The sequence below is a fragment of the Eublepharis macularius genome, chromosome 8, assembly GCF_028583425.1.
Source record: "Eublepharis macularius isolate TG4126 chromosome 8, MPM_Emac_v1.0, whole genome shotgun sequence".
Lineage (NCBI taxonomy): Eukaryota > Metazoa > Chordata > Lepidosauria > Squamata > Eublepharidae > Eublepharis > Eublepharis macularius.
Genome location: NC_072797.1, coordinates 121,212,549 through 121,284,637, shown reverse-complemented (window position 1 = coordinate 121,284,637; position 72,089 = coordinate 121,212,549). Strand labels below are relative to the sequence as shown.

Sequence of the window (72,089 nt, the reverse complement as noted above, 5' to 3'; positions counted from 1 at the left end):
CATGTATGGAGGTGATAGCCACACCCCCGCACTCACCTACTCCAGAGGAATCTCTGGCCCGGGGCAACCTCATCCAGCTGCCTGGGAACCTGTTGTTTTTGTAATGTTGGTCAGACAGCATAAACAGAAGCATTACCGAGACACCATTTTTGTATCTTGATTCCAGTAAGGCAACGTCATAATACAGGATTGAAAACACAAAACTCAGTTTATTCTTCTCCTTCCAGCCCCTGCCTGTCTTTCTCCATCACCCCCATGCTGCCCCCCCCCATAGAAATAGGGCACCAAACTGGTCCGGGGAATTAAGGCTTTTGCTCCTCCTGGTGGCAGTGTTGGCATTGCCCCCAAACAGATCACTCAATAGGGACATAGCAAGCAGCAGCATAATTGGGTGGGGGGCTTTATACACAAAGGCTACTGCTGCCATTGTGCTATTATATCATACCTCCTACAGTTCCATACCAGGCAACCAACAGGGTCCTCTGTGCTGCAGAACCACTTGGCTTGCCAGCCTCCAGGTGGAAGCTGGAGATCTCCCAGAATTACAACTCATCTCCAGGCAACAGAGACCAGTTCCCCTGGAGAAAATGGCTGCTCTGAAGGGTGAACACTATGGCTTTATACCCCACTGAGGCCCCTCCCCTCCCCAAACCCCACCCTCTTCAGGCTCCGCCCCCCAAATCTCCAGGAATTTCCCAGCCTGGACCTGACATGCATAGATCTAAGCACGAGCACAGGATAAACAAAGATGACAGCATCAGCTCGGTGCTTCTGGTTGGTTCTGGGGCCCATTCAGATCTACAGGGTGTCTAAGAGACAAAGTAAGAGGGTTGATTTGCTTAAACTGCCCACTGGATTTGTGGAGGCATCCGTTTCTGTATGGGTGCTCTCTGAAGACACAAAAGTGATGCTTCCTGGGCTGGGCTGGAGCACTTCCTGTGCCCACGAGCCCCAGGAAAGCCCAGATGAATTGTTCACTTTAGGGAAGAAGGAAGTGGGTACCAAAAAATGCGTTGGCAAGAACCATTCCTCCCTCAGCCACTCACTCCAGAGAGAGATCTTGGCAAGTCATGAGTATGTCCAGGCCCCCTGCCTCCCAAATCTTGTCTGCCTGCTATGTCTTTTTTGTGTGTATTTAAACTGCCATGTTTCAGAAGGATATCATCGATAATCCTTTGACCCTTCACTGCTGACTTCTTAATAGCAGTGATTTTGGTCTCCATGTTTTCCTCCTCTACATTAACTTTAAAGGTCAGTGCAATTCCTCTGGGGGATAAAACACTGGCTAAAGGAAAGTTGTCAAAGAAAAATTGGTTGGGACTGCAGAATGGAGGAAGGTTCTATAAATCTTTTAACAGATTTTCACAGGATGTTAAAAATAGACGTGTATTAGTTTAGATTGTTTTATTCTTTTTTTGCTTGGGGTTGGCATTAGGATTTTCCTTTTTAGAAGAAGTTTAGTGCTGCTCTGAGAGGAAATTCTTACCTTTAAAGGACAGAAATTAGCAAAAATTGGAGAGCCAGTTTTAAACTGATTTTTTTTTCTGGTCATATGTTTATTTTCCTGTTAGTAATATTTTATTTTCATTTATTAGTCTATAGACATAGCTAAGAAGTGGTTTGAGGTGTGAACTGCTTATTATTAAGACTTCAATTCCTCTGCAACAAGGGAAGGCCATCCAGAATTCTGCTAGGTAGGATGTCCAAATCCAGTGTAATTTGTAGAAGAGGGAATTTCAGTGGGTATGACATTGCATTTTTTAATCCTTCCTGCCCATACACACACACTGGTCCACACTGTGGGATGTGTAAATGGAGAATGTTGATGTATCACACAACCAAAGTAACTTCTACTAACTATACCGAGAGAATGAGGGAACAAGGTGTGTGGCCGCCATTTTTAATTTTGCATTAACACTTACTATGAAATGAAGGCAATTGCTTGCCCCAGGACTGGGTTTCCTATAAAACTGCTAGCAGGGCCATTATATACAAATAACAGAACTGTAGTTGTAATAATTTTGTTGTAGAGGGAAGTTGAGCAACATGTAAGGGTAAGAAAAGTTATGCACTATTAGATTATTTCTATGGTATATTATGAGGAGAATAGAGATGAACATGTCATTATGACCCCTGGGACTTTCCTTTTGGGCAGGCAGAGGAGCAGTGCCCAATCCTCTAGGCAGGCAGGCTCCCACTTCCTCTCTTCCTTGGACACGGTGGTGCGGTGAGGGAGCTTTTCTGGGGCTGCTTTTCCCTGCCCATTGTCCCCTGGAGGAGAGAAAGGGAACAAGATGGGTGACAGTTGTTTTTGGTGGTAGATGTACATTAGCCATAACTCTTGCTTGGCCTTCCGTATTCCATGAGACTGGGGCTGAGGGGCAGCACCTATTCCTATAACAGCTAGTATAATAGCAAAAGTGTCAAAGGAGGATTTGGGGCCCCAAGTTCGAATCACCACACTGATATGAAACTAACTAGCACCAGGAGGTCTTATGCCAGGCACCTTCTCTCAACCTAATCTACCTTGCTGACCTGCAGTGTGGTTCCCCCCCCCCCACCCTCAGCTTTAGAATCTTGTTTTCATTTGTTGTTGTTCTTTGGTTTCTTAATTTTTCCCCTTGCATTCTCACATTGGATCAAAGGTGGCTTGAGAAAGCACAGAAGAAATGATGAAGACAACAGATTGAAAACAAGGGTGTGAGGAAGCTCGGAAATAAACCTCTGCAGGCTGGCACCCAAGTCATAGCAAAACCTCCATATGAAAATACACTCATGAGGGCCAGGCTACAAGTGACGTATGACACACATTGGACACTTGTCAGCTTCCCTCAAGTTTTGATGGGAAATGTAGGCATCCTAGTCTTGCAGCTTGACTCTCCAACTGCTGTCCAATGGACGTTTCAACTGTCACTTGTCCAACATTCCGCCAAGCTGCCTACATTTCCCATCACAACTTGAGGGAAGCTGACAAGTGTCCAACCTGTGTCATTCGCCAACACCCTGAGGCGTTTGTCTGTGACTAGCAGTAGCTCTCTAGGGTTTCAGATAAAGAAACTCTTTAGGGTTCTCATCCAAAGTCTGCTAACGGTACATCCCAGGACAGAACTTGGGATGTTCTTCATTCAAAGCAGGTACTTTATCACTGAACCCTGGATCCTCTTCCTTTGTTTAACTCAGGAACACAACAGTGCTGGCCCACTTTCGTTAGAGGGGTGTGTATGAGCATGTGTATGTTGAATGCCCCACTTAGAGTTTCTTGATGCTTTTGTACACTGAGGACTCCGTCTCTACCTTATAATTTCCTCCATGTTTATTTCTAATTGATTTTTTTAAAATTTTGCAGTTTATTCATTTTTTTAGTGTGATTTTATCCTGCTCTTTCTGTAAGGAGCTCAGGGCAGCATACATGCCCCCCCCCGGTCTTCCTTTGTCATTCACAACAACCCTGTCAGGCAGGCTAAGCTGAGGGAAAATGGCTTGCCTAAGGCCACGTGGTGAGTCTTAGTCCAACTACTACACCGCAAGTGCTCTTTTCATCCTCTAGGATTGCTTTATCAAGAAGAAGAATAGGTGAGGGAAAGAATCCTTAACTATTCCCTCCCCTGCCATTTTCTTACTGGAAGAGACCACCCCCAAGGTTGCTTTTACTGCTACTCAGGAAATCTTACTATTACCCATATTTTTTTCTCTGTTGAGGTAAAAGCAGCTCAGAGGTAGCTTTTTTTGGTAAGAAAATGGCAGGAGGTGAAAGACTTGAAGTCCTCCTTCTCTCAGATGCCGTTGTCCTACTTGGTCATCCTTTCAGCTAAATTTGCAAAAAGAATAAAAAACTGAAAATAAACACGGAAGGAAATTAATCTTTGGCTGAGACCGAAGAAGGCAACCCTTGTAACATTTAATACTTCTTGTATCTATAGGTCCTTAAATGAGAATTATAAGTAGGAATTGTAACTGATTTTTTTACAATAGGACTGCTGCAGGATAGGTTGCCTTTAGAAAGAGTTTTGTGTTGAGAAGATGCTGATCCAGCAGGAACATTGGTTAAAAATCCCCTCCAGTAAAGAGCCAGAGGAAACGATATGATTAAGCTCATCACTCCTGATTTTCCACCACGTGTTTAATTAGGTTCCTAAAAGATAATCAAGTATTTCCATAACCACTGAGCGGCATTAAATATGCATATGGCAACAGTAGGGCTGGGCCAACATTTTGCTGTCTGAGGAGGAAAATCTTAATAGCCCTCTCTCCCTCCTCTCTTGCACACACACAACAGCTCCTGTTCATTTGAGTTCTAGACTGGTAGCTGCGTTTGTCTGTGGCAGCAAAATATACCAGGACTCCGGAGATGCCGAAAAGACTAACAAAGTTTATTCCTTCATCAGTCAGAGCTCATTTCATCAGATACACAAAGAGTTCATCCCTTAGGTTGAGGCATTTATATTAATAACAAAAAAGAGGGGTGGGGTAGATGCTACAAAGAGAGTTCAGTTTAACACTAGAACCAGTCAGGAGGAGTAATCTGTATTGTTTTCAGTGGGGCTTGCACAAGAGAATTAATTATCTACAGTATTATGTTCCTGTCTTTCGGTCTGTCATCATTGTGGTGATAGGTTTGTGTGGCTTCCCTGTTGTTTTTTTTAAAAAGCAACTCTTTAGCCCCTTTCATTGTGAATTTTTTTCTTCTTCTTATATTCACAGTGAAATGGGTTTAAGGTTGCACTCCCCAGGAATTACAACTGATCTCCAGACAACAGAGCTCAGTTCTTCTGGAGAAAATGGCTGCTTTGAAGGGTGGACTCTATTGTATTCAGGGCTTATTTCGAGGAGGAACGCGCAGGAACACAGTTCCAGTAGTTCCCGAAAGAGGTCACATGACAGGTGGCCCTGCCCACCAGACTCTCAGCAATTTTGGGCCCATTTCGGCCTGGATTGGGGCCGAAATGGCCCAGATCGGGCCTCTGACAGGTGGTGGATCACTCTCCTGCTCAGCAGCGGCCCGATCCTGACCATTTTGGGCCCCTTTTTGCCATTTTGGGCCCAATTGCGGCCTTGAATGGCCAGGATTGGGTCCAAAGTAGCCAGGATAGGTGATGTCAGGGGTGTTTGGCATATGCAAATCAGTTATGCTAATGACACACTTCTGGTGATGTCAAGGGGCATGGCATATGCTAATGAGTTATGCTAATGAGTTCCTCCCGCTCTTTTTTTACGAAATGACCCCTGATTGTATTATACCATGCTGAGCTCCCTCCACAAATCCTGCCCTCTAAAAAGCCCACCCCCCAAATCATCTGAAATTTTCCGTCTTGGAGTTGGCAACGATAAATGAGCTGAATGCTTGCTTTTAAAAAAAAAATTAAAACTGGGAATTCAGACAACCTGAAACACAAATAATTATGTTGATATTTAATTGCTGATTTAAAAAAATGAAGCCCCCTGGTAGTGGGGGAGGAAATGGCTGCTGCAGGGACAGGCGCAAAAAATGGCAGCCATATGGGCGGGACTAGGAAAATCTGAACTTTGTCACCCACACATCCGCCCTCCAGGCTTTGCTGTGTTCTTTCCCAAACCTCCACAGTGAGGGTTGCCAACTCCAGGTTGGGAAATTTTTGGCAATTTGGGGGTGGACCCTGAGAAGGGTGATGTTTAGGGAGCGAAGGGACCTCAGCAGAGTTTAATGGCATAGATGCAGCCATTTTCTCCAGGAGAACTGATCTCTGTAGTTTCGATATCCGTTGCAATTCTGGAAGAAAGGCTGGAGAATAGTCAGCGAAACACTGGGAGGTGCACAAATGCACCACAATGTTATAGGGAAGCAGCAAAAAAAAAAACCCCAACTTTTCAGCGGCATAAAATAACCTGTTTTGAAATGGCTTTTGTTGAGTCTGTTGGGTACTTTTGGAATGTTGAGGAATAGTAGTGTCTGCCAGCAAAAATGACTGTCGTGGAGGAGAGCACAGCCAACCATGAAATGACTTTCAGGGATCCTGACAACCAGCAGGTGTTGGTGGATGGTGGGCAGGGGGTTCTCTACTTTGTGCAGGTGCAAAGCAGCACCTGACAATAATGTCACTTCCAGAGTAACCAAGAAGCGACAGCGTCATACCGGGGCCTATTCTTTAGGAATATTTAGCATTTCCCAACGTTTGTGGCCAATTCCTGAAGAACTGACCCTGGTGCGATGCTGTTACTTCTGAGTCGCACCAGAAGTGACATCATTGGCCTGGGACATGGGCGTGTTCATGCTAGCGTTGCCAGATCTCCTGGGATCACCCGCGGCGGGGGGATGCAGTTACTCACCTTCCTTCCTTGTGCATACACACTCCCAGCCTCTGTGCAATGACATCACTTTTGGAAGTAAATTTATTGCACGAACTGTAGCTTTGCATAGGGCTGATTCTTTAAGAATTGGCCCGTTCAGAGGCACAATTTGTCCCAAGCACAGCACGAGAGCACTTCTGCAGCCAGCATGATGATGTCACTTCTGGGGCCTGATCAAGGGGAGCAGAGGGGTAGTCTGCCCCCGGCGCTGCCAAAGAGGGGGTGCTGGGCGCAGCTGCCAGCTGCCAGGAGCGCACCAGTGGCAGTGCAGGTGGCTGAGCGGCTACCCGCACCATTTGCCTGCCCAGCACGACAGGGAGCGTGCGGCAAGCTGGATGCCCCCTCAGCTGGTCAGGTGAGTGGCACGGGTGGCCTCTCAGCCGCCGCCGCTCCACTGACGGCATGCCCACCCTGTGTGATGATGTCACAAAGTGACATCACGCAGCACCAGGAGCATGCGTGCGCACAGACTTGGGTTGTCCCGGGCGCCAGGATCCCTAGATCCGGCCCTGTGTTGAGCCCACTGGAAGCACATGGGCCACACTTGTGCCTGGAGTGCTTGCTGGTGACAGGCGATCACCAGGCAACTTGCAGTCTCCTGCCTGTCACCAACAACCAATAAGGAAGCAGTCAAATTGCCAGGATGTTGCCCACTACTGGCAGGAACCTGGGATCCCTGGTTCACTCCCATTTCCTCAGCTTGCCTCCTCCAGCTGATCAGTGGACAGAGGCTACAGTTGCCAGGGCACTGCTCGCCATTAATGGGAACTTCGTAAGGCTAGATTCTGGAGCCAATCACAAAATATTGAGAGGCTTCAAGGCAAACCAGAAACCAGAAGGGAACCAAAACTAGATTCATCATCCCTGACACAATGATGGCCCTTTCAGTCTCATGCCAGATTTGTCAAATGTTGGCACTGTTCCAGATTGCACCCCCGTTCTTTTACCTTGCCACCCTTGTCAAGTGGAGGCAGGGAATGGGGACCCAGGCCGGGAGGTCTCCTGCTATAGTGTGAGTCCTGGTCCCCCTAAGGCAGTATCTTGCAATAATATGAGCCCTCACACATGCGAAGATCTATTCAGATAGTTTTGCTGATAGTATCCAGTATCCAAGAGGGTTGATTAGTGGTAGGGATAAGACCTTTTCTGCAGTCTCTTGCAGATGATGATGATGATGAGACAGGAGATGACAATGCTGGACTAGAACTGTCGAAACCTACCTTCAAATCTCGACTTGGCCATGAAACTCATTGGGTAATCGTGGTTCTATCACTGGCTCTCAGCCTAGCCTATCTTGCAGAATTGTTGTGAGGATAAAATGCAGGAGTGGAGAACTATGTCCTTGGAGGAAGAATGGGCTTTATAAAAAGAGCCTGTGGAATGAATTCCCACAGGAGCTTAACAATGTACTTTCCCTTTTAATCTTCCATAGGCTGTATTGTTTGCGAGTGCCTCTCTAAATACCTTTAAATGTATTCCAATACTCAATGCCTTCCCATTTATCCATCGGTTTGTCCAAACTGTGGAAATAATGCCATCACTCCATTAGAGTCTGACAGTCTTTATTCATATGCCAGTGTACGGGAGCTATTATCATGAAAACTGCTCAAATATATTCTTGCTTTGATGTGTATTGATTGTCATTTTATCGAAGACTAAAGTATCATTCACGTAAATAAAAGGGCTGTTTGTGCTCGCCTGTCTCAGGGGAAGAGTCCCGCTGAAATTAAGGCCATTTGGCAGGGTCGTCTGTTACTTTGTGAGGAACTATTATTATCTTTAGGAAAAGGGGATGTATTTTTAATTCCTTAATGATTCTAGGAGCTTCTCACAGAGTGACGGATGGGCTCACCCATCAGATAGGCTGGCCAAATGGGTTTACATAACCAGTCACAAGGAACCCACTCAAAGTAAATTTCTAGTGAAGGCCAAATATATATCATAATAGACATAATCCTAACCAGGGGTCATTTAGTAGAAAAAGAGCTGGAGGAACTCATTAGCATAACTCATTAGCATAACTCATTAGTATATGCCACGCCCCTTGCCATCACCGGAAATGTGTCATTAGCATAACTGATTTGCATATGCCACACCCCCTGACATCACCTATCCGGGCTGTTTTGGACCCAATCCTAGCCATTCAAGGCCAAAATTGGGTCCAAAATGGCAAAAAGGGGCTGAAAATGGCTGAAAAGGGGCCCAAAATGGTCAGTATTGAGCCGCTGCTGAGTGGAAGAGTGATCCACCACCCATCAGAGACTTGATCCAGGCTGTTTCGGCCCCAATCCAGGTTGAAACGGGCCCAAAATGGTCGAGAGTCAGGTGGGTGGGGCCACTGACATGTGACCTCTTTGGGGAACTGCTGGAACTGTGTTCCTGCGCGTTCCTCTTCGAAATGAGCACTGGTCCTAACATGAAGAAGTCATCACTGTAGTTTATTTTAGCTCATTTTTCTACAGCAGTCTTGAATAAACTGTTTCAGCAGGGAAAAGTACTTCACTTTGGTTGTTAATCCTCCCTCCCCATTTTATTCTCACAACAACCTGGTAAGGCAAGATTAGTTATTTATAGCTTAGTGGATTTTGATCTCACCTTTCCTCCAAGGAGCTCAGGGCAGTATGCATCATCCTCCCCTCCCCAGAACAACTCTGTGAGGTATTACAACAAAATTCAAGTCCAGTAGCGCTTTGAAAACCAACAAGATTATCAGGTCAAGATGGGTAGCTGTGTTAGTCTGTCTGTTGCAGTAGAAAAGAGCAGGAGTCCAGTAGCACCTATAAGACTAACAACATTTGTGGTAGGGTATGAATTTTCCTGAGTCACCGCTCACTTCTTCAGATACAGCTATAATGTGAATCTATCTGTCATTATACCTTGGAGAGTGTATTTTCCGGGTATAAGCTTTTTGAGAGTCAAAGCATCCTTTGTCAGCTGATGACAAAGCTTATACCCCCAAAATCTTGTTGGTCTTTAAGCTGCTACTGGATTTGAATGTTGCTGTTCCACTGCAGAACAACATGGCTACCCACCTAAAAATATCTCCATGAGGCAGGTTAGGCTGACTGGCATGGCCACTCCCAGCGAGCATCACTAGAGAGTGGGAATTCGATTCTGGGCCTTTCAGACTCTAGTTCAACGCTCTAACCACTATGCAACGGTGGCTGTCAAGGTTAGGCTGAACCAATACGCTTCCCAACTGAATAGGAATCTGAATCTAATCCAACAATCTAACCAGTACTCCACCGGGTCTTTGCAAAGAGTGACTGTTTTGCTTCCCATGGCCCTTTAAAAGCCTCATTGTTTAGCAAAAGTGGGAGCAGTAGCTATGACCACAAATATACAAGAGTGGTGAGAGAAGAACAGATGGAATTCAGGTCATATAGACCTCCTCTGTACAGAAATACATATTCCCTGAAGCTGTGTGTCAGGGCCAACAGCTATAGCTTTCCTGAGTGTAGCGCCTTGAGCCACTCACAGCATCTCTGCGGGAAGCCTCAACTCTCCTTGGGCCCAATTAGCTTTCCTGGCGCTTCACCTTGCTGCACTCTTTCTCTCTGATTGGTCACTTTTCTTTCCTGCCCCTATATATATATTCCCTTTTAAACAGATGTTTGCATTTACTGCATAGACCTCAACTGTGTCTCTTGTTTGTTAGTCCCAGCCTGCCTTGCTTTGTGATCTAAAAAGAAAAAGGCCAGTGCTACATAATCCTGTTTCTCTTTCTCTTGTTCACTTCCTAGATTGGTTTTTAGGGAACTGACCTCAGCTTGTTTCTTAAACTGGCCGGGGCCAGGATATTTAATCTGTGGCACTGAAACTTCCCTTAAAGCATAAGTTTGTTTTTAGAATAAAAACTTAACTGATTAAAAAATAATCAGCAGCCAGTGCCCAACAAAAATGGCTGTGCTCCAAGCGCCACTCAACTGAAACTAAGGTGGCCAGCTCCAACTTGGGAAATTCTTGAAGGTTTGCGGGGGGCGGGGGGGTGAAGCCTGGAAGGAGCAGAGTTTGGGGAGGGGAGGGACCTCAGTAGGGTATAGTTCCTTAGAGTCTACCCTCCAGAGCAGCCACTTCCTCCAGGGGAACTGATCTCTGTAGTCTAGAAGTCAGTTATAATTCTAGGAGATCTCCAGAACTACCTGGAATTTGGCAACCCTAACTGAAAATCAGTATCCTGAAAATTTCCTTTAACTACTGTGATTCCACATTTCAGGGTGCACAAAGGAGGGGAGGTCAAGATGCTCATTAAAAGAACTAAACCCTTTAAAAATTATTCGTTTATATTTATATTTATAGTTGTATTGATATCCTCATCTGGATAGCCCAGGTGAGCCTGATCTTGTCAGATCTCAGAAGCTAAGCAGGGTCAGCCTTGGTCAGTAATTGGATGGGAGACCTCCAACAAAGACCAGGACTGTAGAGGCGTGCAATAGTAAACCACCTCTGTTAGTCTCTTGCCATGAAAACCCCTCCAGGGGTTGCCATAAGTCAACTCTGATATGAGGGCACTCTACCACCAGTTATATTTATATTATATATTTTCTAAACATTATTATAAAAATATTCTCCAGTTTCTGTTACCTGTGGGGAAATCACTTTATTTTCCATTTGTGCCCTTGAAGTCTTCTTGGAAATATGGCAGCTCTGCCTAGCAAATAGGGCTGAATATGTCCCAACAGTTCTGCCCATGCTTTCAATCAGATATCTAGCTTGATAGCAATTAACAAAAAAAATCCCTACTTGGCGGGGACTGGGGTGCTTCTCTCCCCCTTCCTTCCTAAGAGGGTCTGACTCTGCAGGGTAACATACCAAAGCCCCTTCAATATGTGTCACTATGAGCTTATGTCACACATGTCTGGTGGAGAGTTCCCTCAAGTCATTGCTGAATTATAGCTACCCCCGGCAGGGTTTTCATGGCAAAAGACTAACCGAAGTGGTTTGCCATTGCCTGCCTTTGCTGGAGGTCTCCCATCCAGTTACTAACCAAGGCCGACCATGCTTAACTTCCAAGATCAGACGAGATCGGGCTTACCTGGACTATTCAGGTCAAAGTGACTTCAATATTAAATACCAACTTTCCTGTGTGAATGAGTCATCCCCAGTCCAAAACACTCTGTTTCTGCAGTAGAAGCAGTTCAATTGCAAGTTATCAAGTCAAGCATGGGACTGGAGGCTTCCAACCTTGCGGGCACTTTGGAATTACAAGGTTAGTAATGAGCGCCATAAGCAAAATAGCTGCCATGTGGAGCAATAACAAAACACCAAGAGGATGCTTGGCTTGGACTCTCCTGTAATGGGAGCAACTAATTCCCAAAGGTTGTTCCCCAAAGATGATGCCTCCTCCCAGCGAAGTGAAGGAAAACCAGGATTGACACATTGCTTTGAGGAGAAGAAACAAGCGACATCAGAAAACACATTTGCAGACATCATGGTGTCCTACAGGAACTATGCTGAGTGTTGCTGCTCTGAATTATGCAGCATCTGTGGCAGTAGAAAAGAGCAAGAGTCCAGTAGCATTTCTAAGACTAACAGTGTTTGTGGTAGAGTATGAGCTTTTGTGAGCCACAGCTCACTTCTTTGGATACGACTAGATTGTGAGTCTATCTATCCTTAAGTCTTGGAGAGTGGAGTGATTTCAGATGCTGAATGACAATAGCAGGCAAGATTGGATAGGGTGGGGTATGTGGAGGGGTAGTGGGTGTGGAAAAATCTGCTTTGGCAATGAGACAGGAAGCCTAGGTCTCTATTCAATCCAGGCGGATGCGTTGTCTTGAGTTTTGTTATCAGTTGCAATTCAGCAGCCTCTCTTTCTAGTCTCCCTTTGAAATTCCTCTTCAGGATAACTGCTATTTTTAGGTAAGCAACTGAGTGTCCTGGAAGGCTAAAATGTTCCCCTACTGGTTTTTGAATGTTTATGCAGCATCTGGTGATGGTTAGTGTATGTGAATGAACCATAAAGACATAATACTAGGGGTAGAACTTTGATATAACCTTTGCAAACAATTTTTTTAAAAATAACATCCCACTGCCAGAGAATAGTTGTCAATTGCAAACCAAAGAAGCAATGTAAGTGCATACATATATGAACCAGCCATACGCGTTTTGCAATAGGTTAATTACTATAGCAACATTAACAGCCCAGTGAAGTTCCTTGCTTGTAGTTTTCTGTGACATCACTGCCAAAGGTTTCTTGGAAAGATCAGTGTCTTGGTCTTAGAATACATCACCTCACATTCTTTAATTCAGTAGCGCTGTGTGTCAGTTCCAGGTATGAGGACTTCTACCCTTGTGTATGTAAGCATAATGGTTCATTATTGCTAACAAACTGTTTGCTATCGTTTCATTAATGAGCATGACCTAGCAAAGACAAATAGAATTTTTAAAAAGCACCAACATCTGCCATAGTTTTACATTATCACACAAGGCAGGTTTAATATCTTGTCCAGAAAAGACCGTTATCATTTACTGAAGAGAAAAGAACCCCAAATAGGGCTTATGAAGGGGGTGGGGTGGAGATGAGTATGTTCTTGTGTATCCCAAAGCATCCAGATAGCTGTTAACATATTTCAAAGTAAACCTGGAAGCTACAAAATGATGTATCAAATGAAAAAAATATGAATATAACCATGGTGGTGTTGGAGAGTACCCTGTAGTCATAGCTGACTTATAGCACTCCCTTACGGAATTTTCATGGCAAGAGACTTAACACAGGGGTCATTTCGTAGAAAAAGAGCGGCAGGAACTCATTAGCATCACTCATTTGCATAATTTGCATATGCCACGCCCCTTGACATCACCAGAAGTGTGTCATTAGCATAACTGATTTTCATATGCTCCACCCCCTGACATCACCTATCCTGGCTGTTTTGGACCCAATCCTGGACATTCAGGGCCGAAATTGGGCCCAGAATGGCAAAAAGGGGCTGAAAATGGCTGAAAAAGGGCCCAAAATAGTCAGTATTGGGCCACTGCTGAATGGGAGAGTGATCCACCACCCATCAGAGGCCTGATCCTGGCTGTTTTGGGACCAATCCTAGCTGTTTGTGGTATGATCCTGGCCATTTTGGCCCCGAATTGGGCTTTTGGCCCTGATCCAGGCTGAAATGGGCCCAAAATGGCCAAAAATTAGGTGGGCAGGGCCACCTGTCATGTGATCTTTTTGGAGACCTACCGGAACTGCGTTCCTGCACATTCCCCCCCAAAATGAGCCCTGAAGAGGTGGTTTGCCATTTCCTGCCTCTACAGCCCCAGCCTTTGCAGGAGGTCTCCCATCTAGTTACTAACCAAGGCTGACCCTGCTTAGCTTCTGAGATCAGCTGAGATCAGGCTCACCTGGGCTATCCAGGTCATAAAGTGATGGGAGAAAATGTCACATAATTTCATAGAGAAAGTGCAGAGGATGCTGATAGAGATATCCAGAATAGACAAGATGGTCCTGATGTGGTGTAAAATTGGGGCGAGTGATCTTCATTTAATTTGGGACACCTTGAAACAATTTTTTCTGCTTCCCCATACTTCTTTAAAAAGATGCCTCAAGTACTCTGACTAGATTTTAGCAGAATCATTTCAGTGCAGTCCTAAACAGCCCTGCTTAGAATTCAGTACAAGGGAAATCAATATGCACTACTTTAGAGTAAACAGGGTTAGGTTCAGTCTGCCCAGTAGAGTTGACAAGTCTGAAGAAAAATGTCCTGTCCCTTTCATAGAGGCTTAATGTACAGAAATTGGCAGCTAATGTTCTTCATTGAATGGAGATAAATAGCTAAGGTTGCCATGTCTGGGTTGGGAAATTCCTGGAGATTTGAGGGTGGAGATTTGGAAAGGGAGGTATTTCAACCGGGTGTAATGTCACAATGTCCATCCTCCAGGTCAGCCATTTTCTCCAGAGGAACTGATCTCTTTTATCTGGAGAATAGATGTAATTCCAGGAGATCTCCAGGCCCTAGCTGGAAGATGGCAACCCTGAACATCTTATTAAGTCTCTCTTAAAGGGAAAGGGACAAATTTTTGCAGGCCAGCTGGCAATTCTAGCAGCAAGTCTGGTTACGTAAATGTAAAAAGAATGGATCTTTACTGTAAGTTACGAGGAATCGGTCTTTACTGGATTGTTAATAGAGTAATTATTCCAAAACAGTAACTAGAGTGGCCAGCTTTTTTAACCAGCCAGGTTTTTAAACCAGCTCTGCTTTTTTATGTATTTTAATTATTTCTATTTATTTTCATTATTTCTTTAGATTCTTGCAGATGACATTCTGTGAAGGGGGGGCAGGATCATGATAGCAAGCCCCACCCCTGACCAATGTACAGGTGTGAGTAGTGACTTGAGGACTGGAAGGGGCTGGGTGGGCCATCTAAACTAACCACCTGTGTTGTGCAGGAAATCCAAAGCAAGAGGCACCTCCTGACAGATGGCTGTCCTATATTCAGATAGGTTCTGTGGTCATACAAGTGTACGTGTCGAGGTCTCCTGCATTTGGAAACCCTGGAAAAAATTGAGACTGTGGGCCAAGCTACACATGACGAATGACACTTGAACGGCAAGTGTATTTCTCCCTGTTCACTTGCCCTCCACTCAATCCACTTGCCGTTCAAGTGTCATTCGTCATGTGTAGCTTGGCCCTGAGAGTGGTGCCTCTATCAAGTGCGAACATTTGGGGTGACATTAAAGGGTGCTAAATCATTCGTAGACGACCTGATTCTGGGTCGGGGTTTCGTACGTAGAAGAGCAGCTCCCTCGCTGCGATCTATTGAAAGTCAGCCCTCAACACAGGGCCCGGTGCGGAGAGCTGTCCGCCTCGGGAGCGGAGCGTGGCCTGAAGGGGGTTGCCTCTCATCTCCGGCGAAGCGCGTGTTTGTGGGGTACCCGGGTGGGTTAAAGTACTTGGCTATTGATATATGCTATAATTCATTTTTGTACTTTCTACAGGGTGTTGGGTGCTATTTGGATTTTCCGCCTCAGCCCAGAACACTTTTTTTTTTTTTTTGCTTCATGGCTTCCACGCTCCGTGTGGGCATGAATTATCGAACAAAAGCACTTCTCCGTAGCCAATCTGTCATTAACGCTCTGCCAACATGTTTTGCCAGCCTAGTTCTCCGCATTTTCCTTCTCAGTTGTGATAAGTACTGTGTCAAGGGAATTCATATTCATGGAAAGGAGGGGAAGAGAGTGACAAATTATTCATTTATGTTTCCATTTTTCCCAGCCTTGCTTGCCATGCAAGGATTGTTTTTTTGTGGAAAGGAGAGAAATGTTAATTTTTTTTTCTTGACACTTTTGTTCTGTTCCTAAATGCTGAGCATTCACATTCTTTATTCCCTCCCTTCCAAAAATTATTTTTCTACAAAATGTTACAAGATTATCTGCTCACCATATTGAATTAAATCACTCTCAACATCCTCTGAACAAAACCCCACTTGCATATTAATAGTGAAATATACACCCATTGTTCTGACATTTTAAATATATAGTTCGTACTTTAAAAGTTTGTGTTCTCATCAGCTTATCTTGTCCTCTGTTAGTAAACCTAAATGTCTGACTATAAAATGCAGGAAAAAATGGTATCTACACCCTGATGTTAGATATTCAGTCTGGAAATCTATATCTTCTTCCTTCTTTGGCTCAGTGCTGAATTACTGAATGGAATTTTGTCTAGTCTTCTTTAACATTGGTATTGACTGTCAGTATTTGATATTTTTACCTGTTCATATCTTGACTCATCCAGTTCATGGCTGTTTCATTGACTGAAGGCTGTAATTTGGTTACTGTTAATGGTTTCAGTTTATTTGTTTAGTACATTTTTAATCTCATCCTTCCTCCAAGGACTTCGAAATGGTACTGTTATGAGCCTGGGCCTAGTGGCTCTGGGGAAGCATGCATTAAAGTGACTTCAGGGCCTACATTTCCCGGGTTCTCTTTGGCCCCTGTGATTGGGCAAGAGGGGATTCTGAGGGAAAATTGCACCAATAGAAAAGTAGGGGGATGGTGCCTGAGAGAAGGGATAAAAGGCCTCACCACAGTGGGAGGGTATTTACTGCTAGGGAGCAGAGCTGAGGAGAGGCCGCTGCAGATGGAGGGATCCCTTATCCAGAAGGGGTGAGACAGTTGGAAGCCAGTCACCAAGAGACCATTAAGAACAGTCTAGTTAGATGCGTTGGGGTGTGTTAGTTTGTTTATTCTCTGACCTTTACTATTCTCTTTATTTTACAAAGTTTTGAGCTCCAGTTATTAATAAACCTTTTTAATAAAGTTCTTTATTATTCTGCCTGGGTCCTCACGCCTCATTCGGTCACATAATAAATCAAATCTACTGGGAAGGAGTAGCAATGACAACGGCTAATAATAACTGCACTTATATACTGCTCTTCTAGACAGATTAGTGCCCCCACCCAGAGCGATGAACAAGTTAGTGTTGTTGTTATTATCCCCACAATACAGCTGGGGAGCTGGGGCTGAGACGAGTGGCTTGCCCAAGGCCACCTGCAGAGCTCATGGCACTAGTGGGATTTGAACCAGTAGAGTGCTGATTTGCAGCTGAACCACTTAACCACTGTGTTATGTTAAAGCAGAGTAAACAGAAGGGGTTGGTTGGGTGCTCTGAGTCCTTCCAAGGAAACCTGTACTTGAGTGGTGGCAGCGTATAGAGAGCTTCCCTGGCTCCAGCAAGCTATGACAGGTACACGTCATTCTCCTCTCTTCCATTTTATCCTCACAACAGCCTTTTGAGGTAGATGAGACTAAGAGAGAGTGACTGGCCCCATGTCACGCAGAAAGTTTCATAGAAGAATCTCTGGTTTCCTAGATCCTAGTCTGACACCCTAACCTCTGCACCAAACTTGCTCTAATCTATTTCTAAGCAATATTTTACTGATGATTTGCTATGTTTTAAACTAATATTGAACACCACCTCAAACCTCCTTTGGCAGGATCCACATCACTCAAATAAATAAAACAATACAATAGAATCTCTTATTTTTCCTGTTTATATACTGATACAGAAATTGCAACCCAAAACCACCTGCTTGAGAGATTATAATTGAAACTATATTTTATTTTGTATCTTTTGGGGTTTCAAAGTAAAAACCCCAGGCAACTGTAATTTTATGCATGGTCTGAATAGTTGTAATACTGGAATTTTCGTCAGCCCCTACCAGCTCTCTTTGTTCTATAGGCAAAGCTGTCATATTTAAAGCAGTTACAAACCTGTTAACATGTGCTGTGCGGATATTCAGTGCCACATTGTTTGTGTGGCTGTTGTTATACAAATGAGATACTTCTTGGTAAATGTTTCCACTTCAAACTAAAAAAACAATTTCCCTGAACTTTAATTAAATCCAAATTTTAATGTTTTCTGCATTTCTCTGAGGGTCACTGTAAATGTTACATCCCTCATGAGTTCTCCATGGAGCCAACCCAGGCTTGCGCAGACACACAACAGCTTTGGGGAATGGCTTGCATAAAAAAGGAGAACCCAGATTGGCTTGGAAAGCTGCCGTTGGAGCAGGGAGAGCACCAGCCTTTCTCCCAAACATTTCCCCCCATGCAAAAGCCAGCTTAGTGTAGTGGTTAAGAGCGGCAGGATTCTAATATGGAGAACTGGGTTTGATTCCCCGCTCTTTCGCTTGAAGCCAGCTGGGTGACCTTGGGTCAGTCACAGCTTCTCTGAGCTCTCTCAGCCCCCCCTCCACCTCACAGGGTGATGGTCGTGAGGATAATAATAAAACACTTTGTAAATTGCTCTGAGTGGGTGTTAAGTTGTCCTGAAGGGCGGTACATAAATAATGTTGTTGTTAAAAAGAGGGGGGGGGGAGAGAGTTTCCTGTTTCATCTGGTCCATGTGAAGATATTTTGTGCACATGAGGCAGCAGAAATGAGAATACTGTCCCTTCCTCGCTGTTTGCAAATAGCAGCATCCTAAGCAGAGTTAACCCTTTTGAAACCCATGCTTAGAAGGGTGTGGTTTTGCTTAGGATTGCTCTATAAGTATCTCTTTCTGACACATACTGATTCCAACAATGGCACAACCCAGTGTGTAGTATTTGCAGAGAAATTCCATGGTGTCTTCCTGTTTCCTCCAGTAAGCAATTTGTAACCCAGCTGTCATAAATTTTCCCCCAAGGTATTGCAATGTTAGCTACCATCTGTGCACAGACACAACAGATTAGTCCTGATTAAGCAAAGGTGACTTTTCAGAACAGTGCATTGGGATTCACTCGGGTGAGCCTCACTGATGTTCAAGGGAATTGCATGGCTGTGTTCCGAGGTGTGGCCATGTCTCCTGTGGTACTTCCCTTCAGTGAAGTCGCTGGAGCACTATCACAAAGTTGCAAGGTTAGCTATAGTCACCAGAAGGAGCCAGTCACCAGAAGTAATACAAGGATTAAGATAAATGAGCTGGATTGAGTGAATCTGAAGAAACACAGCTGAGCTTGCCAAGAAGGGTGATCCCTGGCATTAAAAAAAAAGTATGCAAATCTATTTTTAGGATTAATTAGAACATGAATATCCATTTCTTTTTCTGTCCCCAAGCTGTTCGTTTAACAATTCACCTTCTGATTAATTTCTTGAAAGAGTGTTGACATCCAATCGTCTGCAGGAATATCTGTACTGCAAGGATGCATTCGGGTTATCTGGAGAAAAATAACCTACCCTTTTAATAGAGGCTTCATGATTGGAGATGGGAAGCTGAAGCTTTTCATGATATGGAAGTAAATAACATTACCTGGTAACTAACATCCCATTAACTCTATAAAAGGGAGAGGACATTTTTTTCTCTAGACTAGAGATGGGCATGAACTGGAAAAAAACAAACCATGCGGTTCGTGGTTTGTTGCATTTCATGAAGCACAAACTTTCACGAACCTGCCCTGGTTTGCGAACTGGTTCGTTTGGTTCGTGAAAACGTCACATCCAGGTCAGCAAATCTTCACTTACGGGTAAGCAGAATGCCACTTCTGGGTCAGCAGAAGGTCTGCAGGAAGTCCATCCCCTGTTGCCTAGGAAACTGATTGATCGGCGCCAGGCTGTCTGCAGTGACAAACCAAAAAATGAACCAAATGAACCAGCCTAAAGTTCGTGGTGGTTCGCCAGAAATGGGCTCTGATGAACCACTGGTTCGTGAACCATGAACCGGCCTGGTTCGTCACAAACTTTGGTTTGTATTTCGGTTCGTGCCCATCTCTACTCTAGATGTATTCAGAAAATCACAATCTGTTATTTTCATATTTATTTACCAGGAATTTTATGTACAGCACATCCTATCTTACCCCAAAGAGTTAGTATAAGCAATTTGATTTAAGACAGGCAAAGAGTATGAAATCAAATAAGATGCCTCGCTTCTCTACATGATTTAATATTGCTTATTCTTTTTGAAACTTTGGTTCAGGCTGCATCTTCCAGTTTAAATGACCACTTGTAAATAGTTGAATGGACCCCAGTTATAGTCTTACAAGTCACAGGTCAATATTATTTTCAACTCAATCCTATGCACACTAACAAAAAAAGGCACTGTTTAAATTGGGGTCTAATGGCACCTTAAAGATTAGTAAACTTGTATCCCCAAATAAGCGTTTGTGTTGTAGAGTCCCCTTCTGAGATGCAATGCAGGGGCTGTTTCCTCAGCAGGCCATTTGTATAAAGGGTATGGAAACATAAATACAAGTCAGACTAATCAAGAATGAAGGGAAAAATCCACGACCAATCAAAAATAAGAAAAACAGAAAACTTTCAAATGAATGAATTAAAATAACCAACTGATTTAACACTATTAGAATTCCAGAATTCCTCAAACAGAATGCAGTAGGCATGTAGCAAACTAAGCTTGTACTAAAAACATACCATTTTAATATGCCAAAGTCAAATGCATTTTGGATTAGAAGTCTTCATCAGTGATATTCCTGCATTTTATACAAACGCCTAAATGCAGAATTAACACGTGCACACACAAATCTTCATTAATGCAAATTTCATGCAGTGGCAATGAAAGGAATAAGGAAAATCGTCACTATGTGGATGCAGCACATATGCAGTAACTGAAAATGCAGGTGTCCGTCTGAGGTTTTGTTCCAGTTTAGTATCCAAACCAGAGTGGGTTCCCTAAACATCTACTTTGTTTTCCTGTGCTTTGCTAAAACTAATCCCCAAACTAGGATAACTAACAGAAAGTCTTGGTTTCATGCTCAGAAATAGGACCATGGATTAACCAATTAACCAGAGATCAAACCACATGCAATGCTGTCATACATACTGTATTTTTTTTACTAAAAGCAGCTCTGCAAAACTGTAATTAGGCTAGACGCTCATGTTGGAATAGGAGAGGCTTTTTCTCTGTGAACTGTTTTTTAATATCAAGGTTGATCCTTCCAAGCTGCTTTTCACCTCACTGGGAAGAAGAGATGGGTACATGTACCCTTCTAACTGCCAGGCAAAATTATCTGAAAGAGGGCAATTTACTAGCCCCACATGGGATGAGATCTGCCCCCAGGTTAACTTTTGCTCCAGATTATAGTTCTCAACAGATGCATTTGTTTTTTTAAAAAATAAACCTCAGGGAAAATATTTGCACTGCTGAGCATTATGTTCAATTTGACCTTAGGAAGACATCTTTAAAATACCATCCTATGTATTAGGGAATGTAGAAGCTTTTCAAAATCCTGGAGGGGTTTTGAACATTAATAAAAAGTAGAAGGACAAAACATGGAAGTGTCCTGCCATCTTGTGGATGACTGATAAAGCTGTGTTGAGGGCTGCCCCTGAGTGCACAGTATCCGCTGAATTATCATGATGAAAGACTACGTTTCTAAAGCAAAATCAGTTGAATACTTCTAGTATCTTCTAATATCATAAATTGTAGATAGGTTTCCTCAATATTCAATTTCATTTTTATTATCATTTAACCAGGGCTTTTTTTCTGGGGAAAGAGGTGGTGGAACTCAGTGGTGGAACACAGGACCGCACAATGATGTCACTTTGGGTCAGCTGGAACAAGGGGGGAGTTTTTTAAAGTTTAAATTGCCCTCTGCGAAAATGGTCACATGGCTGGTAGCCCCACCCCCTGATCTCCTCTGTCTGGAGATCAGGGGGTGGGGCCACCGGCCATGTGACCATTTTCAAGAGGTGCCGGAACTCTGTTCCACCGCGTTCCAGCTGAAAAAAAGCCCTGCATTTAACTAACATATATAACTTCCTACATTTATGTTTCAATACATTTTTTAAAAATTGCCTAATGGTTGGAGGATGCATTTCCTTGTCTCATCATTCCTTCCCTGTCCCATGAGTGCAATTCCATGCTCAGAATTCTTTGCACACTTGCTCCATTGGTCTTCCCCCTTGTGGGCAGGGCTTAAACATCCATGCTCCTCCCAGTCCTAGACCATACATACAATCTAACGAGTCAAAAATTCTGTTCTACTTCTAAAATTACATAAATGCTTGAAATTATGGTAGTGAGCACTTGTTTTCTCCATTCCCATGCTTGGATACTGCATATGGGAGGGCTGTGCATGCACGACTACAAACAGAGAGTGAATGAGTTGTCCTCATAGGACTGGGTCCAACTGTCTGTAAGTTGAAGTTCAATCACAAGTTGAATTTTTCTGCCTTCCTCGTCCAAGTGTAGCCCCTGCACCTTTTCAAATGTTGCCCCTGGAATTCATAGGATCTTCCAAGAATGGCACAAGGTAAGATGTAGAATTTTGCAGTGTGTGTGTGTGTGTGGGGGGGGTGGATTAGTGAAAATCACACAACTGCTCATCTATTGGCAGAAGTCTCTTGTGCTGGTGGAAAACATGCGTAGGAGTCAACTGATAGGCCCTGTACCACCTATACAACCTCTGATCCACATTAAACCTCTAAAATAGTTCATAATTTGCTCAGACAAAACCAGAACGTTTCAGTCCAGCCTCATGCATGAAAACATGATTTCATTGATTTAGAATCATATTGTCAACGTTCTAATGACAATGCCTGTTCTGAAAAATTAATAAACAGAGCCAGTTCCATCGCTTATAAATTCATTATTTGTATATATTTGGTCCCTCTTTTCAGCAAGTTGTGATAAATTGTGACAGTTTGATCCTGTAAAGTATCAACCAGATCTTCCTTGTCAAATCCAGTCTGATTCAGTTGGATAAATACTTGATTTTGCATCCTATATTGGAAGAGTATCAGTAGGTACTATAAGAGAGACAGATTCCCAGCCATTTCTGTTTTATTATCAGATGTCATGCTCTTAGTTTTTCAGGGAGATCCAGTAGAGATGAATTTCTCACCCCTGCTGCTTTGACTTGAAGATCCCATTTCCTTTTCATTTCTCCGTTGTCTGACTCACAACCACAACTCTCTGTGCGCCCACTCACACTCCTGTCACTGCATTATTCCCATACATTATACACATTTTCAGTGTAATTTGTGAGTTAATAAATCTGCATTATACATCATGCATATATTACACAGGTGTGTGGGTACACATAAAATGTTCTAAGTGTACCTGTAAACATACTGTAGTATATGAAGTGACCCTCAAGCTGCCTAACAGAAGTTGAACAAGAGATGGCTAGAAGTTACCTGAAGTCTATTGGTTTTTGGGGGGAGATCTCAAATCTTACTGGCTCTCTATTATGTTCCCTTATGCCCTGCTTTTAAAGGTACCCTATTTTCTCCATTTACTTTCAGACTTTTTGTCAAGCTCTTTGAATCCTGATTGGGTTTCCTCCTTCCTTAGCTTTTTGCTGCTTTCCTCTTAACTGAACACTATAGTTTCTTGCTGTTCACAAGCTTTCAGCCAGCCTTTCCCCATTTCCTTCTCTGAAGTATTTTTGGGTCACCTTTTCTTTAAACTCAGAAACTCATTTGCGTTCTTGGCACTCCAGAGATAGAAAAAGAGAGCGCATATAGGCGCTTTTACCTCAGCGCTCCCTCCGGAGCTACTTTCCTTGCCTAGAAAGAACACAGTACTTGATTTGTTGAATAGCACCTTTTAAGCATTTGTTAAAAACCTGCTCTATACACAGCACCAACTTAGTGGAATTAGTAATAAAATTAATGGTTCCTCGGCCTTTCTTTCTTATTTGGGGGGGGGGGTTCCTCTCCTGGCATCTAAGTCTCAGAGCATTCATATATATTGATTTATATTATTTATTCAGATATTTCTACTCCATTTTTCTCCCCAAAGCAGCTTACAACATCATTTCCCCCTCATCCATTTTAACCTCCCAACATGTCAGTGAAGTAGGTTAGGCTGAGGTTTATTTATTTATTTTATTGAGTGACTGGCCCAGGGTCACCAGCTGCCATGGTAGAGTGGAGATTTGAACTTGGGGCTCCCAGGTTCCAATCTGACACCTTCACCAATATGCTATGCTGGCTGTATACATGTGGTATACCCCACTATGGTTAAAGTACTTCCATACTATCTCAAAAGCAGGAATGTAGGACATATCCAACTTGAGTGCAACAAAACAATCTGAATATGGAAACATATGGTATATAATGATCAAAACGTGGGTATCTGATCTCATAACAGAGGCCAAAGAACAAGCCAAGCCCACACTAGATAAAAGGTTAGGCTGTAATGAGCTTTTGCCCGTGTCTGAAACTAAGCTTCTACTAGCCAAAAGAATGATGTATCTTTTCTCTTGGAAAGCTTTCAGCAATTAGTTCTCAGACCTGTCAATCAGCTAAGTTCTTTGAATCACCTGTTTATTAGTACATTTATTTATCTAGGGTTCAATATTGCTTTGCAACTCTTTATCAAACACACAGACACCTGTCTAGAGTTTATTTCACTTTATTGAAAATACACACTAGTTTTTTAATGAATCAAGTAATTAAAATATAAATGGTTATTAATATAAATCCTAAAAAACAGAACACAGAAAGGCAATAAGAAATAAGTTTGCTAACATTTCTTAATAAATTCCAAGTTTAACATAATCAAAGTTTCTATGAAATGCATAGGTAAAGATAAGTTCTCACCTAAATTCTCTCAAGAGATTTCTTCCATCAGAGCTCTGACATTCTATCTGAATTTGCAATTTTATAAGTCGTCATATGCAAATATTTAAGGTCTATTCACATGATAGCACAAACAAACGATAATTGGTCTGATGCTTCATTGAATATTCATAGTTTCTATTGTATAACCTTCCAATTAGTAAAAAATGGCATTATACTCAAACTTGCAAAACAAAACTATAAATTTCTGAGAAGTGTCAGAAAAAGTTAAGTTGAGAGATCACTATTGATTGACTCTCTGATAGAGGAACATTAATCTCGATAGAGTCCACTATTTTAATTAACTGTCAAAAGATTAAAGCACACCTGTTAGAATTACCTAACACATAGAAAAAAAACACAGGTGGTTCATGCAAAGTCTGAAAGTTCATCTAGAATACAAGTGCTTGGCCTAGTATTGCTCAGTATTGATTATTGTCATGTGCTTTTATCTATATTGGTGCAACGAGGCCATGGGGATTCTCTTGCTTTTGCTTCAAGCCTTGGATCAGTACAGGAGGACTTCCAGGCCTGTCAAGAATGTACAACCACACTTTGAGAATGTGCATTATGATGCAAGAGTGATCACAGAGGAGATACTGTAAAAGCACCAAGTACTGCCGTGAATACACTGACATAGAAAGAAGAACCTGGATCAGACCAGTGGTTCCTCTAGTCCAATATTATCTTTCATATAGTGCCTCTAAAGCTCCGCAAGCAAGAGTGCCGAAGCCAAAGCTGCCATCTGTTGTTGCTCCCCCTGCAACTGGTATTCAGTGGTATACTGCTTCTGGACATGGAAGTTCAATGTGACCATCATCTCTAATTACCGATGGATGTATCCCCCTTGAATTTGCATACTCTTATGTTAAAGCTAAATTGGTGGCAGGCTATCACAACCTCTTGTAGCAACAAGGTGTAGAGTTGTGACTCCAAAGTTGTCCAAAGCAGAGGTAGAACTTAGTAAGCAGGTTAGAAATTCCTGGGTACTTTTTGTAACAACAGAATCCAAACGTGTATTCCTTAAAAAGTTAGTATTAGCAAATGTTGTGGGCATCCCTACATTTTGAAGGCATGCTGTTTCAAATTTGTTTCGTAAGATTAATTATAATGCCATTTGAGAAGGTTTCTATTTGTTTCTATTTACATACCTACAGAATCTTACATACCTACAAAAAAATTTATTGGAAGGGCAGTGTGTTTAGTGGTTAGAATGTTGGTCTAGAACTAGACTGGGAGATCTGAGTTCAAACAACCCGGCCTTGACACTCTCTGGGTGACTTTGGGCCAGTCACCCTTTCTCTCTGAATCCAACCTACTGAAATGGAGGTGAAAACCGTGAATGCCTCCTTCTGGTCTTTTGAGCAAAAGTGGGATAAACATATCATAGATAGATAGATAGATAGATAGATAGATAGATAGATAGATAGATAGATAGATAGATAGATAGATAGATAGATAGATAGATAGATAGATCATTATATGATGTTGAAGGATGCCAATTTCTTTTTGTGGGTGAAAAAAATATGTAGAAAGGCACTCAGGCATAGAGGTAAATTCTGACCTTCCTCACACAGATGCTTTTTATTTATTACTGTAGCTTTTTTGGCAGCTTAAATATAAATGGATCTAAGACCTGGCCTCTGCACTTGTTGAAAGCATGTCCCAATCTGCCTCCCACTCTGTAATCTGAAAAACAACCCTGAAAATATTTGTTTGGCAGAAAATAGGGGGGCCGTGGCTCAGTGGTAGAACATTTGCACGGCGTGCATAAAGTCCCTGGTTGAATGCCTGTCATTTAAAAAAAAAAAGAATCAGGTAGCTGATGACATGGCAAACCTTTGTCTGAGACCCTGGGAAGTCAAGAGTAGACAACATTGACAGACCAATAGTCTGACTCCGTGTATGGCAGCTTCATGTGCTCATGTGATAGAAGCAGGAAAAACGGGGCAAGGGCTGCAGAGGAACAGATCCTTAAATGTCACTGGTGTGGCTCTTTACGCCGAGACTCACTCATCTTTATGCAGATGAAATTCGTAATCAATGAGAGAGACCAGAAAGGCTTTGAAAAGCTTCTAACAGTCACCCATCTCATTAGTTTTATGAAAACATTGAATGGAAGCTCGTACCTTTCAAAGCCAGTTAATAGACAACAAAGCAGAAGCGCAACAGACAAGAAGGGGGCCGAATTGGATCCGGACATTGAATAAACATGGTCCTCCAACGTTCAGCTCCTTCTGCTAAAAACACGGGAAATGGCGCTTCATCTGCTCAATGACTTTTCACAGTTCCTCCAGCAGTGTTCTGTTGATTACTCCGTCGGTGGGAAGAAATGTATAACTAGGCTTTTAAAAAATATTGCCTCTTTCATTTTAAACATTACAAAGTTAATGAATTGAGCACCAAGGATCAATGACCGTTAAGAGAAGATGAATGTTTTTAAGATGTGTTCATCGTTCAATATGTGCTCAATACTCCTAGATTCATTGTCAAGCACAAACACCCCCAAATCCGTTAGATCATACATTTGCTAGGATGGATTCCATTTTTATAAAAATTTGCATCACTGGTGTTGTAATCCTAAACAGACTTAGACCCTCATAAGTCCATTGAAGTCTATGGGTTTAGAAGTGTGTGATACTTCTTAGGATTGCATTGTGGTTAGTGCCAGAGTAGGATCTGGGAGACCCGAGTTCAAATCCCACTGTGTCACGGAAACAAATCGGATGCCTTTGGGCCAGTCACACTCTTATTCTAATGTACTGCACAGAGTTACTGCTGTGAGGATAAAATGGAGGAGGGTAGAATGGCATTATAAACTGCTTTGGGTGGTCATTGAGGAGAAAAAGTGAGATATAAGTATCTAAAAAAATATATTTTTTTCAGATAGTAAGAACTGCTTATCTGGCCATTTCCCCTAGAAATTCTCAATGTTTTGTAGCACATTTCTTTGAAAACGAATGTGAACCTCCTTCCCATTTCTCAACATCTTCACAGTGCTACTGTTTCTTCTCAAGGCACGGCTTTAAAAATTGTCATGCAGTGAATCTGATTCCTGAAATCCATATGCATAAAGCAACAAGCTCAGGATCAGCATGGGCCAGGCTCTCCACGGAAGTACAAGATGTGCTTTTGATTCCAAACTTTTTTTAAAAAAAACTGTAGCTGTTTCATATCGATCAAGGAAAAAGTGTTTCCGGAGACCATGATGCCCACGAACAGGTAAGTTAGGACTGGCAACAGCTTTTTGTTTGATTGCCTTATAGTGAGTCACGCCATTGGCCAGTCAAGGTCAACATAAAGTATTCTGACTGGCAGATCTTCAAGATCTCAGGAGAAGGTGCTTCACATCACCCTCCGTCTCTTTGTCCCTCCTCGCTCCAGCCCATATAATCCATGCAACTATACCTCCACATGGGTCTTACAACCCTGGGACTGATCTTTTGGGGGGGGATGAGAAGGGGGTACCAAGAGGAGCAGGAAAAAACTGTGTGTCTTCTAGGTACATCTGGACAGGAAAATCAAGGCGGTGAATAGTCACAATAGGGCAATATCCAGTGGCATCTACTGTTAGTCTATACAGGCTCCATTTTCTAATGTTCTGCTTGCAGGATGTGCTTTCCAGAAATGGTAATTCTCTTGCTTCTTTAAAGATATAACTTAGCTATGAACCATGGCTGACCTCTAGTGGAAATGGTTAGCATTTCAGCTGATTTTTTTCACCGTAAGACTGGAGAGTTTGGTCAAACTCCTCTTCCATGCAGCGCTCTCTCTCTCTCTCTCTCTCTCTGTGTGTGTGTGTGTGTGTGTGTGTGTGTGTGTGTGTGTAACACATGATGGTGATGGGGTAGGGCTGTGGCTGAGTGGGAAAGTATCTGCTTTGCATGCACAGAGTTCCAGGTTCAATCCCCAGGCATCTCCAGTTAAAAGGATCAGGTAGTAGGTGATGTGAAACCCTGGGCAGAGCCACTGCCTAGGATGGGTGTCAGCATTACATGAGGTGGGGCAGCTGCTGGAGCTCAGGCTTCTTTTGGGCTCACTGCTGCTGATGCAAATTGATATTCATGCCCTTGCCTGCTTGTGAGTGCTTTGTCCCCACAATCCCAGCTACCTAGCTCTGCTGGAGAAGGGCATGTGGGTGGTAGGCACAGCAGAGGTGCTCCTAGCTGTATGCGCTGCCTAGTACCAATGGGGAAAGAGCATGCATGTGATGTAGATAGCTGTGAGTCCAGGCAGTGGGAGAGCTTGCAAGAGACATGGGTAAGCAAGCAAGAAGAGCCTGGTATTAGGCACTGAGGAGAGGGCTTGCGTACTGTCTGTCCAGGGCCCTCCTAACCTGGAACCAGCCCTGCCTACTGCCAATCAAAGTGGTACTTGATAGACTAAGGAACTAATAGAAGATAGATTCCCATGTTCATGTGCGCCCATATCATGCTGTGGGTGTCCCATTGTTTTGGGTCTGCTAATAACATAGTCTTCTGTCTGTGCATTTCATATGTATTTTCACTGTCTATTCCAACATGCCTTGGTGGTAACACTATCCCCACCTACATCAGGATTAAGATCTAGATCACCAAGGTATTTACGAGAGATCCATACAACATTTATCTCCCCTGCATGGTGATTTGCAGTCACCCCATTAAGGATGCGTATTTGAGATGTAATTGATATAATCCAAATATCATTAATATATACATAAGCTCTTGCTGTTTCTTTTTCGGTTTTCTGTGTTGTTCTGAATGTTTGGAGTTTTGCCCATTGTCACTGAAGGTCAAGGAAGTACTGGCCATTGTACTGGGGGGGCACGTACAGGGAAAGGAGGGAGGGTGTTATCCTGAAGGGTCATCGGCAGCCAGGCTAAGGGCGAAGCTACAAGTGACGAATGACACTTGAACGGCAAGTGGATTTCCCCCTGTTCACTTGCGCTCCACTCAATCCACTTGCCGTTCAAGTGTCATTCATCACTTGTAGCTTGGCCCTAAGTCGAGCTAACCAAGCATATCCCCATAGACAGCCCTGTGGGCTGCTGCTGTCTGCAATTGCAGCTGCCCAACCCAGCAAGCTTACTGAATGAATAATAGTAAATACATGTAATAATAAACAGAACAAAATGAAGAAAATAATGTCATTAAAAAGGAAGTGAGCGCATCTGTGATAAATAGAAATGGGGTCCCCCCAGTATTATTATTTTTTAACTTTAATTGTTTTATATTTTACAAAACAACAAAAAAGCAATGGTAAGATAAAACAAAACACAAGGAGAATACAAAAAAGAGAGAAGGGAAACACCTTCCATCTAAACTGGCTATAATTTAAAATACATTCATTTAATCTGTTTCTAAATAATAATATTCTTATTCAGATATGTGTCTTCATCTAATTGAAGAACATTTTTGAAAGAGCATATTCTGGAAATTTCATTAAATAAATTATGAAACCATTCCAGATTATCTTAAAAGTCATTTTTTTTCCTCCCCTGAATTAATCTAATCTTACTGGTGAATTTTTCAAGTGCTGCTATATTTCTTAATTTAGCTTACCACCTATCTAAGGAAATCTCTTTAGCATTTTTCCAACACTGTTCCTCCCAGTATTATGTACCTTGTTTCTGTACATGAGTGCTAAGGGGGCTCGGGACCCTCACAGTGCAATCCTGTGTACACTTACTCCATTCTAAGACTAGAGTAACTCTGCCTAAGATTGCCCTGTTATTCATGGATGGCGCTTGGCCAATCTAATGCAAAGAAGCCTGTTATTATGACATCATTAACAATCATGTTTAGCTTGCTGTTAGGTCCCTATTATGACATCACATCCTGGATGCGTGGGGCAAAGCACCTTCACCCACAGCAGAAGTGTATTGGAAAGACAGAATGGAAGCACTGGCGTTGGCCCATTGAAAGCAAGGATTTTTATTCTGTTTTTTTTTATTATATTGATTTTGGTGTCTACGATTCAATTAAAGGAAACCAACTGATTTCTCTCGTAGCACAAGAAGTTATACTACATCCTCTCAGTAATGAATGGGAAACGCTCTGTGCGCCGAAGTCCATCAACCCGAGTCTTTCAAGATAACACAAATGATCGTGACAGTATACCCAAAGCGTCAACAGGATCGGGCGGGTCGCAGTCAAACAGGTAGAGAGACCGATTCATTTTTTTCTGATGAAGAGGTAGCATGAAATGAAAAGGACTCTAAGACTGTATAAGATAATGTTTGCATGTATATATAAATGTCCCTCTGTATTCAGCTGACATTATCTATGCCTCTCTCCTCATTATATAAGTCAATGCTTTTCCACCAGTGCTCCAGTGACCTTAGAGTTCCCCAGTAAGTTATCAGGACTTCTCTGGTGAGAAGATTAGTCATATTAGTCATGCAAAAAAACAGCTTGATTACAATGTGCAACTACTGGGTATGTTGGGCACATTCTAATATGAACTTTCTTTGTACAGTTTGACATTTGGGCCAACTCTCCGGGCCAGATGATTGTGCCCCAGAATCCTTTGCAACTGTCAGGGATTTTTGTTTTTTGCTAAGCAGCAAAGGAACTTCAGCAAAGTAGTTCTTTAGCAAAGGAACGGCTGGTCTTTAGAACTAGGGCTTTCCACATAGCTACCTTATAACCAGGACCTCTGTCTTATTAAAATTAGTGAGATGGCCAACTGAGATCATCCTGTAGACCATACCATTTATGCATAGTCACTTTGGCACTGAACAGACTGAAACGTATCAGAGTCAGAAAAATTGATCCAATGAAGATTTAATTGGAGGGAGGGGCTGAGGTTGCCCGATAAGAAATCCAAGTAATGTTTCTGTTAAGACTAATAATGAAGTCCTGAGCAGAATTACTCCAGTCTAAGCCATGGTCTTAGACTGGAATAACTCTGCTCAGGATTTCACTGCAAATGTGGTTAAGTACTTTAATTAAACCCTGGTTTTGTGTGCTGTTTAAATGGTTAACAAGGCCTTTTCTCATGTCCACAAACGATGCGCAGAGCAACAGCTGGCCTTTCTTCTCTACTAACAGGACTTCCAAAGAATTTGAAGGGCGTATTTTCCTCTTGGAGGAGAAATTTGCAATTTTTCTTGAAATTCTGCATGTTCTTTGAGAAATTCCAGATGTTTTTCTTGAAAATCATTGAGATAATCAACAAGGTGTTGTTTTTTTCTTTTCAGCTGGTATTTGCGAAATTCCACAGGAAACAGTTCTACAATTTCTACTACATCTAGCCCATTGTCTTCAAGCACTGAAGAGGGACAGGAAAATGGTAGCAAACTCAAGAAATGTTTGACAACTTAAAAAAAAAACTACTTGATGTTGTTTTATGGGAGGTAGCTTGGAGAGGGAGTGTGGTGCATGACATCCTTCATGTCACACCCACTTTTAAAACTCTTTTCAGAGCACATTGGACCAAGATACAAGTTGAACTATTCTCAAATACAGCTCCACTGAAACTGTGAAATCCTAAGAAGAGTTATTCCAGTCTTAAATTGGAGTGTCTCTGCTTTTCATTGAAAGAGTCAAGTTGTGTTTCTTTTAATGAATGCTAAATGGCTGTGAGCATCAGCTAGCTGGATGTTTCAAAGGATTCTAGTTCTATCCTGGCCAAGGCCTGTTCAGTTGGTGGCTTCTTACGTTTAGTGCTAAAGTAAAGTATGGAGGGGTCCCTTAATACAAAATATCTATTACATCAAATATAAATGCTGTGTGTATAAACAGCCACTTGTCCCCATTAAATTCTTGTTGCTGTTTGAATGTATTTTAAAGCGGAAACCAGTTATTTATGCACATGTCCTCTCTAAAATACATTCAAACAGCAATAAGCATTTAATGGGGACAAGTGGCTACTAGATCAAATCAAGCCTGAATTCTCCCTAGAAGCTAAAATGACAAAACTAAAGCTATCGTACTTTGGTCACATTCTGAGAAGACAAGGTTCTCTGGAAAAGTCAATAATGCTAGGAAAAGTGGAAGGCAGTAGGAAAAGAGGAAGACCTAAGATGAGATGGTTTGACTCAATGAAAGAAGCCACGTCCTCCAGTTTGCAGGATCTGAGCAAGTCTGTTAATGATAGGATGTTTTGTGGAGGTCTTTCATTCATAGGGTTGCCATAGGTCGGAGGCAACTTGACGGCACATAACACACACAAGCGTACATGTGTTAGTCGCTGTTGTTGCAGTATGTGGGTATTTTATACAAATCAAGTGCGAGAGAGGAAAATCAGAAACAAGGCTTTTTTACTGGTAGAAATCCACCTTGGGAAGGCTTTCCTCCTTGAGACTCATCTGGCATCTGCCTTCCTGTCTTTAGGCAGCAGGTCAAAACATTTATTTTTACACAGGCCATTTATTTTTACCCCTTGAGGGGTTCCATCTCTTTTAAAAGTTGTTTTTGTGGTCTCCTTCTAGCATGGAAACTTTTATAAATATCATTTTAAGCTGCTGAATCTTGTTTATGCTGTTTTCATACCCCAGGTTAAAGATCACACAAACACAAAAGGGAAGATATTTTCAAGGTAAAATCTGGGATAAAGTAGAGAACATGAGATGCTCTTTGTGCTTGGAAGCAGGGGTCATTCCATAGAAAAAGAGCTGGAGGAACTCATTAGCATAACTCATTAGCATGTGCCATGCCTCTTCCCATCACCGGAAGTGTGTCATTCATATAACTGATTTGCATATGCCACAACCCCTGACATCACCTATCCTGTCTGTTTTGGACCCAATCCTGGCCATTCAGGGCCAAAATTGGGCCAAAATGGCAAAAAGGGGCAGAAAATGGCTGAAAAGGGGCCCGAAATGGTCAGGATCAGTCCGCTGATGAGCGGGACAGTGATCCACCACCCGTCAGAGGCCCGATCCGGACCGTTTCAGCCCCAATCCAGGCCGAAACGGGCCTAAAATGGCCGAGAGTCAGGTGGGCGGGGCCACCTGACATGTGACCTCTTTGGGGAACTGCCAGAACTGCGTTCCTGTGTGTTCCCCCTTGAAATGAGCCCTGATTGGAAGTAAAAAGAGTGTAGTTTTTGACAAGAGTCCTTCTGAGGTATAAGTTTAAGGTAAAGAAGAGCTGAACTAAAGGTACAAAGGCAAAGGTTTAAAAAGGTTTTTTAAAAGGTTTAAAAGGTTAGAAATAAAAACAAGCAAATCATTACAATGATGTTTTTTGGGTTCGCAAAACCAATAAAACAGGAAAACTGCCTAAAACAACAGCCTAAAAATGATATTCACAAAGCAGCTTTCAGGTTAGAAGCAGACCTTAAAAGATGAAGCCCCTCAGCTAAAAGCCTGGCTAAAACAAATGCTTTGGCCTGGCACAAGGAGAGTAACGTAGGCACCAGGCAAACCTTAAAGGGAGGGGGGCATTCCAAAGAAGGAGTGCCACCATGGGAAATGTCCTGTGTCTGTTTGTCACATCTGCAGGTGGGGGTGATGGAGACGAGAGTTTGGGAAGAGGATCGTAACCAGCAGGCTGTACAGTATAAATCAATAGCAGCCTTGTACAATGTTTATGTCCTTTGGCGACAGATGTTCGTTATAGCAAGGATGAAAGAAAAAGCAAGGAAGAGACGGGTATTGTTGAACTCTGGCTCACGAGATGGCTTTTCTTTGACAGGAGATACGCTAGTTAGAGGGCCAGTGATGTTCACCAGAGAAGTCATTGCAAGGGAGTCCAGCTCTACAACCACCATGTCATCGGCCTCAAACACAAACCAAGGTGCTCATGACAGTGTGCTAGGTATGTGTGTGCTTGGTTTTTCTTCCCTGAATGCTTAATCTGTGAATGCGAGGACTAGATGCTCCATTTAGATAACCAGGGGTTGCTCTGTTTCCCTACTAAGAGAAAACCCACAGAGACCTTCTCCATAGCGGGATCTAGCTTGTGGTTTGCTCTGCCGAGAGACTTCCTTGCTTTCCATTCTTCCCCAGGTAAAATGTTACTTGTATTAAAAAGCATTCCCACCATCAGTGGATTTGCTTACTACTAGAATACAGTCCCAGGTGGCCTTGTTTTAATTGCTTTCAACATTTTGTTTCATTATTCATGCCTGTGTAGAGATGTGGTCAGGTCACTTATGTCTGATATGTTACTTACTTTGTAGATGAGTCTTGCGGTGCAGTCCCAAGCTGAGTTACACCATTTTAAGCCCTATTGACTTTAATGGTCCTAGAAGGGTGTTACTCTGCTTTGGATTGCAGTGTCGGTCGCCGGGGAACATGATCCTGGTGAAGGCTGCATCCCTTGAAGCACTGAGGTGTGGTGGATGGCCCTTGTGGGGTGGGTGTGCATACATATAATGAATGCAGTTCATTAAATTCAGCTCCCGTGTTACTGAATAATTAATCTGTCTCCTAAATCTGCTCGTGCTGCAGAACCTTTAGATGGTGTTGCAAAAATGTAGGGCATTTCAAAGGAGTATCCAAAATATAGAGCAGTATCCAAATTGCCCGAACTTTCAGAAGTTGGAACTGGGATCAGGTTCTGTAGATCATTCTCGCCTAAACTTTAATCTCCTTGGACGATGATTAAACTTGACTCAGGGCTGGATCGATGGGGGGGCAGGGGGGTAGTCTGCCCCCAGCGCTGCCAAAGAGGATTTTTCTGCAAACTGTGGTGACACTGAGAGATCTCTGTCTTTTGGTGCTACACCTCTGAAGATGCCAGTCACAGCTGCTGGCAAAACGTCAGGAACTACAATGCCAAGACCACGGCAATACAGCCCGGAAAATCCACAACAACCATCGTTCTCTGGCCATGAAAGCCTTCGATAATACATCGATTTTTAAATGAATTGATAAGCAGCTGGTACTCACTAAATGTTAGATTGCCAGCCAGATCTGGGTCTCAATCCAATTAAAGTTAATCATGGCTAACTTGGAAATAATCATGCATAAGATTGGGCTGTAAGTCTCATTAAAACCAAAAGAAGTTAGTTGATCTCCATCTATATCTGGGCTTTGGATAGAAATCCACTGTTCAAGATCAGTAAATGGAGCTCAGAAATAGAACTGGTCGGGGGAATTTCTCATATATCTGACTGGTACATAGAATATTCTCAATTATGTTACAGACTCACAATGTGTCATGTGGAATTTGATAGTTCAAAATATGTGATGGGAAAGCAGTATAGATATTTATAAAACAAGAATGTGAAAAATGTCATTCCATCTCTTTCCCCCCCTCTTTTAGATTCATAAATTCATATAATAGTGATTACTGATCAAACCATTTTTCCATATAGCAGAGCATAAGAGCATAATAGTAAAGAGTCCAGTAGCACCTTTAAGACTAACCAACTTTATTGTAGCATAAGCTTTCGAGAACCACAGTTCTCTTTGTCAGATGCATAAGAGCATAATGACTCCCTTCATTATCATGCTTCAGTGCTGTCAATTTTACCATCTTTATAGTATCCCATACTTTTATTAAGTGTTCTTTTTTACCAGGGATAGATTGAGATTTCCATTGACGTGCAAATACCTTTCTTGCCACAGTTAATAAATTCAGTACCATTTCTTCAGATTTTATAAACCACTCCAGCATAATTTAATATGACAATTTCAGCTTTGAGAGGCAGTTTAATCTTGAACACTTGTGCAATATTGTTATTCCTTATTGTACATACCCAGCATATATGATGGAAATCAGTTTTGTCCTTTGAGCAGTGCCAACATGATCCCAAAGAATTGTGATTGATTTTGTTCTCCCTCTTTATTCTGCATCTTTTCTTCCAATTTATAAAGTTCACAGAATTAACAAAGCTAATACATAGATATAGATATATCTTCCCACATTCTATGCAATATGAGTTACAATACATAGTGGTGTTGTATCAGAAATGATGGGCGGACCTCACAGCTATTAATTTTTAAACCACATCAGAGTGCAAGTAAGAGAAAATAAGGCACACCTCAAAAGGGCCTGGACCCAATGAATCCTCCCTCAATGGCTTTGCCCCCTCCAGCTGCATTTATTGACAGAAACCAAACTGGCCAAACTGTTATGGTTGCCTAGCAACATCCACTGAGGGCATACAGACACTCCTATTATCATTTTGGGTTATTTTTAATATTTCAATTTTTTGCTGTTGTTTAGATTTCAGATTTTTCTGCAAACAAGATGTCTTGTCCTTTCATGGTTCCAATCTTCAGATTTAAGTATCCAAGATCAGGGCCACTTGGCTATTAGTATATAAGGTTCCTTATAGTTTTTATAGTATAGTACCCAGGACCTAGGCAGATACTTAGGGAATAATTATAGCCTAACTCTATGTCTCATCAGCACTTCATCAAGTGGACCAGGTGTCAATATGCTGGACCAAGATCTTGCAGAACTGGGTTCAAATCCATATACTTCCATTAATCTTGCTAGTTGACTTTGGACTAGGTCATTTTCTTAGCCTCATCTATATCACAATGGTGGCTATAAAGATAAAAGATGGAAGGAGAATGATGTCTACTGTGGGATACAAATATATTAGCTAGTCAGTCAGAGAGATATGAAGTTACAAATCACCCATGCACATGGATATGGTAGTATGGCAGTGGATATGGTAGTATGGCATATAGGTATAATGCAAAGAATACTTCTATGCTTGAGTTGGTAACCTGCTACAGAAATGCCTGCATTTTGAAAGAAGGAATAAGCTAATTCTAATTTACAGTCCAGACTGGTAAGGTGTACAAAGCAATGCATTATTGTTCTGAAGACCTTGAGAGAAAGTCCCAAAATGTCTTGTGATTGGGTTGTTCATTTGTTTGTTTGTTTTTCTTTCCCCAGGAGCCCTATGCAACGTTCCTTGTCTCATTGCAGTGGCTTTTATCTGCCTCCCAGGATACCTCTTAAGAGCCTATGTCTGTGCAAAGTAAGTATGAACATGACGTTTTTCAAGATTGCTTTGGGGAAGAAATTGAATTCAGACAGCAAGCTTGGCAAGAGAAGCCAAGAGAATTGGCATGGCCCCTGCCAGGAAATCTATTTTGGAAAAAGAAACGTTACATGTGTAGGTGTTTTGATTTTAAACACACACAGGTGGGGTAAATAGTTTTCACATTGGCTCTTCACTCATGCTGGCAGCCTCCACTTCGTAACATATTCAGATCAAGGTGATAAGGAGATGTGGACAACAACAAATTGAACATGAAATGAATTCGGTGCATCCCCTCCCCTCCTTTCCATCCTCAGGGTCTGTTTTCCTTTGATCCATTATTCAAGTATCGTAGAAGTGGCTTTGCTGCGGGCAGAACTTCAGAATCATCCGGGGCTAAACTCGTGGATATTTTTCTACACAAGGAAATGTTTTACTTATGAAAAACAGAGTGCTAATTCAGTATGTAGATCCTCTTTCTTTGCCACACTCTTAGCATAACTCTCCATCATTACTAAAACCCAGAATGCAAGATGAGCGAGTGCAAATGGGCTCAGTTCTCAGTGGCTCACTTTATATTTCATGGAGACAGTTAATGGATCGCAGTTGGCCCATTAATAACAAGCCTGTGTGTAAAAATTGCATTGGTTGCACTATGTAGTCTGAGGGCGGGGCAAGTCTCCATAGGAGGCTTTAGTTACAATAGAAATATTAGTGCTTAAGTGACTTATCTTTGCTGTGCCTTCCTTCACCATCTTATGGGAAATTTGATTGCCAGACTCCAATAGCTGCTCATTTCTGCTCTGCTTACTTCCACTTTCTACGTTCTGGCAGAGTAGATTAAAGGAAGTAGTTCTCACTGTATCAACCATAGAGATTTTGGAGTTCTTTGGATGCTTTTGAGGGTCAATCCACACCTTACATGGTGAATAGATCTTCCAACATTTTTGCTAAAGTTAAGAAGCACTCCTGAGGAGAGGGAGAAAAGATTTGTGCCGGAGCCATTGGTGGCCATTGGTGGCCCTCCCCACCACCAATACCCCCGTTTTAAAAACTTATAACTGCAAAGATGCTCTGAAGTTGATTTAAATCTGATCAGTGGAATTCTGTGCTGCTATGTTGATGTTTATATTTATACTTGTAGTTTAACTGTGTAAATTTGGATGTTTTTAGTATTGTTAATTTATAATAACTGTTTTATGTATTTTAACCTTTATGCATTTGTAATCTGCCCTGAGCCTGCTGGAAAAGTCAAAAATAAATAAATAAAAAATAAATACATCAGCAGGGAAAATCATTCCCACAAACTTCATTTTGCTGATAGAAAATATTCTCCCCTAGAGCTGTTACAATTAAGACTGTTTACTGTGAGAAAGAAAAAAAAAACAGGCCCAGTGCAGTGCTTATCTTCTTGTCCTAATAGCTTAAAAAAATGGAGCGATTTCTATTGGGTAATTGATATAGGGTGCAGTGCTTTTTTCAGTTGGAACGCGGTGGAACGGAGTTCCGTAACCTCTTGAAAATGGTCACATGGCTGGTGGCCCCGCCCCCTGATCTCCAGACAGAGGGGAGTTGAGATTGCCCTCCGCGCATGGCACATAGGGCAATTTAAACTCCTCTCTGTCTGGAGATAGGGGGGCGGGGCCACCAGCCATGTGACCATTTTCTCCGAGGGCAACCCACTGAGTTCCACCACCACTTTTCCCAGAAAAAAAGCCCTGTTGGGGTGTATTTTCTTGATCCAACCTCCCTACCGTGTGACTGCTGTTAACAGTAAAGAAAACATTGTGTGATCCAATCACAGTTGTCCCATGTGATGTAAAATTTGTTCCTTAGTTCTGGAAAAAAAAGTGTGTTGGTTGATTGGGCTAAGACTAGTTTGGAAAGTATTGCACTCATTCTCTATTGGCTTCATGTTATTGAATCAGTCAGCTTAGTCTGATTGAAGAAGTATTGTTTGATTGTCATGTTCATTATGGGAATCCTTGAATGGTAGAGCCTATCATCACCACCCCCATGCTCTCTTTTCCTCATATCACGTAACATTATACAACACAGGATGTGACATCATTGCTTGCTGCATGTGTCTTTGTCCTTGCCTCGCATAATTACAGGCAGAGAAACATGAAGCAGCTATTATTCTAGTTGTTAGAAGTAAAAGAGGATACAGCCCAGCCACAACTCTGTGACTCTTGTCACTTCTCGTGTGGTGTAGTCAGACCCAGGTTTGAATCCACGCTCTGCTATGGAAGTTCACTGGGTGATCTTGGATCAGTCTCTTCCTCTAAGCATAACCTCTACTGCACAGGTTTGATGAGAGAACAGAATGGCATGGAAAACCCTCGTAGACTAGTGCTTCTTGGTGGAAGGACAGAATAAAAATGTATATTATTTATTTATTTATTTTATTCGATGTATTCCCCGCCCTCCCCACAGATGGGCTCAGGGCGGCTAACAACATTAAAAAATACATTAAAATCACAAAAACATAAAATCAATAATAATTTTTTAAAAATCATTAAAATAGTCCAGGAGCAGGCTATTTAGACAAATATTGGGAGTCTGTATACGGGCATAGCAGATGACCGAGGGCAGCCCCAGAAGAAGTGGTGGTCTTCGATGGAAGAAGGAGGATACCCACTGGCACTCAGCCGAAGGCCTGGCGGAACATCTCCGTTTTACAGGCCCTGCGGAACTGTAACAGGACCCGCAGGGCCTGGATCTCCAGCGAGAGAACGTTCCACCAGGCCAGGGCCAGGGCAGAAAAAGCCCTGGCCCTGGTTGAGGCCAGACGGATGTCCTTTGGTCCGGGGACCACCAGGAGTTGCTCGTCTCCAGAGCGCAACACCCTGCAGGGGTCATAATGGAAGAGGCAGTCCCGCAAGTATGCCAGTCCCAGTCCGTGAAGGGCTTTAAACACCAAGGTTAACACCTTGAACTGGATCCAGAACTCCACTGGGGTATAGATATAGGCTGCATGTAACCACCCTCTTTGTTCAACACATCCTTCTTTAGGGGGATGAAGCCAGCACCCAGAGTTGCTTTGTGAATGAGCCACATTACTCCCTATACTAATACCAGGACTCTTTCTGCAGCCATTGTGTCTCCCAAGAGTTTCACCATGAATGACAATGTTCATCCTCCTTCTTTCCTCTTTAGAGACCAGATCACCATGGAGAATTTCATAAAGGCTTTAAAGTTCTTTTCAGTAGCAACCCCAATATTTTGTGGTGAGTATTCACGAATTCCAAAATGCAATTTGAACTGTAGAGGCAAACCAACCATACATTGGAATTGATTGGCTTGATATAGGCATCCTGTAGGTAAGTATTGAAGGTCAACACAGCTGAATTTTGTACAGTTGAACATCAAGCAGGGGTGGGGGTGATATTAGATACTGTGCTACGGAACCAGTACCACTCTAATCAGCTTGGTTCAGATTCCCACTCAGTGGGGTTTACTCCCAGGAAAATGTTTGTAGGATTGCATTGATAAGTCAACTAGTACATTAGAGAGGGGGTTACACAAAATGCTTTAGCCTTATTACATGCAGAACAATTTTTAATTTAGAATAGGAGAAAAAATACTTTGAAACAAGTTTCAGTGGTCCAGCAGGGAGGAGAAGCAATATGGTGTTTTTAACAGGACTGCCAGTCCTTGGCCCAGACACAATACTTGCTGTTTTAAGAGCTTTGGGACAACAGGCATCATTCAGGAAAGATAAATCTACCCCCCAGATTGCACCAATTCATTAGGAAAGAATTCAGACCTTTGCAACGCTAGAATAGAAATCACTATTGCTGAATACTATCTCATGTCTCTGAAACCATAAAAGTGACAAACAATGTAACCGTCTAGCAAACCTACTGATAGGGGAAAAGGCAAGAAGGGGATTTGCCTTCTGCCTGGAGAAAAAGAAGTCCTATCTCTTTAACACAAAATTAGTGGGATTTTAGTTACCAAGTAATGTTATACTATGAAAAGCTTCAGCTACCCATTTCCACACATTAAGCTTCTGTTAAAGGGATGGAGCATTTTTCTCCATGGCTCTTGGCAACATTAGTAGGAATAGAAGTGGGTTGATATTGGAGCCAGTTTGGTGTAGTGATTAAGACTGTGGAACTCTAATCTAGAGAACCAAGTTTGATTCCCCACTCCTCCACTTGAAGCCAGCTGGGTGACCTTGGGTCACTCTCAGAGCTCTCTCGGCCCCACCCACCTCACAGGGTGTTTTGTTGTGGGGATAATAACACACTTTGTAAACCACTCTGAGTGGGTATTAAGTTGTCCTGAAGGGCGGTATATAAATCGAATGTTGTTGTTATTGTTATTTATTATATCTTTTGTTTAAGGGCTTACAGGTAGGATTCATTTCATGCATTTCTTTGAAATGGGTATATCTTGCATTCTCAATAAAAATATTTTTTCCTAAATGTCTTTTTCTAAAATGTCTGTTTCCAAAAATATTTTTTCCAAAACGAAATGACTCAAACAAGAATAAAAATGGTTAGCAAAAATCACTAAAGCAGCAAAAGACCATTAAAAGCAGCAATGAAAAGAGAATAATAAAAAGCAGCAATACCCTGGTTTTATAAGAGTAACAACTAGCAAAAGAACCAACAGAGATAAATACAGAACTGCTGGTTAAGACCAGCAGTAAAAATTAATTGAGGGGCAGTGGAAAAACAATGCACAGAAACTGACTTAAGAAAAGGCTTTGGAAAAAATGCTTGGAGCCTAAAAAGAACCCCATTTTGGCACCAGATGAATTTTTGTGGTGAGGGAGATACAGAGTCCTGGGGCCGCTTGCAGCTGTCTCTGGAGATCACCCACCTTGTTTCTGAAAGGAAGGGGTACTCAGATCAGGAGTTGCAATGCAAATCTTAACTGTTGAGTTGTCTCAGGTGGGAGGAAGTGGGCCTTCAAATATGTCAGACCTTTGAGAGATCTATAGGTAGGAAGCAGCCCTTTGAATAGTGACTAGAAGCAACTTGGCAGCCGGTAAAGAGCTTATCTCTATAACTCATGCCTTTAAACAAGCTTTTGCTACATTTGGACTGAGCGGAAGTTTCCACAGCCTCCTGAAAGACAATTCCATGAATTTGGAGGGAATTTGTGTGGTATTGTGGTAAAATGGCTAATTATGGATGGAGACATTTTGTAAAAGGAGTATTGGAAGAAAAGAAAGGAGGTAGTGGGTGGGACTGGTCGTATTATTAGAGGAGATAGGTGGAATGAAAGGAAAATTTAGGAGTTGCATACTTTCCAATGTGGTTTCCTATTGTGAAGTAAGTCTTACTACATTGAACGGGGCTTACTGACAGGTAAGTGTGCACTATATTGAATCCTTGGATTGTGAGCCTTTGGGGGCAAGAAAAAGATTTTCACGAATTGTGAAATATGGTGCTCTGTCTTGAAGCTCCAATGAAAAGATTGGCTATACATTAAAATTTAAGTCTAAACCAAACCTCCTGTAATTCGGTTTAAATGTTTAGGATTGCACTGTCAGTCTCCTTTATTTACAAATGGAAATAATCACATTTATTCTAATTTAGATCTGATTTTTTTTTCAAATGACTCATTTGTTTTCTTAAACACATTTTAGCATCACATTAAATAGGATACATTGCACCATATTCCAGAATTCTTTCTTCACAATATATGCTACTGATATTACTTGTTACCCAAGTCAGTAAAGAATCCTTTACTTCCTTCTCATAGTTGCAGTTTACTGCTCATGTGTTTGCAAGAGATCCTCAGATGGGCTTTCTTCACAGGTGAGCACTTTTCTGGGCTCGAAAGAAAGCTGAGATGGTATCAGCACATCATGGGATATTGTACTCCAGCAGTCCTTCATCTCTAGTAGGCACAGTTGGGAAATATCACTAGAGTGCTATGATCCAGTCAAGAATGTTTATTTCTATTTATTTAATTTATAAAACATAAATTGTTTTATGTTTGTACTATAGTCCTAAGTAGAGGCAGGCATGAACTGGGAAAATGGCGGTTCATTGCAGTTCGTGGTTTGTCACATTTCACAAACCACGAACCACCCTGAACTTGCCCGGTTCATGAACCGGTTCGTGTGGTTCGTCAGTTTGTCCAGGGCTGCAGAAGGTCTGCAGAAAGCCCCACCCCCGGTTGCCTTGATAGCAGATTGATCGGTGCCAGGCTATTTGCAGTGATGAACCGAAAAATGAACCATACGAATGGCTCTAAAAATCATAGCAGTTCATCACGGTTTGTCAGAAATGATCTCCGACGAACCACTGGTTCACGAACCAAAAACTGGCCCAGTTCATGACAAACTTTGGTTCGTATTTCGATTTGTGCCATCTCTAGTCCTAAGTTAGTTATAGGGTTAATTCTTGAACCTAGAGCTGAGGGCCTCTGAGTATGTACAGATTTCTTTTCCTCTTGGGAAAACCATACTGGGTGTAGTGATTAGAATTTTGGGTTAGGACCGAAGAGATCAGAGTTCAAATCCCCACTAAGACATGAAGCTCACTGGGTGATTTGGGCCAATCATCTTTCAGTCTAACGTAACTCTCTTGTGAGGAAATGAGGAGAGAACCATAACAAGCTGCCCTCAGCTTCTTGGAAGAAGGGGAGGATGAAAATGCAATAAGTAGGTAGGAAAGAAGACAAAGTAACCTGAAGGCAAAGTACCCCTGAACATGTACAGAGTGCCTTTATTTTTGGAACAGAATGCTTCACAGATGCTTTACCTATCTGGGTGTGGTGCAGAATCTGGTATCCTCATCTCTCCATCAATCTTGGTAATGATGGAGAGATGGCATGGAGCGAGATGGCAGGCTGCCATCCAGTGAAGAGGCTTAGCTCACAGACAAAACTTTTCATTCACCCATAGCTATGAGACCAACGTAACTGCAGGCAGTTTCCCCAAATGCACTCTGTATAATGGTACCCATCATATCTATGATCTTCCTATTTAGGAAACAGAGCTTTAAAGGGCAGCCCAGTGTGTGCTATATTACAAATGCCACCATCCCCTACTTAACATCTGAGAGCTCAAGTACAAGAGAAGAATTACACGAGGATTCTCCCATGAAGGGAGTTGCAATGTTAGCCAGGAAGCTGAGTTTTAAAAGAGATCGGAAGGCTCTGTCAATTTCCTTTTCTACAGAGCCTGCAAATATAGCTCCTCAGAGAGGTTGTTTATTTCCTCTTTGCCTCCTAGAAGGGGAGGTGAAACTGACAGAGCCTTCAGAAGGCAAAGAGGAAATTAGCAAACCCTCTGAGGAGTGATTTCTGCTGGCTCTGTAGAGAGAGGAAACTAGAGAGAGGAAATTGACAGAGCCATCCAATCTCTTTTAAAACTCAGCTTCCCGGCTAACATTACGACTCCCTTCACATGCTTCTCCTCGTGTAATTTGTCTTTTGTAGCTTAGCTCTTAGTGTGCACTACGACAGTATGCTAATGTGCACTAGCAGCAAGAACAAGAGCTTTGAGCAACTGGCCGAGGGGAGTTCTAGACAATAAGTATTGTACATTTCTGGCAAGATACATCCTTACCCCGAGTGAGTGGGGCTTCTCTGAAAGGTGTATTGAGTTGAAGATTATGTGTTTCTTTTGCTTCTCCAGGAACTCACACAGCGGTATCAAACGGAGCTGAAATCAATGTGGTAAGAAGGGACATTTAGCTTGGGGATTGCACACAAATGCAGTGATCTGCAGGCAGCAATATCTCTTGCAAGGGTCTTGGGGGGGAGGGGGTGTCAGTGGGCTGCCAGTGAGTGGGTTTTGGAGTCTGCCCGTTACAAAATGCTAAGAAGGGTTTGCTTCTGGCTCAAGGGTCTGAGGCAACGTATATGAAACCATACACGAAACACACCATTGTGACATGATTTCTAAGCCACTCGTCGTCCTTCTCTTCCCCACAGCTAGCCAGAAAGGGCCATTAGAATATTTCCCTTATGCAGCAGAATGACGGCTTAGTTAGCCAATGTGTCTCCTGTCACATGAATACAGGCAGGTGATGTGGCTCAGTAACAGAGCATCTGCTTTGTGTGCAGAAGGCCCCAAGTTCAATCCTCAGCCTCTCCGGTTATAAAAGGACCAGGCAGTAGGCGATGTGAAAGACCTCTGCCTGAGACCCTGGAGAGCAGCTGCCAGTCTGAGTAGGCAATTCTGACCTTGATGGGCCAATAGGCTGCCTGCCTCGTTAGAATGCAGCTTCCTGCATCACATCTTCCTTTCTTAGCCGGACTCCGTGCATGTGAAGGGACAAAGGGCTTTGTTGCCGTCTCAGATCTCCTCAGAATTTTCTATACTCAGGGCCCTCCCTTAAAATTCTCTGGGTTTTGCCGCTAGGGATCGTCCTTTTTCAGCAGGACAAATGCTCTCCTTGAAGAAATGGGCCTTCACATGGTCCTGACCTTGTAAGACAGTGGTTGTTCCAGACAGGCCTTTGACTACAAGGAGCTTTATGCTGTATCAAATAGGTTGTTATTGTTTCTTATCATTTGATTGTTCAGTAGTTTTAATATCTCTTGTTCACTTAATTGGATTTTGTACGGTACCTTGAGCCAACGTAGACAGTGGGAAAGGCAGGAGATGATGGGTTAGATAGTTTAAATAATAAAGCACCCGTATTTCAGAGACAGGATGAGCCATTCTTGTAACGTTCCATGGAGATAGATCAAGATGGGGAGCTACATTAGTCTGTCTGTAGCAATAGAAAAGAGCAAGAGTCCAGCGGTACCTATAAGACTAACAAAATTTGTGGTAGGGTATGAACTTTTGTGAGTCACAGCTTCTTTGGCTAGAATGAGAGTCCATCTGTCCTTGGAGAGTGAAGTGATTTCAGATGCTGAAATCGCTCCGCTCTGGGCCCAGCATATCTGTGGGACCGCCTCTCCCCATATGTTCCCCAGAGGGTGCTTCAATCATCTAATAAAAACTTGCAGGTGGTCCCTGGCCCCAGGGAGGCTCGCCTGGCCTTGACCACAGCCAGGGCCTTTTCATTCCTGGCACCAACCTGGTGGAACTCTCTCTCTGTTGAGGCCTGGGCTCAACTAGGTTGGTTATCTTTTTGCTGGGCCTGTAAGACAGAGATGTTCTGCCAGGCATATGGTTGAGACTGGGTTATGGATGGACCTTCTGGCCAGCCACCTGGAGAGGGGGGGATGTAACCCCTTCCCAGTTTTTTTCTCTTCCATCTGTTGGACTATCGCTGTCCCTTATCCATAGAAACGTTTTAGAAATGGGTAACATGGGCTGCCGCTTAGAGCTGTTCTTTTTACTGCTGATGGTTGTAAATGGTAATTTATAATGTAGATTCAAACTTTGTTGTTATCCGCTCTGAGTCCGCTTGCGGGGAGAGGGGACTATAAGTTAAATAAATAAATAAATAAAATAGCTGGGGAATGACAATAGCGGGTGTGATTGGTTAGGATGGGGTATTGCAGAGGGGTGGTGGGTGTGGAGAAATGAGCAACGATAATGAGACGTGAAGCCTAGGTCTCAGTTCAGCCCAGGATGCATATAGTCTTGAGCTTCGTTATCAGTTACAATTCAGCAGTCTTTCTAATCTCCCTTTGAAATTCCTCTGCAGGAGAACTGCTACCTTTAGGTCAGCAACTGAATGTCCTGGAAGGTTAAAATGTTCCCCCACTGGTTTTTGAATGTTGTGGTTTCTGATGTCAGGCTTATCTCCATTAATTCTTTGTCGCAGGGATCGGCCAGTTTGTCCGATGTAGAGGGTGGAGGGGCATTGCTGACACGTGATGGCATAAATCACATTGGAGGATGAGCAGGGGTATGAACCTGAGATGGTGTGGCTGATGTTTGCTGAGTCCACTGATAGTGTTGCTAGGATCTGTATGGGAGCAATGTTGGCACCCTGGATTGAATGGAGACCTAGGCTTCCTGTCTCATTACCAATGCTGATTTCTCGACACCCACCACCCCTCTGCATACCCACCCTATCCAATCACGCCTGCCTTTGTCATTCACTGGCTATTGTCATTCAACATCTGAAATCACTCCACTCTCCAAGATATAGGGACAGATGGACTTACATTCCAGTTGTATCTGAAGAAGTGAGCTGTGACTCATGAAAACTCATCCACTGCCACAAATTTTGTTAGTCTTATAGGTGCTGCTGGACTCCAGCTCTTTTCTAATGTAACATTCCAGTTCTTGTACTAACATCACTGCCTGAGCCCCCTGCTCATTCCTGATGGCTCACTGGTTGTAGGCTGCCTTGCTTTAACACATTTATTGTACCACGTTTAAGAAGTCTAGAAGATGTCTGTCCCACTTGCTCTTCTGATTATAAGGGGCTAGGAAAATGTGGTGGTGCTCAAAAGATACCTTAGCAGCTACCGTGTGTGAAAAAGCCAAATGCTAGGAGGCTCCCGGAGTTCTGGGATCTCAACTGATCTCCAGGCTACAGAGATCAGTTCCCCTGGAGGAATGGCAGCTTCAGAGGGTGGACTGTATGGCGTCCCATCCCTGGTGAACCCCCTCACCTCACCAGACTCTGCCCTCCCCAGTTGCTACCCCCAAATCTCCAGGAATTTCCAAAGCTGAAGTTGGCAACTGTACAGATTGCATGCTGCACGATCCCTTACTATCCATGCACATGTCTTTGCACAGATGTGCTCTGAAGACAAAGTGCTTTCGTTTCACACACAGACATTTCATTCCTAAAGATTTTGAATCAGTTTGGTTATCTTTGTTTTGTATTCTATGAGTTGTTGCATTGCATTGTTGCATTACAGGTTGGCCCCAGATGGTCAGACAGTTTCTAATATTTGCATTTTTCCTATTCCCACCCCGTGCAAGGCAGTCACATCTTTTATTAAAAGAACAAGTCCATGAAATAGAAGGCCTTAAAATGGAGACGGATCGCTTGCGTGATCAGATCGCTGGCATCAACAAGGGCGTTCTGCGTTCTGTAAAGGAAATTCTAGAGGAGCATAACATCCCGGGAGAGAAAAAAGAAGTAGGAAGTTAAAAACTGATTGTGACTGTCTTCTGCACCTCATTGTTTCCTGCTTTACACTTCATGCCCCCATTACAAGTTTGTCTTTCTGCCATGGGCTGTGTTCCTACACACACCTTTCCTGGGAGTAAGCACCATTGAACAACATTGAACTTACTTCTGAGCAGATATACTCCAGCTACTTTTTAAATCCTACGGAGAGTTGCTCCAGTCTAAATCCATTTGATTCTGAGTAACTCCATGCCTGGCACTGGCAGAAGGCTTGGGGGTGGGCATATGGCGGCTGCAATGTCCTGTATGTTCTCTGTCACTTCCAGGGAAAACCTAGAAGTGATGCAGGGTAGCTCTAGGAATTGCCAGAAAATCTATGGTAAATTCTGGGGTATTGTCCCCTCTCTATACCCTTGGAAGACAGATACGTTTAAAGCTTGGGATGAAGCCTAACACTGTAGTCCTATTTGGATAGGGCTACCATGCCTCCTGCTATGCCGGGGAGCCTTCTGCCTGAAGCCAGCCTAGCCCCCGCCTCTCCAGTCCATAAAACAGTTGACATCCTGTGCATCTTTACATCACTTCTAGGGGAAACCTAGAAGTGACATAGAATAGCTCTAGGAATCACTGGAAACTCTGTGTTAACTATAGACTTTCTGGTGATTCCTAGAAAAGCATGATGTCACTTCCAAATTTTCTCAGGGAGTGATGTAATGCTGTCATGCTGATGGTCCTTGCTCCCAATCCTGAACTCCTGCCAGTTGCCAGCCACTGACTGGCAATGCTAGTAGCTTCAGATAGCAGGAGCTTCTGAAGCACAGCCTCTGAAGATAACCACACTGGACAGGCAGGCTTATAAGGGAGTAGGCAGTCCTTAAGATATGTTAGTCTCAAGCCGAATAGGGCTTTATAGGTCAATACCAACACCGTGAGCTGGGCCCTGAAACAAATTGGGAGCCAGTGTAGATGGAACCAACCAAGACTAGAATGATACGGCCCCTACAATTCACTCCAGTCCATGTTATGGCTGTAGTCCTGCTATCTTATGAACTAAAAAGTAAAGCTATTTAAATTTAATATCCTAAATCAGGGACACCTTTGAATGATCACAGCCTACCGCAGAGGATTATGGAGAGCAATTTAAGACCCATCTTCATTATACACAGGGATCTGGCCAGGATCTTGGACCTCACTGCTATTTCATGTGAACTTGGAGTTCATCTTAGAACAGGGAAGAATAACTAAAAATTATAATCCTTGTGTTCCACCAAAGTATTTTAAATTTACAAAATAAGAGTGCATATTCAGGATTTCTTAAGAGTCAAACTCAAGATGTTGGAGTTCTTGATGACTGGAACTCCAGACATTCAATTTGTCCTTAAAAAAGCAGCTCGGGGGAACCCATATGGATCAGGGCCATGCTGCTGGGGAAAGAAAATTTCAACTCTTCCACAGGACAGCTATATACATTCTATTTTGTTACTGCTGAAATAGGATAGACCAGTGGTTCCCAACCTCTCTGGTATGGCTACCCACAAGTCCAAGTTTACTTTGTATGGTAACAGCCAGGTGGCACAACGGGTATAGAAATAGGTTTGCATGCCGGATACATAGGTCAACTTCTTGTTTCATAATGAAATTCCCTTAAAATGTCATTGTGAAACTCTCTTAAAATGATACTCTCTCTCTTGAGCTAGAGATGTCTTAATGCTTGTATTATACACTTGGAAAGGTGATATCAAACATGTGAAAGCGTCCAAATGGAAGCGATGCGGGAGATCCATCACAGGCAAATGCAAGGTTGAACTTGTTTCGGCCATAGAAACTCCAGCACTGGAACTTGCCTTGTATTGTACCGTAATATTATCAGCATTTTGCTGGGGGAAATAGCATCACCCCAGGGTACAGCTTTTTCACGCAGTTTGGGGATGTATGACTTCCTCTTGATACTAAGGATGAAACTGTAGCCATTTCCACACGGCTTACCTTGTTCCGGAAAACAGCGAAATCTAGCACGAAGACACTGTTATCGTGTCTTCTCGTTCGATTTTGTGCTAGATTTCGCTGTTTTCCGGAACAAGGTAAGCCGTGTGGAAACGGCCTGTAAGTTGTAAAGAGAACGGGATTCTTCCCATTGCTTGCCTTTTCACTTATTGTGCTAATGCAAGAGAGATTGGGAGGGGGAAATTGACAGGCAGGAAAGGAGATCTTCATACTTCCCTGATCTGCTAACTCTCTCCTATAAATCTCCCCCACCCACCCATTTTTGGTCAGGTTTTGTTTTCCTAAGCAGGACTCTGAACCAGGACTCCCTCACATTCCCAAACATCCGATTAGGGTCACCGTTTGCTGAGGGCCAAGCTAGAAGTGACGAATTACACTTGAATGGCAAGTGAGCAGACTCATGTGTATTCCTCCCGGTTTACTTGCGCTCCATTTGCACTCCACTCGATCACGTGATCGAGTGGAGTGCAAATGGAGCACAAGTGAACAGGGGGGAATACACTTGAATCTATTCACTTGCCATTCAAGTGTAATTCATCACTTCTAGCTTGGCCCTGAGAGAACATCTTATTTGGCCTGGCATGCAGAAAGCCCTCTGATTTGCATTCATGGAACGGCTGTACGCAGAGCCTGAAGTTCTGCTTCTACAAAACTATTCATAATTCATGCTGTCAAATGTATGCCTTCAATATCTGCAAGAACCAGTCCCTTAAATTTGCCTGATGGTTTTTTTCCCCCCTCCTCTTCACAGGAAGTGCTTGAAATGATCAATCTGGCTATTAAGAAGATGTATGAGGATCACGTACAAATGGCTGATTGGGCTCAAAAAACGCTCGGTAATGACAGACAGCCCTCTGCTCTTATGCTTCCTCCAAAGAAACGATGCCAACCTTTTCTTTTTAACAGCTGGACAAATGAAAGCCATTAACATTGCTATTCTAAGTACTTACTTGGAAGTCATTTCCATGGAAATCAATGATACTTGCTCCTGAGTAAATATGTATAGGATTAGGTTGTGGCTTTGTGTGGTTCAAGCTATCCTCAAGCCCATATCTAGATAATGGGTAGAACTCCATGTTCCAGCGCACATCTGAGTTGAAAGTTTTGTGTTGCATTACAAATTATCATATTTCTAATCTAAGGGATAATTGAGGGGGGAGGAAGGTGCTTCCCTGAAAATCTTCTCCAAGTCCCCTCAATGATCCAAGACCAGCCCAGCTAGGGAGAAAACAGCTTCGTTTGGCTTTGCTGTGGGTGAACCAGAGAAAACGGGAAGGGTCAAGCATTGCCTCTCTCCTGCCAGTTCTCCATGCAAATATCTCAGCAACTCTCTGTCCGCAGCCCAGCAGCCCATTCACAAACTGCTTCAAAAGCTCCGTTTGAAAGGCCATCAGATAAGGTTAGGCTTGGTTCACAGGTCGCGCTCTTTAAGAGGCATGCTGTGGCTTCTGCTAGCCTCCAGGGAAAAAAAATAGGGGCCTCCTTTTCCCTGGAGGCCAAAACAGGCACTGTTGCTCAAGTATTCCTGCCACTCTCCTGGCTATATCCATTGTTTAGGGATCCTCTTCTACCATGACATACAATCCCAGTCTCTTGCAGCCTTCCACAACAACCGCTAGCTTCTTTTCATCCCCTCCTTTAATACCTTTCTCATTCTAGAACCACCAGCTTTCCCTGAAAGGGCAAATGAAGTTTGGGAGGAAACAGGCGACATAAAGAGAGACACCCTGGATTAATAGTAAAGAGTCCAGTAGCACCTTTAAGACTAACTTTACTGTAGCATAAGCTTTCGAGAACCACAGTTCTCTTCATCAGATGCATCTGATGAAGAGAACTGGTTCTCAAAAGCTTATGCTACAGTAAAGTTGGTTAGTCTTAAAGGTGCTACTGGACTCCTTACTATTTTGCTACTACAGACTAACACGGCTAACTCCTCTGGATTTATGACCCTGGATTAAAGCTTTCTTTGGCCATATGCTAATGCTGGGATCACGTGTGGCTTCAGTGGTGGATCCCTATTCATGGGAATAGCAAGGAGGCAAAGGAATTAAAATGGATGGGGTTTATGGCCTCCAAGGAAGGAACCAACCCTCCTTCTTTCTTCACATCAGTGACAAAGTGTCCAGTGAGTTGGTTTAACAGAAACTTGGGCATGGAAAAGACAAAGAAGAAGGGGGGGAAAAGTGGGGGGGAATCCAACCTGAAAATCAAGTCAGGAACCAAAAGGCTGAACAACAAGAAAATAAAATACAACTATTTATTACACAATGCACAGAATCTTAGGATTAAAAACATTGTATATAAGGTTCCATTAAAAACTTAGATCATAATATACAGTTACAAGGTGAAGTTGCATGTCGAATAACAAAGAATTGCAATAATGGTTACACGTGTATATTAACTGAAAGACCCAACGTGTTTCACCCCTGAGGGCCTTCTTCAGTGGTTAACATTATATTAGCATGCACAAAACTATTTCAGTATAAAAATATTTCTTTTTCCTGTAAGGCAGGTTGTATATGAGTCCTGAAACTGATAAAAAATACAGAGGTAAAGAAATTGCTACATACTGACTAATGCCAAAAAATGTTTTTACATAAATTCTTTATAAAGAATGGTAGCTACTTACACTAAAAAAGTGAAGCTCCTGTTAACAGTTATAAATAGGTTCTGCATAAACTGAGGAGCGCTCACTTGTCAGAGGTGATAACAAAGAACGACCATTATATGAATAAAATGAATGGCATATAATAAACATTTAGTTCAATTAGAATCTTAATTCAGTGGCATTGAATATGCCCCGATAAAAGTCAGAAGTATTCCTAGAGATATACATATACAGACCTATCCTAGATTGTAGTTGAATTCCCAGTGTGTGCTCATGTGCAAACCAGAGACCAGAATATTCAAAAAGACCTTTTTCTAAAACCTCTTGTTCCCACTGTTAGATCTTATCTACAAGATACTGTGGATTTTTAAAAATCATATTAAGTATGTAGAGCTACATAATCAGATGTTTTTGTGACAAAGAATGTGGTCTCACTATATACACCAATATCCCACAGGATGAGATGCTTGAGGTGTTGTATGAGGTTTTGGAAAGGAGAGAAAATCAAATCCACCCACATCCTTTCTATGTCAAATTTCAGAGTTGTGCCTAAAAAAACTTTTCCCATTCCACAACACTTTTTTTTTTTTTTGGAAAGTCTCAGGTACTGCTATGGGCTGCAAGTTCGCCCCTGAACTGGCAAATTTATTAATGGACAAACTAGAAAATAATTGTATTCTTCAGAATGACAATATAAGAATTATAATGCTCTTTACAAAAGATATCTAGATGATATTTTCATTATCTGTACAGGTTCTAATTCAATTTGCCCAATACATTAACACTCTACATGAGACTATCAAGTTTGATATGAGGTCTGATAAATCCAGCCTTAATTTTTTTAGATGTAGTTAGAAAAGAGGGCACTGCAATACAAACAGATGTATATAGGAAGGTCACTGAAATCAACTCCTTAGCTGGGGACAGTTTCCACCTCTACCATCTGAAAAAGACTGTGCCATATTCACAGCTTTTGAGACTTAGAAGGAATTGTAGTTTAGAATCTGATTTTAATAAACAGGCTCAAATAGTAATTAAGCAACTGTCAGATAGGGGTTATTCAGCCGAGATCCTTAAACAGGCTTTCTATAGGGGCAAAATACTACCAGATCATCTCTTTTAACTCCCAAAATGAATAAACAGAATATTGTCGAAGGCTTTCACGGCCAGAGAACAATGGCTGTTGTGGATTTTCTGGGCTGTATCGCCGTGGTCTTGGCACTGTAGTTCCTGACGTTTCGCCAGCAGCTGTGACTGGCTTCTTCAGAGGTGTAGCACCAAAAGACAGAGCTCTCTCAGTGTCGAACTGTGAAGAAAATGTTAGCAGGTAATTTATATCTGCTCAGGAAGGTGGGTTTGGGTTGTGTCATCCTTCAGTGCTACACCTCTGAAGATGCCAGTCACAGCTGCTGGCGAAATGTCAGGAACTTAAGCTTATGAATTTCAATGGCATAAGCATAAACACAATTTCAAGAGGAAAGAAGAGACTTTAAGAATGAATAGAGCATGGTTTCCAGTCCTGCAAAACACTAGGCAAATGAAATACTCTACATCCCGCAACAGCCCTGCAGAGAAGATTAGCATATCAAGCACCAATCCATATGCAAAAGAACCTCCTCAGGATACAGTGAAGCCTCCCTCCATTAGCATTCCACACCCTGGGAAACTCTTACAGGATGACTCGGCCCAAACCCACCTTCCTGAATAGATATAAATTACCTGCCAACATCTTCTCCACACTGTGACACTGAGAGATCTCTGTCTTTTGGTGCTACACCTCTGAAGATTCCAGCCACAGCTGCTGGCGAAACGTCAGGAACTACAATGCCAAGACCACGGCTATACAGCCCGGAAAATCCACAACAACCATCGACTAATGGCTATGTTTGTAATTATATGAGACGTACTCTGTAGGTTTCATCATTTGTAGTGTTACATACATAAAGAAGGGTTTTTTTGTTTTCATCATTTGGTCTCTATTCAGACAGTTCAACATCACTCTCCCTCCCCCCCTTTTTTCCCCTTTTCCTCCCCTCCCTCCTCTACCTCTCCCCTCTTTGAGTTTGAAACTTGAGTGTGGACAATGATATACAGAACTAATGAGACATTTCTTGGTTAGCTTGCTGATAAATAGAGCTTGCCGTCTCTGCTAACCTAGCTTTATTTTAACTTTAGGAGCCACCATAGATAAAGACAGAACATCTAAGAGCTACGAGCCCGAGAGTATGCGAGATTGCTGGTTTAGATCGTGGTTATTCTCTTCAGCAAAGCCTCCTGATACTGTTTTAGAGGTATGGTTGAATACCTGTATTCTGATACCCGAGAAACATTACCTAGTAGTAATAATGGCCAATAGGGATATCTATTCTCTACGTTCTTCTGAGTGGCTTTGAGAAGTCTTGTTTTGTTTCCTCAATAACTAATTTTTTACCCCAATTAGAGGTACAGCCATAGAGTCTTCTTGACTATCCTTGGGATACCCTTGTTAGTCTAGCGCAATGATCTGAACAGCACAAAGGTATACCCTGAATATCACAAAGATGTACTCTGAATATCACAAAGATGTACTCTGAATATCACAAAGATGTACACATAAGGAAGGGTACATAATGACTAATCATAGCCCAGATTATGCCTTCAGCTATTATGAAATATGAGAGCACATATGTCCCACCTCCAGACATCCACACAGGGGCATCACGTGCAAATCGGGCACATGTCCAGCCAGATTCTCTGATTCATGTGAGGACCACATCAATGAGTCTTTGGTGTCCACCATAAATCAATCACTGGCTCAGGGCACGTTTCCTTGGTCACTAAAATAGGGCAGTCACCCATTGACTTTAAAGACAATTGCCAGAAAATAGTGATTTGACCAATTATCATCTGGTCTCGAATTTCCCTCCCTGGGCAAGACAACGGAGCAGTGGCAGAACAGTTCCAGGTCTTCCTTGGATGAATTATCTGTGCTAGACCCTTTTTAGTCTGGTTTCAGGCCCGGCTATGGGATGAAGATGGTGCTGGTGGTTATAGTCGATGGTCTCCATTTGAATGTAGACAAGGACCTTTTGTCTTTGGTGTTGCTCTTACTCGTTCTACCAGTGGCTTTTGATACTGTGACCGTACTATCTCTTTGAGACATTTGGAGGTAGAAGTAGGGATTCAGGGATGTGTTTTGGATTGGTTTAAATCATTTCTGAAGGGCAGGCATCAGAAGGTTGCTGTCAGAGACCACTTGTCATAAGTATGGGATTTATTTTGTGGGGTCCCATAGAGGTCAGTCTGATCCCACATGCTATTCAATCTCTATGTCATGCCCTTAGGAGAAATCATCCATGATTTTGGGGTAGGCTGTCATGAATATACTGATGGCACCCCGGGTGATACTACAGAAGTCCTGAGCCAGTACCTTACTGCTGTGGTTAAATGGCTAAGAGCAGGGCTTTTTTTCTGGGAAAAGAGGAGGTGGAACTCAGTGGGTTGCCCTCGGAGAAAATGGTCACATGGCTGGTGGCCCCGCCCCCTGATCTCCGGACAGAGGGGAGTTGAGAGTGCCCAGCGCGGAGGGCAATCTCAACTCCCCTCTGTCTGGAGATCAGGGGGCGGGGCCACCAGCCATGTGACCATTTTCAAGAGATTCCGGAACTCCATTCCACCGCGTTCCTGCTGAAAAAAAGCCCTGGCTAAGAGTGAACAAGTTGAAAATGAATCCTGACAAGACCGAGGTAATGCTCGTTGGGAAGGCTGAGGCCTTGAAGGACACAGTGCTTCCCACTTGGATGGGATCCAGCTGATATTTGCTGATCCAGTTAAGAGCTAGTGGGTCACACTGGATCCAGCATGATTGCTGGGGAACCAAGACAATGCAGCAGCAAACATGGATTCTTTCATCTTCATTTAATATGGAATATGACCCCCCCCCCTACTGACTCACCTGGTCTGGCCATGTGGATCCATGCAATGGTTATCTACATGGGTATGTCATTAAACCAACTTGGAAACTCCACTTATTGCAGAATGCGACAGCACCATTACTATCGGATGCAGGTGGAGTGTGTGCGTCACATCCATTCTGCAGTCATTTCACTGGTAACCTGTCAACTACCGAGTTCAGTTCAAAAGTGATGGTTATCAGAACAATATGAATGCCACTGAGTTTTATAAGATGGAATTGTTTTTATCTATTTTGCTACCTTGTTTTTATATTTGGATGTGATCTGCTCTGAGCCTGCTTGCAGGGAGAGCAGAATATAAGTGTAATAATTAAATGAAATTAAACTAATTAAATCACCTACAAACCACTTCTTGCACAGTTTTATATTCTGCAGTTTGCCTTGAGTCTGAATGATAATAATAATAATATTTGATTTATATACTGCCCTTCAGGACAATGTAATGCCCATTCAGAGCGGTTTACAAAGCATGTCATTATTACCTCTATAACAAAACACCCTGTGAGGTGGGTGGGCCTGAGAGAGCTCCTAGAAGCTGTGACTGACCCAAGGTCACCCAGCTGGCTTCAAGTGGAGGAGTGGGGAATCAAACCTGGCTCTCCAGATTAGAGTCCTGCCGCTCTTAATCACTACACCAAACTGGCTCTCAGAAAGGTGGACTATAAATCAATACATACATAAACATTACCTAGAAACTTGACCAAACAACCTGATCAGAACATTAACCTCCTGCCCAAATGATTAAGTGCCTTCTACTTTTGTTAGGACTGTGGGTCGCTTTCATATCATTCCTCTTGTCCCATTGCCTTCTTCCATTTGATTTTTAGGAAAGAAGGCATGAAAACAGGGAGACTGACAGCCACAAATATTTGTAGGCTTCCATTTATTGGAAGGTAGCTTTTGGTGAATACAGGCAACCTTTTACCAAGAGGTAACTTACTTCAGCATGTATACAGCCACTTGGTAAGCCAAACGATAGGGAGAATTTTACCACGCTTCTGAGCCTGATCAGTAACCTTGGAAAGCATCAAGTGGGCTATCATTGCCGATGTATCTGGAATACGGTGCTACATGTTGCTAACTTGAGCTGCTTCCTATTTCCAGCCAGATGTCTACCCTGGAAACTGCTGGGCTTTTCAAGGATCCGAGGGCCAAGTTGTAATTAAACTGCCTGAAAAAATCCACCCGACAGCAGTTACCATTCAACATATCTCCAAAGCAATCTCCCCTTCTGGAAGCAGTACAAGCGCCTTGAAGGATTTTGGGGTCTCTGTGCGTATCGGCTTTGAACTCAACATTGTACATCATCTCCCCCATCTGTTCTTGAGTCTGCTTCCACACGTATTTTTTTCCTACTTTTGCTTCCAAACTGGAGCACTTCTATTTGGGGGGGAGCATCCACACAACATCATGTTCTAGTTGTCCTCCTTTGAGGTCCGTCCCCCCCCATCCTCAGTATGCTCTCTCCCAAACCTGTTTTATACTGTTCTTTTCTGAAAGAATGCAATTCAAGCAAGTTATTGTGCCAGCTGAACAGGACGGGTGCACCATCTACAGTCTTTTCCTGTCATCAGCCCCTGACGGCTGCCATTTCCCCGTACCCCCCTATACCATTGGTGGACTTTAAAAAAAAATTGGTACTTGGTATAGCATTACCATTTTATATGGTGGTTGTAGAGAGTGCCCTTAAATCATAGGTGACTTATGGTGACCCCTGCTGTGGTTTTCATGGCAAGAGACTCACAGAGGTGGTTTGCCATTGCCTGCCTTTGCAACTCTTGTCTTTGCTGGAGGTCTCCCATCCAATTACTAACCAAGGCCAACCCTGCTTAGCTTCTGAGGTCGGACAAGATCAGGCTTTCCTGGAGTATCCAGGTCAGAGCACCATTTTATATGGCAGGGGAAATAGTGGCTGCGAGGGGCTGAAAACAGTAAAGTACACAGAAAATACCTACATGGAAGCTCCGCTGCTCTTGTGAATGCCTTTGCATTCACAGCGGCGATGAAAGCAACACCGACAATCCTTGCTGTGTGGAAACAGCTCGAGAAAGCAGAAATGTGGGGAAGCTGGAAGCCAATTCAGTTCTTCTCAGCCCCACCACCTTCAAGTGTAGGATGCTTCCCCTGAGGGGCCACTGCAGTCGAGATGTGATCAAATGGAGGCCTCCTTATTAGTGAATATGCCCTATGATAGCCCCCTACGGTGCTCCTGTCTGAACCCATTGGCCTCAGTGGAGTTAGACTGGAACAACTCTGAAGAGGATGGCCTCGTTGAGCACGTAGAGGAGAAAGGATTGTTCTCCCGGGTCTCATCGTGGCTTCACTGTCCTTCTGGTCTAGCCTGTTCATTAGTGCGCCCCATCAGGCTAGGATCTGTGTCTGGGCACAGCCAGATTCTAGGCCTTGATTGGGAGGCTCTGCTTGTCTTGCCTCCCATCTTGCCTGCATCATACCTGCCGTTTCCCCATATTCTTGTTTTACCACCTGCAAGTGGGATCCTTGGTGGAACTTGCAGATTATATGTACTTCCCTATTTATTTCCAAAGACTTTTGTTTTCACTAAAGGCTGCTGAGGCTTGAGTTATCAAGGGAAATCAAGACTTTTGCACTAACCTTGGTCTTGCTTTGATGCAGAATCACTACCTAGACATTGTTGAGGCCCTCTGATGCATAGTTTCAGTGTATGTGTGTGTTTCAATCTCTGTCACTGATTCCGTCTGTCTCCCCTTCCATTCTAGGGCCTAGGTGATGAAACAGATGAAGAAACTCTACTGGGAACATTCATGTATGACATTGACAAAGAAACCATTCAGACATTCCAACTCAAGGTACCCTGAAAATGAGAGCAGAGGGATAGCACAAGTGAAGAAGCCCATTGCAATCTGTGAACGCAGGAGCGGATTGCTCCTTAACCTCCTAGGGATCCATCCAAGTTTAATTTTGGCTTGTGGTTCACTGATGGTCGAGGCCAGGACCTTGGGCAGCAGTTCCAAAGAACTGGGGACAAGAAACACAAGCCAAGGACCAGGTGGTGAACTGTAGTAAGGACAAGCTAACAACCAATCTTCATGTTACAGAGGCCTTGGTGTAGTGGTTAAGAGCAGCAGGACTCTAATCTGGAGAGCCAGGTTTGATTCCCCACTCCTCCACTTGAAGCTAGCTGGGTGACCTTGGGTCAGTCACAGCTCTCTCAGCCCCACCTACCTCACAGGATGATGGCTGTGAGGATAATAATAACATACTTTGTAAACCACTCTGAGTGGGTGTTAAGTCATCCTGAAGGGCGGTATATAAATCGAATGTTGTTGTTGTTGTTGTTGTTGTTAGATATGTAATGGGAGACTTGTGTCTCCCAGACACATGCCAGCCCATTTTTGCTCACAGCCACAACATGTGAGGAGAAGCAGCTTCACGCCCCCCTCCCCAGCACCATTCTCACACGCTCAGTGTAGAAGCTCTTCCATTGCATGTCTGTTATAAAGTCCTAGTGTCATTCCTCCAACAATCAAAAGGACTTTGTAAAAATAAATATGGCTCAGAGGGTCAAAACCATGTAGGAATCCTCTCTACCACAGAATAACTTTTCTTTATTATGCTCCTTCATTGCAGTCATGGAATGACAAGAGCAGGGCTTTTTTTCAGCGGGAACGCGGTGGAACGGAGTTCCGGAACCTCTTGAAAATGGTCACATGGCTGGTGGCCCCGCCCCCTGATCTCCAGACAGAGGGAACTTCTGAGTGGCATTGAGGACAATCTAAAGTCCCCTCTGTCTGGAGATCAGGGGGCGGGGCCACCAGCCATGTGACCATTTTCTCTGAGGGTAACACACTGAGTTCCACCACCTCTTTTCCCAGAAAAAAAGCCCTGGACAAGAGGCATGGTACCCTTGCTCTCTGATATGAGTCGGCAGTGTGATGCTATAGCTAAAAAGGCAGATGCAATTTTAGGCTGTATCAACAGAAGTATAGTGTTCAGATCACCCAAAGTTTGCTCTGGTTTGACATCACTTGGAGTACTATATTCAGTTTTGGGCGCAACAGTGTAAGAAAGATATTCTTAAGGATGTTGACAAGCTGGAATGTGTCCAAAGGAGGGCAATAAAAATGGTGAGGGGTTTGGAGACCAAGTCTAATGAGGAAAGGTTGCATGAGCTGGGTATGTTTAGCCTGGAGAGGAAGCAACTGAGAGGTGATATGATAGCCCTCTTCAAGTATTTGAAGGTCTGTCACATAGAGGATGGAGTGGTTTTCAGTTGCCCCAGAGGGTTGGACAAGAAACAACAGATTAAAATTAAAGCGAAAGAATTTTCAGCTAAACATTAGGAAGAACTTCCTGACAGAGTGGTTCCTCAGTGATACGGGCTTCCTTGGGAAGTGGTAGGCTCTCCTTCCTTGGAGGTATTTAAGAGGCCACCTCACAGCAATGGTGACTCTATAACTCATTATGAACAGATCGGGAGAGGGAGGGCATGAAGGGATAAGGTAGTGCTTGGCTCTTGTGGGCCCTTTCTTATATGTCTACGGCAATGCCGATTGCCACTTTGGGGTCAGGAGAGAATTTTCCTCTGGGCCAGATTGGCCAGGATCCTGGAGGTTTTCTGCCTTCCTCTGGGCATAGAGCAGGGGTCACTGGGGGGAGGTGGGGGGGGAGGCAGCTGTGAATGTCCTGCATTGTGCAGGGAGTTGAACTAGCTGACTGTTGGGGTCCCAGTCAGTTCTATGTTTCCATGTCTTTGTGCAGCCGATACTTCAAAAAGTAGAAAATGGAAGCTCTCAAAGGCCTCGGAGATCTAGTTGAGGATCCCAACCCATGGGTTAAGGGCCACTGATTTATCCAATGTCAGACTCTGGTTGGTTCCAGGGATGCATGCGCAGAAAGGAAAGATGTATTTACTCCAGTTCTGTTTGAGCAGGTAGCAAAAGAAAGGGTGCAGTGGCACACAGCGCTTCACTATGCTTTCTAACAAAGCAACAGTGTGCAAATGGAGTAATGGAATGTACAAGAGATGGTTCACGTAATTTCGTGTAATGTGGCTTTGAATTATATCTAAAGCTATACATTTTGTTAGGTCAGTTGTTAGGCTCCTTCCGATGGGTCTTCTGGTACCCACTTGCTTCTTCCCCAAAGCGAAGAGCCAATCCTGGCTTTGCTGCACTTCATTGGAACAGAAGAAACTACTGATGACATAGCTGGTAGATGATTGGCTTGCAACTTTCAAACAGTTTGTGATTGGCCCCAGTGCCCTATGGCAGTGAGTTTCTAATTGGCCATAGCTCTCCATGGCAATCATTTTGTGGTGGCACCTCTTCCCTGTTCTTAATTCTAAAAATACCCACAGGCTTAACAAAATCGGGGGCCTCCTGGGCTTGGCCTTGCACACACAGAGAAGATAGGGGGGATGCAGTCACTTCAACTTAGCATAAGCAGACAATGAAGAGTAATGATATTGCTTCCGCTTGCACAAGGACTCTTACGCCCGTGGAAATCTTCACTAGGTTCTAAACCACTGAAAGGATTTGAGATGATGATTCATATTATTTATTCCTTTTCAGAGTCAACATTCAAAGCCATTTCTGTACATAAAGTTCAAGGTACAGAGCAACTGGGGCAACCTGGAGTTTACCTGCATCTATCGACTCAGGGTACACGGGACAATGGCCAAGGATGAAGATAGTGGGTGAAAATGTTCTCAGATGAATAAAGGAAGCCGCAATGCCAGCACCCGACCTCTGCAGCAATCTCGAAAGAGTCTCCAGCGCTTGTTCTGGTTTTTTCTAGGGAAGGGACACATGTGGAAGGCAGGGGGGAGGAACTCTAATTATGCCAAGACTTTTCGGGCCGGGCAGACTTTGATCATGTGATTGGTGTCTGTCTCAAAAAGTAACGGCATAGACAGTGGCGGGTGAAATTTCAATTCGATCAATGCCAGTTCAGGATAGTGGCCCGTTGATCTTAGTTGCATGGTTATTTTTGACAACGTACAATCTGCTGTGAGGGAAAAAATAAAGTAGATAATTGCCCAATAAAGATTTGTGTGTGGAGGCAAGTGCACTGTTTGTGGAGAAGATGCCTCGGCCTTATGAGATTAAAACTTGAATGGAGCCATAATTTGGATGTCTTTATGCCACATCAATGAGCACAGGCTGCACGGTGCCCATGTTCTAGTATATTTTTCCTCTTTTATTGGATGGGAAGAAGGTCATTTCTAGCTAGTGCCAAATGTATACTCAGAAAGCTGAAAACCCCAGCAGGGGTCGCCATAAGTCAGCTATGACAAGATGGCACTCTCCGCCACCATGAATTATGCACCCCCCCCCCGTATCAGTACCCTGCCATGTGCAACCCTATTGTTAGATTGCCTAGATTATAGGTGGTGGAGGCAAGGTTGCATCTCTGCAAGAATGCAACAGAGGAAAGCAGGTACTAATTTAAGGTCATAGTGCTATGCCAGGAGGAAACAAGGACACAAGAATTGAATGAATGGATTATTTATTATGGTCAAGACCAGCTCAAGAACACAAGAGTTAATACCCTCAACAAATCCTCAGATTGCATGTGCAATAGATTGTGGACTGGGCTGACATGAGGCATATGATCAGTATGGTAGCTGGTAACAGTTACTCCTTTCTCCCAGTGACTATCTTAAGTTAGCCAGTTCCAGGGTGACTAATTCCTGGAGATTTGGGGGTGGAGCCTGCAGGAGGCAGGGTTTAGATAGGGGAGGGACTTCAGCAGGATATAATGTCATACAGCCCACACACTCAAGCAGCCATTTTCTCTAGGGAACTGATATCTGGAGTTCAGCGGAAATTCTGGGAGTCTCCAGGCCCCACTTGGAGATTGGCAACACTCTGACCTCTGGGAATGGCAGTTCCATGAAATGGTTCCAGGATCTAAGGAGATCAACCACACAATGTCAAGCAGCATTGTAAAACTACAATCCCTCTTTGGGAGAAGTCATTTATCTATTTACTTACTTATAGCCCGCTCTTCTCACACAGACATCAGTTTATCTTTAGAAAATGTATTAAAATGCTATAAAATTATATATGAGGAAGTCGTTATAAACGGTCTATGTTTGAGTGGAAACATTCATGCCTCAATCAAATTACTAGCTTTACTAATAAACAACGAGGAGACTGGAACACTAAAGGAGCAATTCTAAACAGGGCCATTCAGAAGTGTGTCCCAGGTATAGACTGTTGGGTTTACAGTTTATAACTCTGCAATCCTATGTAAAGTCACAACAATCTAAACCCATTGATTCCAATAATTTTATAGTGCATTCCTAAACAGTTATACCCTTCTAAGTCCATTGAAGGCTGTAATTTTGTTTAGGGCTGAACTGTATGCGGGACAGGATACAGGATTTGGCGCAAGTTTCTTATGATCAGCTCCAAAAGACATCCCTCTATAAATATTATGTATCTGGGAATATTTTTAGTATCTAGCCTTCTGCTGGTTAATTCTGTTGTTGAGTCCTGCATCCCCACATTCTGGGTAACTTAGTAAGGCTAGAGTGTTGAAATAAAAAGTGAAAACAAAATAATATCAAAACTGAGCTTCAGTCACAAAAATGCTTAATTTTACTTGCTCACAATATTGGGAAAACCAGTTATACAGCCCAATGCAGGTGCATGTTTACTCAGAAGTAAGCCACACTGAGTTCAATAGGATCTGTTGCCAAATGAATGGACATAGGATTGTATCATGTTTGCAAATATGTCAGACAAATGCTGGAAATGTAAAAAGCATGAAGGATCATTTTATCATATGTGGTGGACTTGTGAGGTAGCTAAGCAATACTGGGGAGATATAATAGAAATAATTAATGAGGTTTTGCAAACCCAAATAAATAAGAACCCAGAATTGCTGCTACTGAACTTGGGAATGGAAGAGGTTCCAAAGCAGTATAGAACATTGCTATTTTACATGACTACAGCAGCAAGACTTTTGTACGCGCAGAAATGGAAAGTGCAAGAAATACCAACTATAGAAGATTGGATTTACAAATTGTTGTACATGGCAGAAATGGACAAAATGACAAGAAAACTGAAAGATCTTGATCCAGGAGAATATATTGCAGACTGGGGAAAATTGAAACAGTATCTAGAAAAAAAATGGGATGTGAAAGGAGGACTGTGGCAGTTTGAGAATTATTAACGTGTGATTTTATAAAGGGGAGAGAGAAGTAACTTTACCATTAATGGGGAAATTTAGTTATTAATCAATCTAAGATAATAGTATTAAGAAGAATGTATTAAAAATAGATAGGTTAAACAGGGAGACGTAGATTGGATATATTAGTAAATTGGAGATATAGAAGAATTTGAATATGCTTAGAATAAGTGATACAATATATATAAGATTTAGAAAAATTATAGTTAAGAGTAATTTAAATAATATGGGCTAAGGGTTGGAAAGCTGTTGGAAGTCTATAAGGAGGGGGGAAAGGGTGGGGGTTGATATAATTTAGGTAAGATGGGGAATTTGTGTAATATTTTATGTACTCACCAATAATTTTTTTTTTAAAAAAGGATTGTATCATGTTTGGTGAGACTGTAATGGGCTCTCCAATTCACCACCTTCACGGAAGCACAAGTCATTTCCTGTACTGTGATATAGGCTAAGTTTTGAGCTTTGTTCTGACAACCATCCGCTGGTTCCTGCTTTACTTTTAATATTCATAGGCTATCCAGATATGTGCTAATAAGGCTCCTTGTATGCACAGCAGCACAAACACATGGATGCCCACCCGGCACCATACCGCTCTTAACTGCAGTTTTAAGCAGACTTACACCCTCCTAAACCCATTGAAGTCAATGAGATTTCCTTCTAAGTATACTTACAAGGATTGCACAGCATCAGTGCAACCCTAAACAGAGTCCTATAGATCCAGAGGAGTTAGCCGTGTTAGTCTGTAGTAGCAAAAATAGAAGAGTCCAGTAGCACCTTTAAGACTAACCAACTTTACTGTAGCATAAGCTTTCAAGAATCACAGTTCGTCAGATGCATCAGAGTTACGCCCTTCTAAGTCCATTAGGCCAGTGTCTTCTTAGGATTGTACCACAACATAAACAAATCTGGTCAGCTTTAACTCTGTCACGAATTTTTGTTTATATGCATGGTAGCATAGCGGATAAGTGGTTGGGTTGCAAATCAGCACTCCGCTGGTTTGATTCCCACTACTGCTATGAGCTCAGCAGTTGGCGTTCAGTAAGCCACTCCTCTCAGCTCCAACTTCCCAGCTGTATTGTGGGGATAATAATAACATTGACTTACTCACTAACGTGAGTGGGGCAATAATATGTCTAGAAGAGCGGTGTATAAGTGCAGTTATTATGATTATTAAAGACCAACAAGATTTTCAGAGAATAAGCTTTCGAGAGTCAAAGCTCCGTTCGTTAGGTACAAATAGGAATGGAGGTCCTTGAACCTTACATCCCAGTCAGAAGGTGAAAGGGGTGTTCCAAAGAAGGGACTCAGGATGCAAAGGTACAATGCAACCACTGAACAGAGCAGGGGACAAATTCTTAGGGGTAGGAAATACAGAAAATTGGCACCTGTAGTGTGATAGGAACCATATGTCCTTTTCTGGGGGGGGGGGAGGGGGGGGGAGGCTGTTCTGAATTTGTGAATGAGCTCTGTTGAACTTGTAAGTCAGTCAGTCAGCTTCTGGGGCTCCCCTCCGTGTCAATGGGTGGGGGGCAGGGCTGGCAAACCTAAATGCTGTAAGGAAGCCAAACATGGCCAACTTTACTTTAACAATACTGCTCATGCAGCCTATTCAGCTCTGTGCAGTGCCAAACTAGAATTAGAATTAAAAGGAAAAGTTTTTAATATATAATCTGTATAGTATCAAAAATTTAATAAGGTTTTTCCTTAACCGATTGGGGGAGAAACTTGGCTATTGCTAAAGTAGTACTAAAATCCACGCCTGCTAAAAGAAGCCTTAAATTATCCTCTATATTTCCTGGGTCCTGGATATAGGGCTTGATCCAGCTGTCTCTTGCCACGCTTAGAATATTGCATTCAAATAGACAATGTTGAAGACTGTCTATTTGGCCAGGGCCGCATTGGTAGAGGCGCTCAGAGTAGGGAACCTTATTTAAGCGTCCTAGCAACTCTCCTGATGGAATGGCATTCAGTCTGGCTAACATAAATAATCGTAGATAACGTGGAATTGTCAGGAAATCAAAATAAGCTGGAAGAGATTGCGGCAATGTTAGACCCAAGTATATCAGTGAGCATACTCTATTTGCTCAACATGGCCAACCACTGACAAAACAGGGGTTAATCCTCTCTTTTCCCCGGGCTCCAACTTGATTCTCTTCCACCAACTGATTTTAGCATTTAAAGAAAAAAGCAGGAAATCTTAAGCACAAATCTTCAATTCCAGTTTTTCTGTCACATTTGTAACCCGCTCTTCCTCTGAGCAGCACAAGGTGGCGAACAAGTGCCCCCCCCTTTATTTAGTATTTTGAAGGCTACGTGTATTAAGTACATCATAAGCTGCTTTGTAGCCCAAAATTGGTTCCCCAAAGCAGCTTCCAGCGATTAAAAACGCAATAAGAACTCTATTTAATTTTAAAAGCAACCAAATCAGTATCACAAAAAAGAATTAAGTACACATCATTGATTCCAGACATGAGCAAAAAGTAAAACTACTTTGAAAATTGGTGGTTGTGGATTTTCTGGGTTGTAACACTGTGGTCTTGGCATTGTAGTTCTTGACGTTTCGCCAACAGCTGTGACTGGCATCTTCAGAGGGGTAGCTCGTGCTCGCCCTACCAGGTTCGTGTGTGTGTGTGTGGGGGGGGGGGGATGCTTCACTGTATCCTGAGGAGGTTCTTCTCAGGATACAGTGAAGCATTAGCATTCCACACCCTGGGAAACTCTTACAGGATGATGCAACCCAAACTCACCTTCCTGAGTAGATATAAATTACCTGCCAACTTCTTTTCCACACTGTGACACTGAGAGATCTCTGTCTTTCGGTGCTACACCTCTGAAGATGCCAGTCACAGCTGCTGGCGAAACGTCAGGAACTACAATGCCAAGACCACGGCGATACGGCCCAGAAAATCCTCAACAACCATCATTCTCCGGCTGTGAAAGCCTTCGACAATATACTTTGAAATTAGCAGAAGTAGGTTGGTTTCTGGATGATGCTTTATGCGGTCCTCCCCCTCCACTTTTAAAGAAGATTCTTATTCTTACGGTTATTGATTAGAGGAGAAAATTTTCGTTCATGTATGAACATTGCCGGCAGGCACAAACTCATGTTTTGTTCAACACTCTTATTACTTCCTAGCAGCATGGGGCAACATTGCGACAAATAACTCGTGTGTGGGGGGGGTGGGGATTAATGTACCTGTTGTCATAACTAACTAGCAGCCATAGAAACTGGTCTATGATGAAACTGGATGCGTGGAGTCTCTCTGCATGACAGGCCAAGTGTTGGGAGACTGTCAATGTTAGCCAGAAGCCTAGTTTAAAAAGACCAGTGGAGATGCTCCTCAGATATTGTTAATTTCATCTATGCCTCTCCAAAGGGGAGGTGAAATTGACAGAGCCTTCTGGGAGCCGAAGATGAAATTAACAAACTCTCTGTGCGATCTCCTCCAACTCAGTCATTTTAAAATATCCTCCTGCAGGGTGGTGAAATTAACAGAGCTTTGGCACTATCTTTTAAAACTATGCTTCCCTGCTAACATTCTCCCTAACTTGATCTTCCTCCTTTGGAGAGAGACAGACAAATACGGGAACCACACAGCAGCTTAGGTCTCATTCAACGAAAGAAAGAAAAAGTTTCCCCATGAACTTCCAATGAAAAGTAATAATGGTTTTTCTTATATTATATATTCTTAATATATTATATATATTTCAATTTCCCAGTATACAAGCATAAATTATACACTATGATATAATAAAAAAAATACATTTACGTGGAACTTAAACCTATTCTTTTTTATTATTATTTAAAAAAATATAACAATAAACTATTAAACTATATACAATCATGAATTTGCATACAAGAAGTTAGGTAATATGAGTTTATAATAAAAATGTTTATTAGTTGATTAACATGTTATTACGGAGGATTTTCGAGGCTTGCAGTGAAATCCTAAGAAGAGTTACTGCCGTTTAAGTCCTTTGAAATCAATGGGCTTAACTGGAGTAACTTCTTAGGATTGCGCTGTTATTGAAAGGCGCAGCTCTGGGGCTGAAGAAAAGAACAGCGACTCCCAACTGTGGTTTTTGAACCGGAAATCTACACATCACTCTAGCATTTCCCCTCTCTCTTAGGGCTCTGCCTGGGCAACCGAGGCGACGTCACTTCCTGTCTCCTTAGATTTGCCCGAGCGCTAGAAGACCGTACTTCCGGCCGGTGGGGGAAAGCGAGCAGAGGGCGGCGGCGATGTCGGAGGGGTCGGAGGTGGCGCGCAGGCCGCCGCGAGCGGTGCTGGGCTACACGCCGGACGAGAAGCTCCGGCTGCAGCAGCTGCGGGAGCTCCGGCGCCGCTGGCTGAAGGACCAGGAGCTGAGCCCGCGCGAACCGGTGCTGCCCCCGCCCAAGCTCGGGCCGGTGGAGAGCTTCTGGGAGCGCTTTCTGCAGCCGGGGGGGCTCTGGAGGAAACAGGTGAGGGGGGCGAAGCGCAGCAACCCAAACAGAAGAAGAAGGTTTTGCATTTAGGCAGCGCTTTGATTTATGCTACATTTATACGCCGCTCTTCCCGCCGGCCAGGACCCTGAACGGCTTCCAATATCGTCCTCCCCGCCTCATTTTTGATCCTCACCACAGCCCTGGCAGGGCTAAGCTGAGAGAAGGAGTGACCGGCCCAAGGTCACCCAACACGCTTCCAGGGCACAGCAGGGAGAAACGGGGTCTCCCGGCCCAACGTTTCAACCACTACGCAGCGCTGGCGACTGACGTTTCTTAGACAAAGGGTGCGTTGGAGACTTAAACTGAGGGTTTCCTGGTTGTGCTGCATCAGCTTTATTGCTTGGGAGTAAGACCCTTTGAATTGCCTTGTGGGTGCATGTGGGTAGGATCTGCTATAAAACTCCCTTGGAAGCCCACTTCTTTTTAAGTCTACTTGGAAGTAAGGAGTAAGCATCATTCAAAGTGGGCTATGGCCACGACGACTTATACCATAATGAATTTGTTTGCCTTTAAGGCAGGCCTTGACAAATCAAGGAGCCAGAACAAAATTTAGGAGCCGGTCTCTCAGTTTTTTAGTTATTCTTTTCTATGCAATGCCAATATCATTTTTCTAATAAAAAGCTCTGGACTGGAATTATGTACATGTTTGCTTCAGAATAAACCCTACTGGGCTTAGTTTACTTCCAGCTAAACAGGAATAGTGGGCTTAGTTTACTTCCAACTAAACAATAAGCTGTTTGCAGCTTATTGTTCAGATAAGAGTTTAGCTGCTCTTATTCCTACAGACTTCAGTATTGGCCCATGCAAAGAATTTGGGGGGGAAATGCTCAAGAAACTGTAACAAAAGGCAGCAAGTAGGCAATTATGAGTCATAAATAAATATTCATGTTGGTAACTGTGATGGTAAGTTTATAACTATGCCTGGATCTTCTAGCACAGTCGTGAAAATGTTTGTCTTTATGGAACCCGTGAGAAGAGCCGTGCTGGGTCAGACTGAGCAAAGCGAGGGCATGAAGACAATAACTTTCTTTAGCTGCTCTCCTTCCAAAAAAGTACACTGCTTCTGGGCTTGGAGGTCCCATTCATTCATTATCTACCCTCTTTATATTGACTTGCTTGCAGAGTCCCCTTGCATGTTGTTGAGGATTATGGGATGTATAGTGGGACATATGTGTAGTTTATATAGGACAGCAAACGTGGAGTGATTCCGCACATGCTGGATAATTCACTTCCAATCCTCTTTATAGATCTTTTGGAATGGATTTTTTTGTGTGCGGAACAAAAAATCCACCTCAAACGATTGATAAAGTGCATTGAAAGTGCATTATCCAACATGTGCAGAATCAGCCGTGGAGAAATGCATTTGCAGTTGTCCCCCCCCCCCCCCCCGGAGTTCCAGTGTTTCAGTTGTGGCAGGGCCAGAGGAAGGAGCATATTCTGGTTTGGGTTTTTATTTACTAAAACATTTATACCTCACTCTCCTCTTGGCTCAAGGTAACTCACAAGTACCTGTTAAAATATTACAGACTAAATCCAGATTTCCCCCCACCCCCACCAATATAATAATAAGATTTGATTTATATAGCGTCCTTCAGGACAAAACACCCATTCAGAGGGTTTACAAAGTATGTTATTATCCCCACAACAACACTCACCCAGCCTGTGGCTGAGAGAACTGTGGCTGACCCAAGGTCGCCCAGCTGGCTTCAAGTGGAGGAGTGGGGAATCAAACATGGTTCTCCAGGTTAGATTCCTGCTGCTCTTAACCACTACACCAAACTGGCTCTCTTTCCCCTTCCTGAAAGATACCTGCTGTTGATAGAGACCATTTGGGACAAAGTAGACCTAATGGTGAATTAGGGTGCACCTGCGTCCTTTTAATAAAAAGCTACCTGCAGGTATACACAAGAACAGTTTGTGTTGTGTCGATTAAAAGTTTAAAGAACTAATAAGAATGGCTTATTTCTAGGTGTTCAAAGCATACAGCGCTGGGTCATTCATTTTCCTTCGGCTACTTGTCCCTGCCTGGATTATCCACTACTATGTCAAATACCACCTATTGGTAAGTACGTTTAGGCATCATGTCTGACAAACAGGTTTGTGGAGTCTAGTCATCTCTGTGACTCTGCATGCAAGCTACATGCTCCTATCATCTGGTTAGCTCTCTCCCTATCTTTCGCTTGCTTTTCCATGAAGATTTCAAGGTGTCCTTTAGAGCAAATGTGCCTGCCTTCTTGAGCCGGGAAGGCCGTAATTTTCTTGGCCAAGCAGCGTACTCCCATGATGTCATTGCTCTTTTCTGCCAGGCTTCTAGGCAAAAGTCTTAACTTTCCAGCATCCAAAAGCTGAAACTTATCTTTTCTTTTTGGGGAATGAGTGGCGATACCAAGGCTGCTGTGATGAAATGAGAGTACTTTGTGTCGCCGTAGAGAGAAGGTGTGTGACGGACTCGGCTTCAAATGCTGAGATTGCTGGGCAGTGAAGAGGATGATTGACATGTTTCCCGCCCCCCCCCCCCAGCCCCCTTTGTGGCTAACCTGAAATGGCAGTTGGGGATGGAGTGCTGAGGGGTTGGCAGTTGGAGTAAACAAAAGAGTGAGGAGAGTTGGCGCCTGGCTTCTGACCAGAGAGGGTCAGCCAGAGAATCTTCTGCATGAGGAAGGAAAGGGAAGGAGTTCCCTTAAAAGTGAAATCTGTACGTTCC

General features: G+C 43.0%; 2 protein-coding genes across 2 annotated transcripts in view; both read left to right on the top strand.

Moving 5' to 3' along the window:
• Positions 1 to 33,752: 33,752 nt before the first annotated feature.
• LOC129335166 (SUN domain-containing protein 3-like) lies at positions 33,753 to 62,399 on the top strand. The gene is made up of 11 exons (XM_054987611.1): positions 33,753 to 34,059; positions 37,102 to 37,186; positions 40,349 to 40,419; positions 42,911 to 42,966; positions 44,796 to 44,836; positions 48,003 to 48,162; positions 50,909 to 50,993; positions 54,941 to 55,056; positions 57,823 to 57,990; positions 59,457 to 59,546; positions 62,271 to 62,399. Exons 1-11 carry the CDS (start codon positions 33,753 to 33,755, stop codon positions 62,397 to 62,399), a joined length of 1,308 nt encoding a protein of 435 aa, XP_054843586.1.
• Positions 62,400 to 69,082: 6,683 nt separating this feature from the next.
• NDUFB6 (NADH:ubiquinone oxidoreductase subunit B6) overlaps positions 69,083 to 72,089 on the top strand; it is a 6,150-nt gene continuing 3,143 nt past the window's right edge. Inside the window, exons 1-2 of the mRNA XM_054987018.1 lie at positions 69,083 to 69,361; positions 71,355 to 71,447. Of these exons, the coding sequence (XP_054842993.1) occupies positions 69,140 to 69,361; positions 71,355 to 71,447 (315 nt within the window). The 5' untranslated portion in view covers positions 69,083 to 69,139. The remainder of the gene's footprint in view (positions 69,362 to 71,354; positions 71,448 to 72,089) is intronic.

Bases quoted from the DNA above. Each gene is read 5' to 3' on its own strand.
- LOC129335166 (XM_054987611.1), top strand. From the start codon at position 33,753: ATGGAGACGAGAGTTTGGGAAGAGGATCGTAACCAGCAGGCTGTACAG. The intron at 48,163-50,908 runs GTAGGAAGTTAA...TCCTCTTCACAG, and splicing joins TCCCGGGAGAGAAAAAAGAA to GAAGTGCTTGAAATGATCAA. The intron at 59,547-62,270 runs GTACCCTGAAAA...ATTCCTTTTCAG, and splicing joins TTCAGACATTCCAACTCAAG to AGTCAACATTCAAAGCCATT.